The sequence below is a fragment of the Coccinella septempunctata genome, chromosome 8, assembly GCF_907165205.1.
Source record: "Coccinella septempunctata chromosome 8, icCocSept1.1, whole genome shotgun sequence".
In the NCBI taxonomy this organism is placed as follows: domain Eukaryota; kingdom Metazoa; phylum Arthropoda; class Insecta; order Coleoptera; family Coccinellidae; genus Coccinella; species Coccinella septempunctata.
Window position 1 is genome coordinate 1,165,823 of NC_058196.1, and position 72,089 is coordinate 1,237,911.

The 72,089-nt window shown below is 36.9% G+C and overlaps 4 protein-coding genes and 1 long non-coding RNA gene across 10 annotated transcripts; all 5 read right to left on the bottom strand.

Annotated features, from left to right (window-relative positions):
- Positions 1–2,604: 2,604 nt before the first annotated feature.
- LOC123319194 lies at positions 2,605–4,857 on the bottom strand. The gene has a single exon (XM_044906056.1). The coding sequence runs from the start codon at positions 4,855–4,857 to the stop codon at positions 2,605–2,607; it is 2,253 nt and encodes a 750-aa protein (XP_044761991.1).
- Positions 4,858–7,761: 2,904 nt separating this feature from the next.
- LOC123318597 lies at positions 7,762–11,089 on the bottom strand. Its single transcript, XR_006538377.1, has 3 exons — positions 10,619–11,089; positions 10,083–10,292; positions 7,762–9,697 (listed from the first exon to the last, which is right to left on the bottom strand). It is a non-coding gene; the product is annotated as an uncharacterized LOC123318597 (long non-coding RNA).
- Positions 11,090–12,190: 1,101 nt separating this feature from the next.
- On the bottom strand, positions 12,191–28,507 carry LOC123318580. Of its 6 annotated transcripts, none has more exons than XM_044905251.1 (6): positions 27,221–28,507; positions 27,054–27,134; positions 26,872–26,962; positions 26,352–26,462; positions 25,459–25,560; positions 12,191–12,434 (listed from the first exon to the last, which is right to left on the bottom strand). In XM_044905251.1, exons 2-6 carry the CDS (start codon positions 27,081–27,083, stop codon positions 12,361–12,363), a joined length of 408 nt encoding a protein of 135 aa, XP_044761186.1. In that variant the 5' UTR covers positions 27,084–27,134; positions 27,221–28,507; the 3' UTR covers positions 12,191–12,360. The 6 variants fall into 6 exon arrangements, 4 of the variants coding, with proteins under 4 accessions (XP_044761186.1, XP_044761187.1, XP_044761189.1 ...); XM_044905254.1 differs by lacking the exon at positions 12,191–12,434 and adding an exon at positions 25,017–25,074; XM_044905252.1 differs by having other exon boundaries at positions 27,054–28,507.
- Positions 28,508–28,847: 340 nt separating this feature from the next.
- On the bottom strand, positions 28,848–34,409 carry LOC123319195. Its single transcript, XM_044906057.1, has one exon. It carries the CDS (start codon positions 34,407–34,409, stop codon positions 28,848–28,850), a length of 5,562 nt encoding a protein of 1,853 aa, XP_044761992.1.
- Positions 34,410–55,898: 21,489 nt separating this feature from the next.
- On the bottom strand, positions 55,899–59,798 carry LOC123319196. The gene is made up of 4 exons (XM_044906058.1): positions 59,747–59,798; positions 57,538–58,271; positions 56,772–57,441; positions 55,899–56,701 (listed from the first exon to the last, which is right to left on the bottom strand). The coding sequence occupies exons 2-4, from the start codon at positions 58,266–58,268 to the stop codon at positions 56,072–56,074; spliced, it is 2,031 nt and encodes a 676-aa protein (XP_044761993.1). The 5' UTR covers positions 58,269–58,271; positions 59,747–59,798; the 3' UTR covers positions 55,899–56,071.
- Between the last annotated feature and the right edge of the window lie 12,291 nt (positions 59,799–72,089).

Below are 72,089 nucleotides of genomic sequence, written 5' to 3' on the forward strand. Positions count from 1 at the left end.
TTTCTAGCCCAAATAATTTTGAAACTGAAAAGTTGTCAGAAAATCTAATAGAGCTTGGAAAGTTTTTTGGTTCGGTAACCCAGTATAGAGTTGTATAAGATCTGTTTTATTTGATCATATGAAAATGATTCTTTGACTGTAGGATACATTGGGATACTTTCTTCTCTAGTTTCACATTCCATGGAAGAACAAGTTTCGGTTGTATTCAACTCCATATTACTACTAGTATCCTGCAATCCCGTGCTGGTAGGGGCGGTGAATTCCGTCTCTTTCTTTTATTTTTGAGGATTTCATCACTCTCAAAATCAATTTGTTTATTTTTGTTATGTGCAAATATCGTAGGTTCATTTTCTTTCAGACCATCTTTAAAATGGCAACTGCACACCCTAATATTTTTATTTGGTTTTCTGTCAATTCGGCTGAAAACTCAGGTTCAAAATAATATACAATATTCATACACCATCTCCTGAATGAATGTTACATACCATGCCAAATATTTTTCACCCATTTTAAAATCTTTTTCATTTTTAGGTTTAGAAAGAATTTGCAATCACTTGGGTGTCTATGATCTCAAACTTACACTTTGTATCGTCTTTGACTCGAAATCTTGTTTGTTTACATTTTAAAATTTGCCGCCGAAATTCGCTTCCACCAATCAGACACGGGATGAAGCTAAGACAAACCTTCATAGAATTTGCCGACGTCTTTTATATTATTCAATTATTTAAAAAATATGCCGTTTTATTGGTAAATTGTTTTTCAGATTGTCAAGAATGGTTCATAGAACGTATTTCAATAGAAATAAATCTTAAGAAGTCAGCTAAAATATCCAAGAACAGGCGAGAAGTACGCATCATTTTTAGGCCCATAAGAAATGAATGGGGAATTCAAAGACAAGATCCACGGATGGATCGTGTTTCAAATTTCCCGCCTAACCTCACTAATTTGGTCTATATTGTATAATTTATAGGCAGTAAGTTATAAGTACAAGTATAAGCATATTAATATATAGTAGCTGTGCCTGCTATTCTATCCGAGTGAAAATCTCTGTCTCCTCATGTCAGAATCAACTTGTCGGTGGACCTCTTCCCTATCGTCCTGGTGCAAGATGGACTTTCAGTCATGTGAATTTCATCCGAGGTGTTGGTGTTATTCTCTATTGCTAGCGGACGCTGATGTTCTCGTTTAATTGCTTCGATTTGGGCCGATCTCAGAATTACGCGGTACTGGTCTGCCACTCGTTGTTCAGTGACGGGGACATTGAGATTTCTAGTCCCGCGATGGAGTTATATATGTGCACAATAGTTTCATTCGTGGACGTTGTCCACTTCATGCGCTTTCTAACTAACCCCGCTTGGCTGAGCACTGGCTGAATATTCTGCTCAGCACCTTCAGCGGTTCGAGTCGGCAATTGCATGTACTTGCGTACAGTTCTCGCCGTCCCAACAGTACCGCCTCCTGCATGACTCTATAGATATTTTCGTCCAGCTGAAGGTTCCTCAAGATCTCTAGTAGTTACTTCGGTATCAGGCCTGTAGATGATATGACAATAGGGATGGTCTGGAGATCTTTCAGCTTCCACTGTCTCCTGGTTTGCTCCTCGAGATCTCTGTACTTTGAAATTTTTTCAGTGTGCCTATCTAGAAGATTGTTATTATTTGGAATCGCCACATCGATGAGTAGTGCTTTGTCCTCATCCTTATTGAGCAATATGAGGTCTGGTTTATTGTGGGTTATTTTCCGGTCTGTGAGAACCGTGCGATCCCAGTATAGCTTGTGATGTTCATTTTCCAATACAGCATCCGGATGGTAATTGTAATAAGGAACCTTTTTCGAACTTAGAAGTTGGTGTTTTAGTGCCAATTCTTGGTGAAGAATCTTGGCAACAGCATCATGTCTATTTTTGTACTCCGTGCCCGCGAACTTCTGACATCCCCCGGTGATGTGCTGGATAGTTTCATGTTTCGCACAGCCATAACGACAGCTATCATCCGCTACTGAGGCATCCTTGGCGACATATTTCATGTAGTTGCTTGTTTGAATCACCTGATCCTGGATGGCGAGCAATAAGCCCTCTGTCTCAGGAAACAACCTTCCGGAAGTCAACCAGTAGTTCGACGCAGATATGTCGACGTAATCATGGTTGACCTCCTTCTGGTGCCTTCCATGCAAAGGTTTGCCGATCAGTTTCTGCATTTTAATAACAAAATCAGAAGTAGATCGGTAAAACACGTTTTACTGATACTAATAATCTATGACAATCGATTTCGGCCGTGGGGCCATCATCAGGTCAGCTGAAAGAACACAATAGTAAGAACAAGAATTTTAAAAAACCATCTGAACATGTCTCATGCTATATAGCATTTTTATACACTCACCGTCGAGAAATATGCAAATTTACAATGATTATCTTTGAAATCAAGAATCAGACAAAACATGTAGATATTATAGAAGTATAGGTTAGCTCAATTTTTCAGAATGGAATTTGCAGCACAGACGGGTACATAACGTGATCTTACAAGGCTCACTGACAGTTGACGGTTGAGTATGGCACTTTGACGTTCTATGGTCGAGTGGATATACAGGGGTAACGAGAAATGAGAGTCACTGGTTGGGAAAGAGAACTAGTTTGAACAAATTTGGGTTAGGAAAATCTTTAATCTCGTTGAGGAGGTGTTCACTATTTTTGTTCTTCAGAATCTCGAGTTGTTCTAGAAGAGTTAGTCTCCAGAAGTCGTCGCTTTCGTGAATTATGGTCAGTCCCTCGAGTGAAGCGGAATGTTCATTTTCATGCAAGTGGCCACCCATCGCTGAAGCTGGTCTATTCTTGACATGTTCATTAAATCTGATTCCTGCGGCTCTGGTTGTCATACCAATATAGAAGGCAGGGCAGTTGTCGCAATTTATTTTATAAATTCCACTTTTTTTGGCGTTGTTTTTCTTTGGTTTATTGTTAACCAGTAGTCTCTCTAAAGTTTTATGTGAGCTGTTAATGAGGGATAGGTCGTGATTGGAAAGCAGAGATTTTAACTTGCAGTTGAATCCATGGAAGTAAGGAACCACCACATAAGTTTTCTTGATAGGAGTATGAGGGTACACTTTCTTGTAAATGCGTTTTTCTTCGATAGAGGCTAAGATGTTGTCCACAAATTGTACAGGGTAGCCATTGTTGGTGGCAATCTTGTAGATGTTGCCAAGTTCTTTATTGTAGTCTGTTTTAGTAAGGGGAATGTTAAGCAGGCGGTTCAGAAGAAAGTAGAAGGCTGTCCTCTTGATCTGGGGTGAGTGGTAGGAGAACTTAGGGATCACAACGTCAGTTTGTGTGGGCTTTCTGTAAATATTATAGTTAAACGAATTGTCGGGGTTCAGAGTAATGTTCAAGTCCAAGAAGTTAATATTGTTGTTATCGGAAATCTCTAGTGTGAATTTAATTCTGGATAGGGAGTTGATGAACGTGAGAAAGGAGTTTAATTCGTCAAGGGTTCCAGACCATATACAGAATATGTCATCAACGTACCTTCTCCAAAGAATTATTTTATGTGATAAGTGGTGTTTGATGATTAGAGACTCCAAGTAAGCTACGAAAATCTCTGCAAGAAGTCCACTGATGGGTGAACCCATAGGTACACCATCTGTCATAGTGTAAACACTGCCATTGAAGCTGAAGAAATTTTGCTTAGAAATAAGTTCCATTAAGTTCATTATCGTTTGGATGTCTTCGTTATCAATATTGAAGTCCCTTAGGGTCTGACAACCATTCAGGAATTCCCTCAGTAAAGAGAGGGATTCTGCGACTGGAATGTTTGTGTAAAGATTAACTATGTCGAAGGAAACTAAAATATACTCATTGTTCGAGTCTAATTTGGTGGATTCTATGATGTTGACTAATTCTATCGAATTTTTTACAGACATGGGTGATTTATAGCCTAATTGATGGGTCAAGATGTGGTTGATGACCTTTGATACCTTATGGGCTGGTGAACTGTGTGCTGAAGTTATAGGTCTGATGCTCTTGTCTACTTTATGAAGTTTTATAAGACTATATAGATTTGGGATCTGTGGGTTCTTTTCTTTAATGTTATGAATGTTTAAGCTAGGGGTGAACTTCTGAAGGGTAGGCAAGGCCGTCCTGAGTAGCTTGTTCAATCGAGTGGTGTACCTTGTCAAGATGTTAGTTACGTTTGCGTGAATGTTATTGTCTTCGAAGAATTTCAATGTTTTTTCATTATAAACAGAAGTTGGAAGGATAACCAGACCTGCATTTTTGTCTGCTCTAGTGACTGTGAGGTTGTTAGACGAGATTTTATGTCTAATAGATTTTAAGGTTGTAGTAAACTGTCTTTTTGTGAGACCTGGTGTATTGTAGTGAAGTGTACTATGTCTTCTATTGTAGTTGTTGAGTATGTGCCCAAATTCTCCATATAATGTGCCATAAACAGGATGTTTTCGCAGTTGTATTTCCAAGTCGATGGCTGTGGTCTGCATGTTGAACTTCTGAGGGGTCGGGGCAAATTTGTGCCCAAGGTTAAGTAGAGTAATCTCTTCTAATGTGAACTGTGTATCGGACAAGTTAGTGAAACGTCCGTGGAAGGTGTGCAAGGAACTGTCACCAATCGGCCTGTCAACATGTTTGCTGTCATTGTCTGGCCGATATGAAGAGATGTTGTTGAGCTGGTGAGAAGTCTTGATCAAGCTGTGAAGTTTTCTCGATCTTATATGATCTGATTCGTAGTTTTCAAAGAATACATCTGCTTCGAGTTTGTTGACTAGTACTTCGTATTCTATGGTGTGTAATGTCTTAAGTAGATGGTGATGTAGGAATTTGAGTTTCATATCCACAAAGCCAGATACATTCATTTGTCTTCTTATCTCCTTTTTCAGCAATGTAAGTTTTAACTTGTGTGTGTATCTTTTATCGAAGTTGGAAGAGAACCTTATGTTCAAGAACTTTGGGATGATGTTGAGCTCTTTACAAGTTAATAGGAAATTAATATGTTGTCTTGTCCTATGTCGGGTGGTGAGTGCATATTTCAGCTGTCGGAGGGTACTGGATAGCTCCATATTTTCAATTTTGTGAATGAAATTCTCCATAAACGTGTTGTGAAATCAATAACAAAATCATTCTGCATTCTACTTTCTGCAGAGTGTTCGACGGTTTCCAAGTGGTCATGCTGTAGCTTTAACGGTGTAGAAGTATCAGCAACACAAACTACTCGATGGAGTTCTGATGAAGTAGCCTTGCTCAGAAAATATTTTCGAAGTCCTTCAATTTCCTGGGTCATACGGTTGGACAAATCAACAATTCCTCTTCCCCCAAGATGTCGTGGCAGCTCGGTCCGTTCTATTGAGCTTTTGTGGTGATGTTTATTGTATTTAGTCAGCATCGTCCTTATTTTTCTCTGTAAGGCTGCTGAATCGGTGGTGGTCCAAGAGATGATACCGAATGGGTAGCTCAGCGTCGAGCAAGCGTAGGTATTGATAGCTTATTATTATTATTGCTTCAATTTTTACCTGGCTTTTTCTTATGGGAAAGCTTTTCCACACATCAGTACCTTTAGCATGAAAAAATTTGCAAGTAGTAATGAAAACAATTCCAATATCTATATCGACACAAGGAACCTTGTGCCGATTCGATACTTTTGGGAACGATATATATTTCGAATAATGAAAATGGCATAAAACGCCAACACTTATTCTGTAGAAATGTCTTGATTAGCAGCACTCAGAATTTTTTCGCCACAGCATAGTTCACAATTTTTTCTGCGAAGGATTCCATTTTGTCCTGCACATGGTTAAAGGGGTGTGAGTAGGGAATGCAATCTCGGTGCGAGATCGCGAATGCGGGATCCGCGAGATTAGGAAATTACGATCTCGCAGGATCCCGGTATTTTCGAGATCTCGGTAGTTCTGAAGAAATTCAAAAAGTGGTTGAAATTTCTTGGTTGTGAATATGAGGTTGATTAATAGAATATTACTCACTGAGGGAGCCCGGAAACCAGGAGGCCAGTATAAGCGGTTTAAAGATACACTACATCAATCCCTAAAATCAGTTAATGCTAATCATAACTGGGAACAACTAGCGTTCGACAGGTCACAGTGGAGGTCTTTGGTCCACAGTTATAATGGAGAATCGAGAAGGATACAGCGGCGGCCAGATCTGGTTGGAGACTATCCATGCCCTGAGTGTGGAAGGATCTGCAGGTCACGGTTGGATCTCTTTAGTCACAGGAGGGCACACAGTCGCAGCTAGCACTAAGAAGTTACAAGTCTGTTCGAATTTATTTTTTTGTTTTTTTTTTTTCTTCTTTTTGTAGATTTATTCCCGGTAACGGGATACAGCAATAAATGAATGAATGACTTAGAAGAAAAAACTTTATTCTTAAATACATAAAAAACAACTCATTATCCTTTTCTTTATAAAAACAAAAACAATAATAATAACATAATCAATGAAAAAATTCATGAGTGATTTTGAAATAACTCCTCAAAATACAAAGATTGCTCAGGGTGTTGTCTGATAACCTGCACCTGATATCTGTTGCTATGTACCCAGCAGCTGAAAATGCCCTTTCTGCTTCCACACTAGTTGGCATCAGTGTGGAAAAGCAATTATATGCAAATTCTAAAAATATACCCCTTGCTCCTCCACACTCATAAAGGGACATCTCTTTCTTTAGAAGAGACTCTAATCTGTCCAAGCTGCTACTGGTTGTATTCATAACAAGATTTTTAGATACCTTCAGAGTCTTTTCTAATTCTTCTTGTAGAGTTTTATTCAATTTTTCAGAAATATACTACTACGGCCCAATCCCGCCGATCTCGATCGGGATCTCGTTATTATTCTGCTGCGGGATTGATCTCGAAAAATCACACGAGATCTCGCGAGATCGGGATCCCGCGGGATCGGGATTGCATTCCCTAGGTGTGAGTCTTTTAAAATTTCATACGGCACTTTTCCCGAAAAGAACGGGTCAATTACTTTTCACATCATTTACCGTTGGGAGGAATTCGAATTATTTGAAAATTGTCTAATTGCTGCGTAGTTTTCTTCTAGAAGGTTGTGAAATTACCAGTTTTCTATATTCAATTAATCCTTTTTTACTCTCTTCGATTCCTTTGATAGTTAGGGACCAATTATTATTATTATATTGGATCAACCTGCTACTGAATTCATATATTTTTTCTCAAACTGGAGGCGATCACACTAAGAGACTGCCTGCTTCTCTTATGAGGTCTGTTGAGATAATGATTTCGATCTGACATTTTTGAAATGTCGGAGTGGGCACCATCTCCTATGACAACACTATCAATATCCTTAAATGTTTGAGGATATTTCTCAATCAATTATTATATTTTGCCGGATATTCTAGTTTTTATTTGTGTCATTTCATGAACAATGGTGTGAAGAATGTGTGTAATATATTGTTTTTCACGTTTTTCGTCTTGATAATGTTTTATGACTTCCAGTGGAAGCTTATGCAGAGGAATTCTGAAATTAGACCATACTTCTTCCATGTTGGTGTCTGTCGCTATTGAGTTGCCGAGAAGATCTTCGTTTTCTATATTGGCCATGTGGGTATCATCACTTAGAGGGATGAAAAAATCCGCAGAACTAGCCTTAAAGCTCTAACTAACACATGAACTATCAGATTGGGGCAGATTATACTGCGAGACCAATTTTTCGCCTTTTTGCAACAATATAAATGTTTCCCTGCTAAGATGGCTGACAATTTTATCTTCATCCAAACGGGTACCATCAACATCAGATTCAAGAGCCAGTTGATCCCCCTCAATGTGGAGTTTTTGAGAAGCTGCAAAATAATTTTTTTAAAGCTTTGATTAATTGGGATGATACCATTTTTTTTCAATTCATGGTGGAAGATAATAAATATAATTTTTTTTCAAAGAACTGATTCATACCTATATATTATACTTATAAAGGAAGATAGACCAAGTATGTTCACAATTTACTGGGGAAAAACATCAAGTTTGTTTATTTTCTTTGTCGCCAAATCTATGCGACGTTCAGGCATATCGCGTATGTTTCGGAAACAGAAAAAACTGAGTATCGAGAAATTGAGCTGGAAAATCACTAATACAGAGATTGAAACGTGTAAGGAAAGCCTTAATATTCCAAGTTTAATGAATTAAAAATTTGCTGTAATCGACAAGGTCAATATTTTGTCTTGAAATTTCAGAAGAAAAAAAAAACATTTGAAATGCGTCACAATTTGCACTCCGTGCGCTCGAAATGTTTACCTGTTTAATTTGTCGACAGCTGAAATTATTTTCGAATTAACTTCTATTGGCAGTATTTCGCAGACTAAATATTCTGATATTTATTAAAGAAAAGTTTTTAAAATGGTGAGATATTGTTATATTTGCAAAATTAATCCCAAGGATCCTGGAAACGAAGGACATTCGTAAGTAAAGGTTAATTCAATGTTTGTTTCGGAATTCAGTGTTGACTCGTACCACTTTCAATTTCGCGGGAAGTCTAGAAAATCGCCGCCAAAGGTTTATACTTCTCTTTTTCTTTTTTATGATTATTGTTCTTCATGTGTAAAAAGCTTATTAGCTTCTTCCTTGAGCGATCTGTTACGTTAGTTTCAAAAAATTTCTCTTGAAGCCTGTATTCGAGTTTAAAAATATTTGGTTTTGGGTAATCAACTTGAACGCAACTGACCCCAGACCATTTTACAACATTTCCACAATCATCTTTATATATTTTCCCACAATCATCTTTATATATTTTCATTGTAGTTTTAAGCAATGGATCTTTCAAATCGAAAAAGTCGACTTGATTCATTTCTTTTACGATATTAGGCTTTTTTATGCATGCCATCCGTGCAATCGTGTACCATTGCCCAGGGTTATAGATAGGTATTCTTCTAGCACATGTTTCAATTGCACTGTGCATCGAGTCGCCTTCGTTTTGGGTATGTCCTACCTCCATGAAATGTAAAGTAATCTTCATTTTATACTTAACAACAGCATATAGGAGCATAACATGAACAAATTTATTTTTGTTTTGGCCCGCACAATTGTCCGAATTGTCCTTGCAACCCTCTAGTGCTTTTTGTTTGATATATTCCAAAACGCAGCTACTAATTTCACATGTACCTCGAGATGCGATTGCTTCATGCCACATATAACAGTATCCCTGTTTTTTCCAGCCTCATTCTTCTTCTTTGCAATATTCACACCTTTAACACTACATCATCATAATAGCATGGTTCATAAATGGATGCAAAATCCGTGATGGCTCTAATAATTTTTTTTACCTCAGTCATAAGGCGACCGATCAGTCTCAATTTTGATCGTATGAAGTAATTTAGATGAAGTTTTCGGTATTTTCTGCATAAAGAATTACATTAAATTATGGCCAATTCATCATACCTTATTATTCACGATACATCATCATCCCTCAGTTTAAGAATGATGATGTTTTTCAAAACAGTATCTGCTTTTTTGTGCACAACTGCATCTTCTTTTCATTTGAGTCTTCTGATGCCAGTTTCAGAATAAAACCCCCTGCAATGCAGACAAACCTGATAATCGTTGAAATTTTTTTTTAATTTAATTTGAGGTCTTCTGGTGACAAGAAGTTGGCCATTATTGTAGGCGTTTTTTGTATTGAACTCAAAGTTGCCTTTCTTCCTAAGTGAAGAAATTTCTTCCTGACGTTCTTTGTAACCTAAAATTAGGAGTAATGAATAAAATAGGAACATTTTCAATATGTTCTTGGATCAAGTGTATAACCCAGTAGAGGAACAACGTAATTGAACGAAACGAGACTAAATTTTTGGCTTTGTAGTGGAGGTACATAGTAGACAAAGAGAGAACTACAATATGCTTAGCAACTTTGCTAACCGTACTGTAATTATAGTTATTTTTACGATAATTGCAACTTGACATGCTATTGTACTACAAACTACAATGCTAGGCAACGAACCCAGTTCTGTCAGTTCAGCCTGACTACATCATCACCCTCCCAACAGGTGCTTATGTACATTGTGCAATGTGGTAGTCTAAGCATTTCTTGACACTAATGCCAGTACAACTATGTAAAAAAAAAATACCTTTTGGTAAAAGCAGCAACTTCTTCACTTCGATGCAATCTTTATGAACAGTCTCGATATGTCTGGCAAACTTTGTGACCAACTTCTTGCAATATACTTATGCAGAAATATCTCTTACTTTTATTTTTCGTATTTTGGATTTATTTTATATCGCACTTTCCAGAGAAGTGTCATTCCTTCTCGCCTTATTCACATTTTCATCATAATATTCTGAAAATAAAACTGTAATCAAAAATATAGAAAATTTGAAATAACATTCTACTCTGGAATCCTTTGTTGAACAGAAAAATCACATGATAATTCTACAATACACTGATTATTATTAGGTCAAATTGAGCGTAGCCTCTAAATTATTATGTACTGAAAAAATAAAATTAGGGAAAGCACACAATAAAAGAAGAGATTTTGGGCATAATGACTTGAGCTGTTATCTAAGTATTACCATCTGAAATTCATGAACTATTGCTAACTTTCAGTTGAATGTATTGTGAAATGCGAATGGTGTAAAAAAACAATTGTTTCATTGCTAGCCTTACCAGATACATTATCTTCATTGGAGTCATCATTATTATTTTTGCTTTGTGCAATTTCTTCATCGTTTTCATATGTACTGTTTTCTTCATTATGATCCAATCCAGCATCAGAATATTCTGAAAATAAAACTGTAATTAAAAATATAGAAAATTTGAAATAACGTTCCACTCTGGAATCTCTTATTGAACACAAGATTCACATGATAATTCTACAATACACTGATTTTTAATTCAAATTGAGCGTGGTTCCTAAAAAATTATTTACTGAAAAATAAAATTAGGAAAAGCAGACAATGAAACAAGAGATTTTGGGCATAATGACTTGAGCTGTTATCTGAGTATTACCATTCGAAATTTATGAATTATTGCTAATTTTCACTTGAATGTATTGTGACATGCAAATGGTATAAAAAAAAAACAATTGTTGCATTGCTAGCCTGACCAGATACAGTATCTTCATTGGAGTCATCATTATTACTTATATTATATTGAGCAATTTTAAAACCGATATGGTCATACGGCGTACAATTATGGGGTTGTGCGAAACCAACGAGAATTAAAATAATTCAGAGATTCCAATCAAAAACTCTTCGAACAATAGCTAACGCACCATGGTACGTTAGAAACCAAAGATTACATGAAGATCTCGAAATCCCATACGTAACTGATGTCATCAAAACCGCCTCTGCTAAATACCAAGAACGACTACAGGGACACTCTAACGATCTTATCCAGAATCTGTACGCAGGAGGACCAAACGTCAGAAGACTCAAAAAATCATGGCCTGAAGATCTCCCACAGCACCACCAGACTAGTGCAGAATAAGTAGAAATGTCACTGGACATTTCACTTTCATGTTGTAACTTACATCAAAATTACTTAATACCATTATGAGTAGATTGTAATTTCTCCAAATAAATGACATACTAAAAAAAAAAAAAAAAAATATTATATTGAATTGATGATCAGCATCCTCACTAGTGACATGATCACTAGTAGTTTTCCACATTTTTTTAGTGTGGTACCCAATTCCAAGGCTGTTGCAGGAGCCTTATATTCCTGCTGCAGAGTGTCCAATTTTGCAGTTTTATTTACTGCCTCCAACACTTTATCAAAATAATCGGGGCAGTAAATTATTGAATAGTCACGAATTTGGGGGTCAATTTTTTTCAATTCGATTAAAAATCGCCCGATTAATCGTACTTTTGATCTAATCATCTATGGAGATGTGGCAGTCGATATTTTGTGCACAAAGAATTGCCATATGCAATCGCCAACTTATCATATTTTGTTATACGGGTGACCTCATCAACCCGGAGGACCGGGAAAACTATATCCCCCAATACAGGGCTTGCGATTTTATGTATATCAGATTTTACCCTGTTACTTAATATTGTCGTGAATCTGTCCCCTTTTTTTATAAGACGGTAAACATTTAGGGTAGTGTTTCCGTATCGTATATTTGGAGAACATGCCCTTAAAAGAGGGGCATATTTTATAATCATTCATAGTTTTTTTCAAATTTTTCATTGGCCTCCGTGTGACGATAAGCTCCCCCGAATTTAGATTCTCGTCAGTGTTGTACTCATTATTTTACTCCTTTCCTCGCAACTTTTAGGTAGCAGAGAAAATTTTTGAACTTCTTCTTCTCCATGCTTCCTCTCAAGGTGGACAACCAATTTGGAAAACATTTTCTTGCAATAGATACAAAAATATTTTTTCGATCTGGAGTTTGCTGTAGTTATTTATTTTATTATTAAGCTTGACGAATTCGCTGGAGTACGGTAGGATTGTATTTTTTCCAGCAGGGCATTCTTATCTAAAAAAAAAAAAAAATGAAATGAAATTTTCTAGGAAAAGTGTCTGAAATCCTACTAGTGACATTTAATTAATTTTCAAAAATGAATGTTTTCAAATCTTCATAATGCGTAACATAATGTTTGCTAAACCTAAAAAAAATAGAAAAAACTCTTTCAACGGAAACGTATTTTTTGAAATTATATTTGTGCCTTTCGGTTGCTTTCATCATTTTACAATCCTTGGAATGTCCCCGAATTAATTCAGAATTACAGTGAACAATAATACAAATGTCATAATTGAGAGCATTTAACGAACATTTCAAAAAATTATAGCTATTGAGAGTACTACCATTCGAATCCGCATAAAAAATTCTATCTATAAAAAAAATCAGGGTGGGGCATAAATCGAAGTATTAGATTAGATGACCTCTTTAATGAATGATGAAATGCATCTATATACAAGCTGGACATTGAGCAAAAAGAGCTGAATTCTTCGTAAGAGAATTTAAGCTAGAAAGAGACAAGGAATACTGAACGTCGTAATTTATTAAATCCGAGTTACAGGCAGAATTCGTTAATTTGCAAATTTCTGGAGCCTCAACAAGGAGATTGGCTTGTGAAATTGGATAGAATTATATGAACTACCTCCCATTCCAAGAAGATAATTCTTTCATGAGCATTATTTAGAAAAACAAATTCAAGTTCTTATGGGTAATACAAATTTGTTATTAAAGGAATCACATAATTTGAACATATCTCAAAAAGAGTGGAAAGCAAGATGATTCAGACAAACCAGATATTTGTGACAGAGCACAAGCGGAAGAATCCGTACAAGAAATGAAGGTACAGAAAATGGAATACTTGAATGTATTCATTCGTGAAATCAATGAATTAACATGCTGGAGGAAAACAGAAAACAGGGGACAGTGTTCCAGAAAAAATATCACTCTGTAGATTTGCTATCGAAATTGGCATGTCACTCGGTGTGAACTATCAGTTATAATATTTATACCAAGTTTCAGTTGAATGTCTTGTGGAAGTGTTAATACTATAAGAGAAAAACTTTTTGTAACACCCTGTATATAGTTAGATATTACATGATAACAAGTTTTTACAAATCAGTTTCTTAGAAAAAATGATATAATATGCAACCAAATTTTCCTGCATGATTATTTTTTATTCAAGATACTACTAGCAAAGTTAGAGTTGATAAGGGATAATAGAAAGGTCTCTACTTCCTTTCTTACGTCACTTTTATACTTTTTATTCACAATTTTTATGAATCAGAATCTTAAGCCCGTTCGCAACAGCCGAAAATGTTCTCATACACCATGAATTCTCTGCAGTTACATATGTACTTTCAGTACATACAATTGACTGTTAACCCTTTTCAGGCCCAAATTAAAAAATTTCATTCAAAATACACTCATATTTTGAGGTCCAGAATAAATGAAATTCAATATACTTCATTGAATATCTATTTGCAAATTTTTCAAATAGTGGTTTCTACATGTAACGACCAGGACTCAACTAATAATACAAGTAATATTATTATTTCTTGTGGAAGGCAAGAAAACAGTTTTTTTTGTCACCTAAGCAAAGACCAAATTTACACGCTGTAGAGCGCCATTTTGCAGAACTATTGCAACCCAATCCGAGAGGAAGCCTTTGACTTACCACTGTTGCAGCTGTTTTGAGATGTAACCGCATGGAATATGTATTATTAGAGGTGGTTTCATAGGGTGTTGGTGTTCGTGGACTGTATTAACTTGATGAAAAACAAAACAACTCTTTTCACTTAAAGGGTAACTTTATTGTTTTTCGAACTGAACGCTTTTTTACAATCTGGACTTGCTCTTTTAACATCGAGAGAGTAAGTGAGTGAATGTATATGTAGTAAATGTAAACACTGACTCGTGATTAAGTTCGTAAATGACTAAGACTAAAGTAAAGGGAAGATTCCTTCCGCGTGGATGTTACATAGCTCTAAGAAAGCAAATGATGCGGTAGATGGCAGGTCCAGCTCATCACGGTAGCGCTGTGGCGCGAACATGCCGCCCCCTTTGCAAAGCCCAAGCTTTCAAATCTCAACGGGGAGAGGACAAATCTTTTGGAAATTCCGTTTTAGAACTCCTGCACTTGTTCGGATTGAGGCACTGCGAGCTACGCCATCTTGACCTTTGTGTAATGCTATGACTCGTCCAAGACGCCATTCAGTGGGTGGGGATTGATCGTCCTTGATTACTACCATTTGATTTTCGAGCAATTGACCATGCTCGCTTTTCCACTTTTGTCTGGATTGAAGTTCTACGATATAGTCTCGCTCCCATCTTCTCCAAAAATCCTGACAGATCTTCTGCATTAACTGGAATCTTGAAAGACGGTTCATCTTTGTGTCAGTGACATTTTCTTCTGGTGCAGCTATCAGCGTTCTGCCAATGAGGAAGTGAGCCGGAGTGAGGGAACTGAGGTCATTTGGATCAGGGGAAAGTTGACAAAGAGGTCGAGAATTCAAAATAGCCTCAATCTGACATAAAATAGTACTAAACTCCTCAAAAGTAAGGTGTGTATTGGACAAAACATGTTTCAGGTGTGACTTTACGCATCGCACATTTGATTCCCAAAGACCGCCCATGTGAGGGGAATATGGGGGGATAAACTGCCAATCAATGCCCTCACAAGTAGAGGAAGAAGTCAATTCGTCTTTTTTCTGAGACAAAAACTTGCCTAATTCACGAAAGGCACCTACAAAATTTTTGCCGTTGTCAGAAACTATCTTTTTGGGCCTTCCACGCCTGGAAATAAATCTTCTTAAGGATTGCATAAAAGATTCCGTTGAAAGACTTGAAATTAATTCGAGATGCACAGCCTTTGTAGCAAAGCAGATAAATAATCCAATATAGCACTTTTCCAATTTGCCGCCGCGACCTCTACTTAAACCATGACGTATAATGAAGGGACCTGCGTAGTCGACACCGACGCAGCTAAATGGAGGAGATGGAACGATTCTTTCTCGCGGTAAATTTCCCATTAAGGGCTGAACTGTTTCTCCTCTGTGTCTTGCGCACCGTATGCATTTCCTCACGATTGAGCGCGCCATATTTCTACCGCCGATAGGCCAAAACTCTTCCCTTATAAAGGCTAGCAAGCTATGAGGACCCACGTGTAGGTGGCGAAGATGCTCATAAGAAAACAACAGTTTGGTTAAATGATGTGCGCAATCCAAAACTATAGGATGCTTTTTGTTGAAACTCAAATCGGAATATTCTAAACGGCCGCCGACGCGTATAAGGCCAGCAGAATCGGAAAACGGAGTCAAACTTAACAATTTGCTCTTGCCATTTATTTTTCGATGTTGGGATAGATCAGACACTTCTCTGGGAAAGGATTGAATTTGTGATATTCTCAATAAAATTGTTCGAGCGCGATTCAGCTCTTGTTTAGACAAACATCCGAAAACTCGCTCAGTCTGAAACGTTCTACAGTTTTTGGCAAATCGCAACATGTAAGCAACCGTTCTCACCAAATGGGTATAACTTGAAAATCTCTCGAAAGGAAATAAGGTTTCCTGACACTCTTTAATAGCGACGCATGTTTGCTGCCTTAGCTCCGGCAAGTTGACAACTGCATAAGTATGATTCGGCCAATTGCCTTTTTCTAGGCACAACCAGGTCGGTCCGCGCCACCAAAGTTGTGATTCCAACAACTCGCTTGGATAGAGCCCTCTTGATACTAAGTCTGCGGGATTGTCGCGCGTAGGTACATAACGCCACTCGCAATTAGCAGTTAAACCCTGAATTTCCGCAACTCTATTGGCGACGAAAACTTTTAACGAACTGGGACTCGCGCTTATCCAAGCAAGAACGATTTGTGAGTCGCTCCATAAAAAACATTCGTCAAACTTGAGTGTCATTGATTTTTTAACTTTGTCCGCTAATCGAGAAAGAACTAGTGCGCCGCATAACTCTAAACATGGCACACTTATTGTTTTAATAGGTGCCACCTTGCTTTTAGCAGTCAACAAATGGACATGTATCCTACCCTCGACGTCGATGCTTCTTACGTACACGCATGCACCGAACGCACGCTCGCTTGCATCGCAATATCCATGCAACTCGATACGTTGAGGGTTGTCGCAAACTACTCGTCGTGATATTGAAATTTTCTCTAAATTCGGCAGATCGTTTAAAAATCTGAACCATCTATCGGCTAGATGTTTGGGCAACGCATCATCCCATCCTAACTTCTCGAGCCATAAACTTTGCATCAGAATTTTGGTGATGATGATTGACGGGCTGACTAATCCCAAGGGGTCGAATATTTTAGCATTTACGGATAAAATGAGCCTCTTAGTGCATCTACTACCGACATCGAGATTCTCTAACGTGTACAATAGCTTATCATTGAGACACGACCAAGTTAATCCTAACGTTTTCGCGTTTTCCCCAGGACCGAACTCTATGATCCCGCAAGGAGAATCCTTGTTATCTATATTAGCTAGAACTTCTGGTTCATTGGAATACCACTTTCTTAATTCAAAGCACCCGCTTAGTAAAACAGATGAAACTTCTGCGCAAATGCTCTGCGCATGCTCAATAGTATCAGCGCCTGTAAGCAAATCGTCTACATAGAAATCTCGGCGAATGATTTCCGCAATGTATGGCTGGCTGTCTTGACACACTTTTGCTAGTTCGAAAAGGCAACGAATTGCTAAGTAACTCGCACATGCCTGACCATAGGTTACCGTGTTCAGCGTATATGATTTCAGCGGCTGGTCGGGACTATCACGCCATAATATTTTTTGAAGGTTTCGCAGACTAGGTTCGATGAGCACTTGTCGGTACATCTTAGCGCAATCTGCTGAAATAACGTACTTGTGCTGTCTAAATCTCAAGATGATTGACAACAAGTCTTCTTGCAAAATTGGACCGATATACTGGATATTGTTAAGAGAGATTCCGTTACTGGTAGGAAATGACGCATTGAAAACTACTCTTAAACGTGTAGTCTTGCTGTTTTCCCGTAAAATTCCGTGATGCGGCATGAAATATTCGCATACATCATCGTTTATCTGCTCTTCAGCTAAACTCATATGATTGAGGTCTATGTACTCCGAGAGGAAATTTGTATAGAGAATTTTAAGCGATTCGTTTTTGCTTAGTTTTCGTTCGGTACTATGGAACAACTTCTGTGCTTGACTACGTGATTCGCCTAAACAGCTAGGATGTTGCTTTAGTGGAAGAGTGACTATGAAACGCCCAGAAGAGTCTCTACGAGTGGTTTGTTCAAAGATTGTTTCGCATTCAATTTCTTCGCGTGACCAAGGCTTGACAACGGAGCACTCTTCGGTTTCCCAAAACTTCGACAGTATTCTACATAACTCTTGATTTGTGCTCAGGTGACATGAAGTGTTGCGAACGTTGTTATCATTACTAACGCGACCGGAGACGATCCAACCAAATACCGTGTCCTGTAATACTGGCTTGTTCCTACCGCACGAAATTTTATTAGGCTTGATGATTTCCCAGAATAACTCTGCTCCGATAAGCATATCGATGGGAGCGGGCTTATTGAATTCGGGATCCGCCAATTGCAGATCACTAGGAATTTTTAACGAACTAACATCAAACCCCCACGCTGGAGTCATACTGGTGATATTAGAAAGAACGAAACAGTTAACACTCGCTTTAAACTTACCATACCGAGAGTTTAGATCTACTACGCATTTCTCTTTGATTTTTGAAATATTGCCTGAGATACCTAGAACGTTTAAGCTTGCGTTGCTTGTTGATATACCCAAACGCTGACGCAAACTATCCGTGATGAAACTTGATTGCGATCCAGAGTCTAACAGTGCACGTACCGAAACGGGCTGATTGGACTCGTCAAAAACTATAACCTTTGCTGTAGACAATAACACTGTGTGATTATTGAGGACGTCTACGCCACTGGCTAAAGAGTTTACGTTATTCGAACTTGAGACGCTTTCTTTGGTAACCGCTGTGTATTCATTTTCAGGATGTAAAAGAGTGTTATGCCAAGCTTTGCATTTTTTACAAGGACCGGACCTACATTTTTTGCTCGAATGATTATTCAGTAGACAAATATTACAGAGATTGGCCTGTTTAACAAACTCTATTCTTTTTTCCAATGACAAACCTAAAAATGATTCACATTTATAAATCGAGTGAGAATCTTTGCAGAAGAAACATGACAAAGCCGTAGAATTATTGGAAACTAGGGATTTGGAACTTTGTCGGAAATCTTTCCTTTTGTTTTCATCTGCCACGTACCTACTGGAACCGCTTTTAAATTCAAGGGTTTCTAATAAATCTGCACGGTTGCGCAAAAAGGTTTGTAAATTTTCTAACGTCGGGTTATCACACGATAAGGAATGCTTTTCCCATTCACTAAGTGTTTTAGCATCTAACTTGCTTGCTGCTAGAAAAATCAATAATGGGTCCCAATTTTTTGTGTTCTGTTCCAATTGTTCTAGTGAGCGCAAATGCTTGGACAGATCATCGACTAATTTACGCAACTTGTAAGAACTTTCCTTTGTTATAGACTCTAAACCGAAGATTAATTTGATATGATTATGAACTAATAATCTAGTATTATTATATCTATCGCATAAAACTTGCCAAGCTACTGTGTAACCTGCACTTGTGAATTCAACTGCTTTGATTACAAGGGCTGCACTTCCCTCTAGGGAGGCTCTAAGGTAATGATACTTCTGAATCGAACTCAGAGACTCATTGCTATGAACTAAAGACTCGAAAGTTTCTCTGAACTCTAACCAATTTTCATATTTTCCCTGGAACTTGGGAAGGGCAATAACTGGCAATTTAACTCCACTTAAAATACTGGTAGGACTACCTGTCTCTGACACTGCGGAATTTCTTGAAGAGATTTGACTATTGAAGTCCACAATTATTTTACTTGCTAACAGGGACTTGGCAATCGACCGGTAATCGTAATACGTGTCTTCGAAGGTGGCCCTAATTTCATATTCCTTCTGGAGAGCTTCTTCGGAGGCTACCAATTCTATATGGTTTTGCACCTCCTCGAACTCATCAAATACTATTTTCACGCGATCTAATCTTTCTTCTAGCTGGATCAGGTCGGTTTCACTCAGTTTATCTAGGTCTTTCTTACTATCTACGTGTTTAACAAAATTTGTTAGGGAGCTCTTTAGCGACCCTCGCTTTCTAGTTAACGAATCGGTCATTTTCAACACTACGCCAAGCAGAGCTATAATAATAATTGAGAAACAAAACGACTATTTTAAAAACTCGACAGGTGAAAAGGGAATAACAAGATCTGGATAAATGGAAAAACAGGAACGGACTCACCAACTACCTCTTGGTGCCGAATGCAATCTGATTTCCAGCTTTTCTCCTCTTTTATTCACTTCTTTTTCACATCCGTTGGCTCGAATGGACCATGTTGGTGTTCGTGGACTGTATTAACTTGATGAAAAACAAAACAACTCTTTTCACTTAAAGGGTAACTTTATTGTTTTTCGAACTGAACGCTTTTTTACAATCTGGACTTGCTCTTTTAACATCGAGAGAGTAAGTGAGTGAATGTATATGTAGTAAATGTAAACACTGACTCGTGATTAAGTTCGTAAATGACTAAGACTAAAGTAAAGGGAAGATTCCTTCCGCGTGGATGTTACATAGCTCTAAGAAAGCAAATGATGCGGTAGATGGCAGGTCCAGCTCATCACGGTAGCGCTGTGGCGCGAACATAGGGATAACACTAGGACTGAAAGGGTTAAGTTGCATACAAAATGATTTCTGCCGTTTTCTTGCCTAAATTCTGTAGAAAATTTTATTCATCTGTCAAATTTGACAGACAACGATGTTCCGACTTATTTTTGATTGTTGTTTTAGCCAATGAGCATACGATTAGGCGATAATTTTGCATTAGTGCAAATTATCGATAATTTACACTTGTGCAAAATTATCAGGTCCTTTAAAATAAAGGCAGACGTAATTATAAACGTTTATTACTTATTAAAGTAACATGAAAACTGTAGAACCTAGTTATTGAAATTTTTACAATTAAAAAGCAATTATTGAAATTTATGATTGAACCAGTCGAAGCTTGTTGTTGGTCAGTTTCTCATTTTCCTTATTATTTCCTCGAAAAACTCTTTATCGAGTTCTAAATAAGGTTTTATTGAACTGACATTTCCATGTCCCGTTATTTTCGTTAGCTGGTTTTCGTTTACCCCAACCTTGGCTAGATGGCTTACGGCAGTTGCTCGGTGAGAATGGTTTGTAAATTTGAACTTTTCGCTATCGGGACCTGCTTTTTGGACAGACAGCTTTATCCATTTTGCGATCTCGTTTCTGCCAACTGGGATATTCTTGAACCATATATTATTATTTTGCCATTCTCGATTCGGTGTAAGAAACAGACGGTTCGTCTTCACGTTAGATCCTCGTTTTGACAAAAGTTTTTTGTATAATCTTAAAAAAAAGCTTTGATAAGAAAAATTAAATAAGAAACTGTTAATTTGACCTACCTAACGGGGCAGATGTCTTCATTAGTAGTGTTTCTGATTAACCATTTACTGTCTGTTAATCTGCGGCCTCCTCCTTGGCAGGTTTTTGAAAACACTGGATTATATTCTATTCTATTTGTGCATCATTAAACTTATCTTCTTGAAAGAAATCCGTCAAACTGTGGCTGCCTCACCTCCTCGAAATGCTAGCTCATAAGATATGAGATGAAAACATTTTTTCTGCAGACTCTCCGGCTTGTTTTCATCGTAAAGCTTCAAAATTTGCAGCAATTCTTTGTAAGTAAAAGCCGATGAGCTTTCTTTTCTCTTTTCCGGGTTCATTTGTAATATTTTGCGCACAGCATCTCGTGCACCCCTAGCCGATTTAAATCTTACATCATTAAATGGATCCATCGCAATGCCGAAATCTTCACAATATTTTTCCTGAACAAGTTTTGCTGTCACGTTCCACATTGTTTTCACCACACTTTCTTTATAAAAGGATCCATCCCTCTTGCGCATGTTGCTTGCCCACTCCTTTAAAATGAAGGCAATTTTTTCCACCGGAATTCCTTGTTCTTATAAGTAATTTCTTTCGGCACAAAACTCTTGAAATTGTCTCCATACTGACGTTTTTGACTTTTTTGTATTCGTTGGAGTAAGATTGTCTATATTCTTATCAATATCTACAGCAGAAGCGTTTCCAAATCGCGACATTGCACTTAGAAAATTAAATTTGACAATGGGTTTTTTATAATAATAATAATAATAATAAATAATAAACTTTATTAATCCTTTTGGACATTATAAAAATGTATAGGACAAGTCATACAAAATAACAAACATAAGAAAAGAACTACAATAAAAAAAAAAAAATTACAGATTCAACTGATGGAGTCCTTGAGGAACTCGTCTATACTGTAGTAACATCTCTTGAGCAATAACAATTTGACCTCTCTCTTGAAAGACCTTCCATTCATGGATTTCAATCTACTGGGCAACCGGTTATACAATTTGATACCCATATAGCTTGGTGATGACTCATATTTAGCTGTATGATGTCGGGGAAAGGCAATAGTGTCATAGTTTCGTGTTCCATACTCGTGAAAGTCAGAGCATTTCTTGAAGTTACTTACGTTCAGATGGACGTAGACAAGGCTATTGATAATAAATATACAGGGGAAGGGAAGAATTTGAAATTGGTAGAAAATCGGACGGCATGAATCACATGGGCGAAGTTTGAAAATGAGGCGTATGATACGTTTCTGGGAAATAAACACCCGATTAGACCCTACCGAGGAGCCCCAGAGAACAACGTTGTAACTTAAATGGCTATAAGCCATGCTGTAATAAATAGTCAGCAGCTCCTCGACAGGGAGACAACTCCTGAGTCGTAATAAAGCATAGTAAGCAGTGTTTAGCTTACCACAAACATGATCAGTATGAATATACCACCTCAGATTAGCGTCCACATAGAGGCCCAGCAGTCTCACGTCGTCTCTCGCCTCCAAGACTCCTTGATTGTATTCAATGATGAGAGGTTCGCATGGTTTATCCTGATTCTGAAACCTGACTATCACCGACTTGGTCAGATTGAGTATGAGTGCATTTTTGTAACACCAATCAGTGAAACATTGTACTATAGTCTCACATAGCAACTTCAATTCCTGCAGACTTTTCGCTTTGATAGCGATAGAGGTATCATCAGCGAACATCACCAGTATATTGGCTACCACATATGCAGGCAGATCGTTTATGAACAGTAGAAACAGTAGTGGGCCCAGAACAGATCCTTGAGCGACACCTAGGCTGTTAGTGTGTTCGTCATTCAATCGAACATAAATTCTGCGATCAGATAAAAAAGTCCTGACCCAATCCAGAAACACACCCCTGAATCCCATTTGGTACATCTTATCCAGAATGAAACGATGTTGCAGAGTGTCGAACGCCTTCGACAGATAAAAAAATATACCTGCCACGTACTCACCGCCGTCAAGGCTCTTGTAGACAAATTCAAAAAATTCACAACTGGCCGTTTGGGTTGACCTACCATGTCTGAAGCCGTGTTGCTGATCAGATAGTATGGAGTACTTTGTCAAATAATTGTACATGCGATTGTATATTATTCTTTCAAAAATCTTGGACAATTGACTTAAGATGGAGATAGGTCGATAATTTGTTATATCCTGGCTGTCACCCTTCTTGTGGACTGGTAAAATCCGTGCCAATTTAAGGACAGATGGGAAATGCCCAGAGGACACTGATTCATTTAGTAAATGAGAAATAGGTTCAGAAATCAAAGGAGCCAAGACCTTGAGGGCTCTGGCTGATATCATATCAGGTCCTGGGCTACCACCATTCTTCAGTCCGCAAATGGTAGACGAAACTTCCTGGGCAGTAGCAGGAAAGAAAAAGAAATTACTATTAAGGGAAGTCTGCAAGGTGCAAGAACTAGAAAGGGAAACGCCAAAATATGTATGAACAGAGGCAGCATTAACCTCGGTGAAAAATTTGGCAAAGGCCTCCGATACCTTCTGTGGACAAGAAATGAGTTCATTGTCAACCCGGAGAGTGATGTTATTCTCGGATTTGACTCTATTATTCAATTCTTTATTAACTAACTTCCAAACTGTTTTGCAAACATTATCTGAACTATGTAGAATTTTTTTGTTGTAAGCCAATTTAGAGAACTTCAGTAATTGATTGTACTCAGATTTCGCACTACTATATAAGTGTGAAGCCTCGAGCGTGTTCAAGTTCTTCGTCAGCCAGTGCAGGTTCCTCAAATTGTCCCGAGCTGAAATGATTGTGGCATCGATCCAACCAGGTTTTTGGCGAGAAGGAAAGCAATTTATACGTTTTAGTGGAAAGGCTGTGTCAAATGTTGACTTCAATAAGGTAACAAACTTCTCGAACTTGTCCTCAAGGGCCGAATCAAAATGTATCCACTGAAAATCAGCACGCTCAATTAACGAATAGAAAATCTTCCAGTTGTTATCCGACATAGTTCTCATTATTTTTTCCTTAGAGGCGCAAGGATCGTTACCACGACAAACATATTCTAGTATAATTGCTCTATGGTCAGCAATGAACGCTTCAAACACACTTGCATGAACTAATTGAGAGTTAGCATTAGTGGCTATATAATCAACCTTCGTGGAGGAGGTTAGGCCATTCGAACCTGTAACAACCCTAGTTGGGTCCCTTGAGGTAACTGATAGATTATGACGTAAAAACAAGTCATTTAAAGATCGATATTGTGGAGAGAGGGATAGATAGTCTATATTGAGGTCTCCACATAAGAAAATAACATCAGAGGCAGTACTGCAGTACGTAAGTACATATTCTAAAGAATTGAGAAACAGGTCGCAATCACCTGAAGGAGGTCTATAAACACTTAAAACACAAAAAGTATCCTCACCATATTTTAACTTAACTGCACACAGTTCACAGTGCATTTCCACTGAGTATTTAGTCACATTAAGCTGCTGTACTCGGAGGCCCGACCTGACATAAATAACAACACCACCATGTTCACGGCTTGGTCTGGTATAAAAGGAAGCAATCTGATAACCTGCTATCGTCATGTAGGATAACTTCTCTGAAGAACACCAATGTTCAGCCACACTCAGTAAATCCGGGCTTGAAGAACTAAGTAAAACTTCCAAAGATGTGAACTTGCTAGCAATGCTTCGTGCATTTATCTGCATTATCTTGAACTTAGGTCTACCACTTTTGTCGTTTCCATGTTCCGAGATGGACTTTTCGGAAAAGGAGGATCCATCAGCCGACGTCTGATAAAAAACCTATTAACGGTTACTCCCTCTGGCCAAAATGCGGACTCCATTACCTGTGTTAAGTATTGGGATGGAAGTGATAGTTTAAAGGAGGAGTAGACATCAGGCTTTTTGGAATTGAGTTTTTCACATATAGGATCTTGAATTGTTTCACCTAGGTACTTGATTACATCTTCGGCAGCAGTAGAAGGACTGAGCCTCGATATATATAGATGAGCCATGGACTTTTTTGGAGCGCTCATCAAAGCAGTACTTTTCGATGAACCAATGCGCATTTTATAATGCGTCGTTTATAAAAAAGTTTTTCATTGTCCGTTGCAACGATTTTTTCCAACAGCTCCTACGTGCCTGCAATGAGTATAAATTATACAAATATCGTCGCCACTGGTGACGGCAATGTGACACCAACTGACAGCGTCACAGTACGATTTGATGGATTCACAAAATTTTCTTATTAAATTTAACTCTTGCAATGAAAATGATCGATAATTTTTGACAAATCTGCTCTCATGCAAGTTTAACTGTAAAAGGCACTCGAGCGCTCCGCGCACTCCTGCTCTTTTTCAACTTAACTTGCATTCAAGCATCTTTCCCAAAAATTATCGATAATTTTCATTGCACTAGTTAAATTACAACTGAAAATTCTTGAGAGAATTTTCGGCTGTTAGGAGTGGGCTTCACACAACAAAAAGAGCTAAAATTTTATAAGCCTTAATATGAAATTCATTTTACCAGGTAATGTTTGGGCATCTTCTATCACTTTTGTTGGACCAGTATTCATGCTGATCATTGAATCATCAGTACATCCAGTTTGCTGGGACTTTGGATTATCTTCTGTAATTGTTGAACGTGAAAACGTGTTAATTATTTACGAATTCAGAAAAGAGCAATGTACAGGGTGTTGCCAAATACGTGCAAAAGATTGAGAAAGTGATTCCATGTTGTCTTTTATGTGAACTGAAGTTTTGTGTCTTAGTGGAAGCGCCCACCAAAGTAGCATAGCACTGACATGGTACATACAGATGATTCATAACTTTTAGATATCGCATATCTGAGTGGAGTGTCAGTTATTATTATGCATCACTTTTGTCAGGTATGTGCCATATCAGTGTTACGCTACTTTGGTGGGCGCTCTCCCATACGCAACAGTAAGAGCCGAAATTCAGTATATGGATAATTTAAGTCTTAGTATAATCCATTCAAGGATGATTGACATCTCGGGTTGCTATGAAAAATCTAATTCAAGTTGGTAATAGCCCATAACTAAGGATTTTTTGTTGCGGAATTCAAAATGGTTTTGACAATCAGCAGTGATCTATAGACGGATTGTATGTGAATCTATGCACTGACCGAAGATAATTTGAATTTTGTACTGCTTTTCATGTTCTTAATTTGATTGAACTAACTGAAAATATATAATTGTATCAATTTCAAATGTTGACTAATAAGCTCTGAATTGAGATATGTATTTCTTTTTTTTTAAATACTTTTTAAGGTTATATTTATGTATTTCCGTTGTAATTGAAGCTACAGAAATTATTATATCTTGTGACCAGATATTAAGCTGGCTTACTGGGATGTCAATCATTCTTGAATGGACATTATAACATCAAACCGTATTTTACCAGGTAATGCTTGGGATTTCTCTACTTCTTGTGTTGAACTAGTGTATCCCGTTTGCTGGGGCTTCGGATTATCTTCTGTAATTGTTGAACGTGAAACCAACAGTTCAACCTCTGAAACATGAAGTCATGTTAACTTTGTACAAATTCAGAATAGAACAATGAACAAGGATTTATCGAATACGTGCCGGACGTTTATCTTGTATTAAAGGAGAACTTTTATGTAAACTAAAGCTTTTAAGCCTGTTCATGTAAAGTTGCATGGTCTCAAAAATGGAAAAGTATATGTTTTTATTGAAAGTGCTGGGCAGTTGAAGGAATGGCATTTTAAGGCATGTTCTCCTAAAAAAGGCTTCCTATGAATATTTTATCCATTTTTGACAGCATGTAACTACTCAAGACTGGATCTAAGAGCTTAAATTTACATGAAGGACTCCCTTAAATTTCAGCCAAGGAATGGCCCTCTAAAAACTCTCGCACTTATTCAATAACACCATTGCTCAAAGATATAATCATATCTTACCAGAAATTGGCGATTTCAAAGTTTGGATCTTCGACTGAATCGTCTGAAAAACCAGTAATTTCAGGACTTCTTTTTTCATACATTTCTGTTTCTGAAACATAAAGTTTGCTCCACTAATTAGAAACTCGGCTAAGTATTCCTTATTCAAAGATTTACGATAAGAACAATAAATAATATCATACCAGTGAATGATGAATTGTCAAATGAATCATCTGAAGATTCGGCTACTTGACCATTCCTATTCTCATCTGAACCAGATATTTCTAGAAAAAGATAGAAGTAGTGTAAGAATTCAGAGCGATGTAAGCCTTATTCAAAATTCCACTATGAAAATATATTTGTATCTTACCAGTAATTGCTGAATTCTTTTGCTCATCAGCATCCCCTTTTCTCGATACTTCAGAGTTCTGATCAGTAACAATAGTAACATGATCATCTGGTAATGTGGTTCCTTCTGAACTGTCTCTTCTTTCTGAAGGAGAAGCTTGTATTTCTGTGTCTGAAACATTCACAGCGGGTTTCATAAAGCTCTGATTGCCAAATCAAGCGCTTAATCGTCAATCAAATACGAAATTCTATGCTACTTTTTCTGATTTGATTCTCCGATTCACCGATTTAACCGTCTAATCAAGAAATACCACTTTGGAGAACTTCCATCTTTGAGGAAAGCAGCCCTCCTTTAAAGATCTGTTGAAGAGGATAAATAAAGGCTCCACCAAGCGTTCCAGGCAGCTCTTCAAAAATGAAGGGGGAATCCCATCAGGATATCTGACATTCCATTTGTGATGAAGGTCTGCCTGTTCCCTTTTGCAATAGCTCCTATCATCATGAAAAGCTCTTTCTTAACAAAGTGGTTTCCTGATACAAAATTCTCAACAAGAGCTAAGTTCTTTAACTTGGGGTAGGTGTTGGAAGTGAGATGAGGTCGGGATTGAGGGTCTGGAAGGGATCCTATAAATGTCTGAACCCTATTATCAATCCATTTTTCGTGGTTATCTGCAGATAGACTCTTGTAACAAGATAGAATTGTTATGCATGCCAAGACACACATAGCCCTTGTGTTCTTCATAATATAGTCGAATTCTGGAAAGATGTTAGCAAATTCTTGAAGATCCTCATCTGAAAACTCTTCATTAACAAATTCAAGATACCTCGCTCTAAATGCGGCACATGTCATAGGAATAATTTTTAAGCGTACTCCAGCTGTTTCAAATGCCCTCACTCCTTCCATCCATTGTGTTGTTTGAGTAAAATCCGAGCAGTTCAATAGTAGGCCTGCCTCACATGCTGCTAGGTTAGCAGGATCGGGTGCACAGAGTCCATGCTCAGGGTAAAATTCAGATAAGTAATGAGCAAGGATCAAATTATATGACAGATTAGTGAGCTTCTCCCCTCTTGTAACTACTCCTATTTCTATCTCTACCAGCTCTATCTCCCTCGCTTGAGTTGCATATTGAGTAGGAAGTGATTTATATAGTGCTCTGTCCTGAACCATAGAACTGAAATTTCCTGGCTCGTATAAAGTTTTTAATGATTTATTCGCCATTTTAACTGATATAGAGGTTTTATAGCAGAGTTAGTGGTAAGTGAGAGAAAAGTCACGATATATTATTCCTCTAACAATCTATGTATAATTAATAGTCTGTTTGACTTGTTCGAATGCTTTATTTCATCTTCATTTTGTTCACCTATTACATCAGGAATTTCATCATTTTAATTATACACTATCTTTTGTTCTGAATTACAACACTGTATGATCTTCATTTTGCATTAATTTAAAAGTGTTAAGTCGTCTCACAGTAAATAAAATTCCGATGTATCTCAAACTTGTCTTTTTTATAGTCACTTCACATTGACATTAATTACAACTATTGTCATCAAGGGACCTACTATTATTTTTCGAACAAATTTTTAAGGGTGTGATAAATATATAAATTCAACAAAACATAACATTTCTCCCCGCCGTGGCAGAAGTATCATCTTTGTCCACTATCTTCGATATCCAATCTACATAACTTGGCAACAGGTCGTTTATAAGAACCATTCGCTGTTTTTACTTGAACGACTCTAATTTTTCCATCGGGGCCCGGAAAAATCTTTTCAATTAATCCGAGTTTCCAGGATTTTCTAGGAGCGGTATCATCTATAACTATAACTATATCATGTAGCTTCATAGGTCTGCCATCGTTCCTCCACTTCGTTCTTTTGGTCAAAGTCGGTAGATATTCCCTCGTCCATCTTTTCCACAACGAGTTTCTTAACTCTTGAGCTCGTCTCCATTGTCCCCTTAAATTTCCATTTTCAGATTCGAAAGCTGTCGAATAATTTGTAGCATCCAAAAGAAAATGGTTTGGTGTTAAGGCCTCCAAGTCATCAGGATCAACAGATACTTTCGTGATTGGTCTAGAGTTCACAATTTTTTCGCATTCTGCAAATAAGGTAAGGAGTAGCTCGTCCTTCAATATCTGATTATTTAGAATAACATGAAATGTAGTTTTCACTGAACGCACTAGTCTCTCCCATGCACCGCCCATATGGGGAGAAGCAGGTGGAATGAATTTCCATTCAATATTTCTCACTAACATTTCTCGTTTCAAATTCTCCTTATCCATTTCTTTTACAGCTTTCTTCAGTTCCTCAGAGGATCCTCTAAAATTAGTTCCATTATCGGAATAAATTTGCAGAGGTTGTCCTCTTCTTGCTATCATTCGTCTCACTGCCATTAGCGTTGACTCCGTTGATAACGAGTGTGCTACTTCAAGATGTACAGCTCTTATCGATAAACAGGTGAAAATAACTCCCCATCTTTTCTCGCGTCGACGTCCAACTGTTACATACAGGGGTCCGAAATAATCAATTCCTGTGTATGTGAATGCATGAGCTGGTGGAGTCAATCTGAATGTCGGAAGTTGGCCCATTTGTGGAATTGCAGGTTTAGCTTTTAAAATTTGGCATTTTTTACATTCTGCAAATGTGGTCTTCACGGCTGATCTACCATCAATAATCCAAAATTTTTGTCTAGCAGTATTCAATACAGTTTCGATACCTTGATGAGCACATTGTTCATGGTAATGATGCAGTAGTAATTTAGTCAACCTATGTTTAGATGGCAATATTATGGGTCTTCTGGTTGTCATTTCCATTTGTGTGGCCAAGTCAGTCCGTCCACTCACTACCAAAACTCCATTTTTATCCATGACCGGTGAAAGTTGTTTTAGTCTACTCTGATTCTTCAAGCACATGCTTTTCTTTAAGAAAGAGATTTCTTCTGGAAAACATTCCAGTTGACATTGCTTGATTAATCTGATTTCAGCTTCTTCAAGGTCTGAAGTGGTAATTTCTGCTATAATTTGACTATTTTTGGAACGAAGTTTTGAAATCAACAATTTAGCGACTACCAGCACCCAGGCCGTGGCTCTAATCAACCTCATCCATTTGGAAAAACGGTTTATATCCGGTAAACAGGAATCATTTTCTAGAATAGTGGCCAAAAATTCTATCGGTTGAATATCTTCTTCATCTTCAGAATTTTTCGAAATTCCCCCACAGTCGGTTTTCTTGATCGGCCATGTCATTTCATCGAGGAGTTGTAGAAATTCTGGTCCATTATGCCAACGATTGAAATCCAAATTATTTCCATCATCAAAATAGGTTCTTGTGGCATTGTCGGCAGCATTTGACTTGGATGGAACCCAATGCCAATCAGAACTGTCTGTTGACTCTTGAATTTCACCTACGCGATGAGATTCAAATTGTCCCAGTTTACTCCCATCGTTTTTGATCCAGTGAAGTACTGTTGTTGAATCAGTCCATAGGTACGTTTTGTCAATTTTGATTTCTAACGTTTTGATCAGCATTTTCTTGAGTCTTGATCCCATTAAAGCGGCTTGAAGTTCGAGTCTCGGAATTGAAATCGGTTTGTTCGGTGCCACCCTAGCTCTAGCAAAAATTAAAGATACATCGATTGATGTCTGGGCGATCATTCGTAGGTAAGCTACAGAAGCGTACGCCCTTTTGCTCGCATCACAGAATATATGTAACTCTACTCTTTCAGCCTTAGAAATACTCGTTGAATAGCACCTAGGTATAGAAATATTTGTAATTTTTTGAAGATCCAAAAGCCATAATTTCCATGTCTTATATTGTTCATGTTCGACTGAATCATCCCAACCAATTCCGGATTTCCATATATCTTGAATGAGGATTCTTCCTCGTACTGTCAAATTAGCAATAAGTCCTAATGGGTCGAAAATGGACATCACTATTTTCAGAATTTGTCTTTTCGTTGTGCCATTTCTGGTTTCGACCTCAAAAATGTTGGATTTCAGTTTAAAACAGAAGCTATCTAGTTTTGAATCCCAGGAAAGTCCTAAAATTCGTTGTATCGACCTATCAGAGTCCAAATCAAGATCTTTGCATATAAAATCTTCTTGTGTAGAAAGAGCATCCATAACATCTTTAGAGTTTGATGTCCAGTCAACTAATTCAAATCCACCCAAATTTTGAATACGTTTCACTTCAAAAATCTTTTCTAAGGCTTCGTCTACAGTGTCGGTGCAGTCTAAATAATCATCGACATAGTGTTTCATCTCAATAGCGTCCAAAATATCTTGTCTTTGTGTTAGTTGTCGGGCATTCAAATTCTTAACGAATTGTGCGCAAGTCGGAGAACAGGTAGCACCAAATGTCATGACCTGCATTTCGTAAACATCGTGTGGTTTTTCGGTATTTCCTTCTCTCCAGAGAAATCTTTGGGAGCATTGATCCGAAGTAATGATCTTGACTTGATGGAACATCTCACGAACATCACTGCAGAAGGTGATCTTTTGTTGTCTAAACTTTATCAATACTTCCACCAATGGTTGTAAGAGGTCTGGTCCAGCAAGTAAATTTTCATTTAGGGAAGTCCCACACGACTTTGATGCAGCATCGAAAACAAGTCGTAGCTTGGCTGGTTTATTCGGATTTATTACTCCAAAATGAGGTAAGTACCAGCAACGAGGACCTTCTTCAGATGCTTCTTCAGCTGACAGCTTCCTGGCATATCCTTTCCTTAAGTAACTTTCAATTTTCTCACAGTATCTTCTCTTGAAATTTTCATCTTTGTGCATTTGTTTTTCCACACACATAAGTCTTCGAGCGGCTACATTTTTACTTTCAGGCAAGTGAATATCGTTCTCCCTCCAGAGCAGTCCTATTTCAAATCGGTCACCGATTCGTTTTGCAGTTTTTTGCATTATATCAATCGCCCTGCTGTCTTCTTTGTTGGATTTTATAGCTACTTGAACTCCAAAGGCTTCAGTACTAAAAGAGTGTTTCACCATCTTGTGGAGCTCGTCGTCAGCAACAGTTTCACAATGACAAATATGAAAGGAATGAAAAATTCTCTTATTGCCATGATTATCCACATCACCGTGTAAAATCCAACCGAGATTGGTTTTTGTTGCAAGTGGAGAATTTTCTGGACCCTGAATAACTCTTCTGGCCACTGTGAGTCGGATGTTATCTTGGCCTAAAAGAATCATCGGACGTCCTTGAATTTCATTGAAAGGAATGGCCTGTAAGTGAGGATATTTCTTCCAGTCTGTTTCCTTAATAACTTGAACAGGTAAAGATAGATTTTCCACAGATCTCACATTTTTCATAGTGAATCTCTTGGCATTTTCATGGATTCCCGATATATCAAGGTCTAGGCGATGAGAATCTTCGTAGCACGATGTCATATTATTCGTCCATTGTATACAAAGAGATTCCACATTCCCTTCTATTTCCAGGTGGTCAACAATGGATTTGTCTATGAGAGTCACAGTCGAAGCTTCATCACAGAGTGCAATGGTTTCCAGAAAATCATTTTTTCCATACAATCTCACCTTGATCATCCGCAAAAGAATATTTGCCGCACCTTGTCCCACAGCAAGAACGTTTTCCTTTCTAAGATCTTCCGTCTGGGTAGACTGTGTGTAGTCGAAATTTTGTTGTGATTGATCTTTATGAAGGAGCTTATGATGAGATCGTTTGCAGTTATCGATACCACATTGACGTTTGGATCTGCATTTCATTGTCTGGTGATTGTTTTTCAGGCATGAGAAACATAATTTTCTCCTGGTCACCGTCTCCCATCTGGTCTCAACATCGTCTTGATTTATTTTTGAACAATCCTGGATATAATGTCCTTTTTCTCGACAATACGTACACAATTTGTCAGTTTTTTTGCTCTCAACTGTCGTCAGAGTAGTCTCATATCGTTTTGTCGAAGAATATACGAATGGCTTCGATCTGGGCTCCGTTTTATTCATTGTTGAAGAACTTGGTCTACTCACGTAACATGCTGCTGCTGCTATGTCTGAAATCCAGTCTGAGAGATCATTGAGGTCAACAGTACCATGTTTTTTCATAACTTCCTCCCCCCAGCGAAGTTTAATCATATCTGGAAGCTTTTGTACGATGTCTCGAACCAATGTAGGATTCTGAAGATGTTCGTTATAACCCAAGGATTTGATTGTTGCGACTAAACAAGATATATGATTTGAAAATTTGATCAAACTCTCTATATTATGTTCTCTGATGGGTGTCACAGCTTTAATCTTTGATATAAGTCCATCGATTATCAGATCAGGACGTCCGAACCTCATTTCTAATATCTTCAGCACTGAATCAACGTTATCAGGTGAAATCATCATGCCCGATACGGCTAGTTTGGCCTCACCTTTTAAACATTTTTGCAATATTATCATCATTTCCTCAGAAGAATATTCACACAATGAGGCAATTTTTCTGAATTGTGTGATGAATACTGTCCACTCTTCAGGGTTACCGTCAAAGTGAAGAATGTCTTTCTCTACAACTTGGCGTGCAATAAATCGATCTCGTCTTGGAGCACTACCTACTGATTTCACAGCTTCACTTATGGTATGGCATAATCGTTCGATGTCGGATGGTTCTGGAGAACGCACGGGTCTCTTATCTGGTATTGTCAGTCTTGGAGCTTCCTCTACTACATCCATTTTCCGTCTGGGAGTATTGTCTGGAACATTTTGTCTTTGACTTCTTGAACTATGCAATGATCTACCCGAAGATCTTTCCATGTCATCTGAAACCTGGGTCTCAAACACTTTCTGCTCTAGCTCTAACAATTGTAATTTATCTTCTAGTTTCTTCATTTCTATGGCTTGTTTGATTTTTGCAACTTCAACAGCATGCTTTCGTCTTTGTAATTCAACACTACTTGAGTTCGATTGTCTAGAACATACTGAACGAACAGATGCAGTCTCTTGTTTGTCGTCCGCAGATGGAAGAACTTTTCGATGAATCGAGTGATTTTTGGTTGTGTTGTCCTCTTCATCTACTTCTAGAACTGCATCTTTTCCTTTCATTTGATTCAGTTTTGAATGACTTTCTTCTGAAATCTTTGACATTCCACTGACGGACTTCCTTTTTGACGAACCAAATTCTGGTGGCCATAGGTAACAATCGGCAAGTCTACTGTTGATACCTGCATTACGTCTTGTTGTATTATTTTCTTCCGAATTTCTCTCCATAACTGTCTTTGGATCTATATCTATCCAAGAACTAATTCAAACGTCTCGAAGGACCAATGTTAAGTCGTCTCACAGTAAATAAAATTCCGATGTATCTCAAACTTATCTTTTTTATAGTCACTTCACATTGACATTAATTACAACTATTGTCATCAAGGGACCTACTATTATTTTTCGAACAAATTTCTAAGGGTGTGATAAATATATAAATTCAACAAAACATAACATAAAGTTTTGATACAATCCAAGCCAATTAAAAAATCATAATTGAAATTTTCATTTTCTACCACAAATATATTCATTAGTCTTTCTTTGTTGTAAATTTTAATTTTAAGTGTAGCTATACCTTTCTTCTCAGCATTAATAGTTTTCAAGTTTACTATTTCTGTATCATTTATAATTTCCTTTGACTCAATTTTTAATAATTTTGCATTAATTAATGATACATAGGAACCTGAGTCGTAAATTCCACAAACTTCTAAAGTATTATTTAATAGTACCTTGACCTTTATTAATGGTGCCACCTCTAGTTTTTTGGATTTTTATCATTTAATTCTATTTCCAAGGAAGTGATATTTACAGTTCTTGAAGCAGATTTTTTATTTTTTTTTATCTAAACCAGCAATTTTCCTCAAGATGGTAACGTATCCCTTTGTTCTCACTAACACATATTCGACATGGTTTGTATATTTTACTTTGTTTGTTTTTTTTTCCAGAATTCATAAGTTCAATAATCCATTTTTTGTCATACCTATTATTCCTTACAATTTGTTCAAGCTTTCCTATTTCATTGAGGTAGGTGTATGCGGCAGCTTGTTCAGATGGACGAAATCCTACATATTAAATAGATCTCAATTTGTGTGTATAAATGGTCAAAAATCTAGGCAGTTTGTTAGTACATCGGGTGTGCCCCAAGGTTCTCACCTTGGACCCCCCTTTTCCATTGTTTATGTGAACAATATATCATCCTGTTTTCGTTACGCTCAATTTTTACTATATGCAGATGATTTGAAGATATATCCGAGAATAAATAGTGTTGAGGACTGTATTCGGTTTCAGGAGAATCTGGATAGACTATGTGACTTCTGCAGAAAAAATTTTCTATATTTAAATCTAAAGAAATGTTTTAAAATAACTTTTACAAGGAATAGAAATATCATTGATTTCTTTTATTTGATGGACCAAATTCAGCTGCAGCAAGTTAGTAGTATCCGAGATTTGGGGGTAACGCTGGATAGTAAATTAAATTTTATTGAGCACATAGAAAGCATCATCTCATCATCAAATAAAATGCTGGGATTTGTCCTTCGACATGGTAGATCGTTTAGGAGAAATAGATCACTACTAACGTTGTTTCATGCCTTTGTAGTGAGTAAGCTCAATTTCGCATCTCCAATCTGGAACCCTCATTACAAATACTATATAAAAAGGTTAGAAAGCGTGCAGCATAAATTTTTGAAACACCTTGCTTTCGGTAATTACTTTCAAATTGATAACCATAATTATGTAGAAGCTCAACAAAGGTTTAATTTGATGAGCTTGGAAGATCGTAGAAAATTAAATGACTTATGTTTGTTGTACAAAATTTCGAATGGTGTCCTCTCGGTCCCTAGCCTTCTGCAGCTGGTGTCATTTAGGGTCCCTGAGAAAAAGTTAAGATCTAAAGAATTGTTTGCAATACCTTGTCGTAGATTGAATGTAACACAGAATTCACCACTATGTAGAGCTATGTCAACTTTTAATTCATTGTCTTTTGATGTCGATATTTTCAATATTCCTCTTGTTCAACTAAAAAATTGTTTGAAGAATAAGTGTACCTATTAGCTTATTTTTGTGTTTTCTCTGCATTCTTCTGGAGTGCGGGAAAACTGTTTTCTTTTCGTGTTACTGGGTTGAGTACTATATATGTAGAATGAGTTAGGTTTATATATTACTGGGACTGTATGATGATCCAATTTTTTTCATTTTTTTTTAATTGTGAATACTGTATTGGGTTGAAATACCTGTTTGTATTCTTCTTTTGAATAAATAAATAAATAAATTGTAGAGATCTTTAGTTCCTTTTAAATTTCCTCTATCAATTCTATCAGAAACATAATTAGGTAATCCAAATGCTATAAGTTCTATAAGTGTCCCAGTATCAATTGATACCAGAAGCTAGGGTCAGTACGGTCCACCTCTTCAGGGTCCCGATGCAGAGGTGAGGGGTTAATACAATGGAGTTTCCCCCGATGCTCCAAGGTTGAAACCAGTAGAGACTTCTATCTAGCCACGCATCCTTCGACCGGGTTCCCTGTCTTGGGTTTAGAATTTTTGATGAGGTTGTTTCCTCTTGGTCTAGGTGTTTAAACCAAGACCCCCCCCTCCCACTCCATTGGCCCACGAGATATGACCACAGACAGCCAAGAAGCGTTAGTATAACAGGATGGTCCCGAGGTTAGCTCGAGATTCCATCTGACATCGTACTCCTGGTGCCACTCCTTGGCCACGGTACTACAGCCGGTACAGGAGAAGTTGGTCCGCGGCAAGGTATTTAAAAGGCTGCCAGTTGAATTTTTAGGCATAACGAGCCAATTTTATTTCCCTGCTGGCCTCCTCCTCATATAAAATCATCGGAATTTAACAAAATTCCGACTTTGAACTCGGAATTTAACTAAATTCCGACTTCAAAGTCGGAATTTAAGGAAAAATATTTTTAAAATATTATGTGGCCCTTCTACGCCTTCGTAGAGGTCTAATTCGTGAGAAAGCCGAGAAAAATATTGACCCCCGTGTAGAAAAAATTCAAAAACCAAATGAGAAAATGGATATCGGACGATTCGAATTTGGGACGTCAATCATTGTTTTTATTTAATTCGAAATTCGTAATATCTAGTCTCATTAAACTGAAAACTGAAATTTTTGAAATTCTGGATCTCCAAAACGAAGCAAGAAAATGTCATTGGTGTGAATCCAAATATTTTCCTCAAATTAATCTGAAAGCAAGTTGTAAAATTGTCGAATCACTTATAATTTTCTTTTCACCAAAATAACAGTAAAAACAGAAATATAAAATTTAATTTCTACTGATTCATGAAGAGAAACGTTATGCATATAAAATGTTTTAATAAAATAATTTTGTATACATAATATGGTGTATAACAAAATAAGAAAAATATCACAAAGAAAATATCACAAAAATCATCAATAAAGAAAAAGGTATTTTTTAATGCAAAATTCACTCATTCACATCAAATTGTTGTTGAGGAAAATGAGCTGGGCCGCTTTTTCAGGCTTACGCCTACTGCGATGATCGTTAATTGTATTTCCTGATTTTGAATAATTCCATTTTGCATAATCGTCTTTCCATTAAAATAAAAAGTCGAGGGTACAATTGTTTTCTTTCTTTCCACCATTTTAGAGGATTTTCGCTTCACTTTTGAAGAGGTTCACTCAAAAATTGTCCGTTTCTATGATGGCAGCTGCTGAGGAACTACGGATTTCTAAATGTTCCTTTGCCTTTTCGTCAAAACAGCTCCAAACCATTGACGTGCTGGAACTTTCACTTTTGGCGCGTTCTGGAGGAAGGCTTTCCTCGTTGTGGTGGCTATTTTCTGGCGAATAAATTCCAGCGTCGCTTGGAATCTTGATTCATTAGTGAACCCATACTTTTTGAATCTTGGATCTAGGAAAGTCGCCTGCTTCGTTAATTCGTTGAAATCTACATCTTCAAATCTCTCACAAATTCCATTTTGTAAACTTTTCAGTAGATCATATATGTCTGCTATGTTATTTGCTTCAGAGTTTTGAATTTTTTGAACATGATCTGACATCACCTTAACGAAGAGAATCATTTTCGAGAAGGTGACATACTTCTCAGTACCTACTTACTTCTTTTGTTATTTCGTAAATTTTCAACGAATGTTCGATGAGTCTCCATTCATTTAATTCAATCTTATTTATGCCTGGATTTCCTATAGCAAGAGTACTGATAACAACATCTTTGATTTTATTGATCCTTACCAGTATTTCGAATGCATCTTGTTGGGCAGTCTTGCTTCAATTTCAGCTCAGGCAAATTCATTTGGATCTGCATTTCGCGTAGTCGTGATAGCGCAGAACTACTTCTTTTGAAATATTCCACAATGAAAAAAAATTCCAGATGCGCCCAAAAGGGTGCATTTCCAAAACTAGTTCCTAGTTCTTAAATCTATCATTCTTCCTTTAACGGGGAGCCGATGATTCATTTGCGAAATGCAAGTACCTAATATAAGTTCATTTTATTACTACTACCATATGTTTCTTTTGGGTCAGTCTGAAACCCGTGTAACTATTCAGGTCCCTGGGTCATGACGAGACGGAATTATGAATCATTCTTTCGATTCCAGAGATCTTCAGACAAAAGAACTTTTCTTTTAGAGTTCAAAGTCTTCAGATCTTCAGATTCCATATCGATTTTGTGGATCGCATGGAGCCGTTTGGCTCATTCGACCCAGTTGAACGAACGGATCATTTTTCGGGTGAAAAACTGAACGAACCATTGGTTCTAACGAACCGGTTCTCTTGATTCGTTCGTTCGTGAACGACACATCCCTAGAGCATACACACTCGTACGTGCAACCCCGTTGGTTGGCATTATCTCTAAGTCAATTTGTAACGTTATAATAATAAATACCAAGCACATTGTGTTCGTTCTATTCATTGAAATAAAATATGATACAGTTTCAATTCGATGATGATTACATTCATTTATTATAATAGAAACAATCAAATCTCTTTATCATGTAACTGAAGTTTCTTTATGTATGATATAATGGCCAGATGAAAGTGAGCGGCAGAGTTCATTTTCTATCAGTTTGACAAATCCAACATTTTTCTTCTCCTACTTGGAGCACGATCAGTTGATATTGAAAACTTTTTATTTACAATACTTCCTTTTTTTCTATTTTCAAAATATTCGTTTTATGTATTATCATTCTTTTGTTTCGGAATGGGTCACTTGAAATTAGTAAATGGGTCACTTGGTGACCCGCGGGTCATAGGTCCTTTGTCAGTTTAAATTACGATATTCATAATGCTTACGTTTTGGTGTTGCAGGAGAGGGCGAAGCCCCCCTCGCCCTTATCCTTAATAGGATGGTCCGCCTTGCAGACCGCCCTACTCTGGAGGAGCTTCTTTCCTCCTTCAGTTTCTGAAATGTTCACATCAATAAATTATTTTCGTCTTGAAACAAATATTTTTATAATTTTCATTCTTATACATTACAATATATAAAGATATTTCCATAAGTTTATTTCACTTCTTCAGTGTAGCATTATCAAGTAACAAAGTCGAATGTTAACTATAGGCACGTGCATTTAGAAATAATTGTATTTTACAAGTACCTATGTCGTTAAATATAATATACATATATTTATGTGTAATATGAAGGGTTTTGTGTAGTTACATTTAATATTGATAAAAGCCATGCTCTGCAGGAGCATGTTTGGATAAATTTTATTTCTGGTTGAGGTTTTTAGGTCTAGTTATTGGTGGCCAAATATTATTTTGGAGACGAGAATATAAAACTTGTCACTTAATGTTGTTTTGGTGATCATTTATAATATGCCATATTATGGAGTATGGTTGGCCAGTCTAGTCTAAAGTTGGTCGCCATGTGTATTGAAAAAGTCCATGCAAGTCTCAGCGGAACTTTTTTTCTAAAAGAAACAAGGTATTTGAAAAAAAATGAAGCTGACCATGCAGGAAGAAACAAAATTAGTATAACAGTTTTCCAATTACCCTTTTGGCTGGCCACTTTGACTTCTTCAGAGAAATGCCCATCACAAACAAAATACAATTTGCGTATTTTTTCATTGCCTTTTCCTTCTCAGAAACTTCTCTATTTAGAATAAATTTTGTCTTCTAACTGCAACACTATAAGAGTTGTTTCAACACTCCATCCATCTGTCAGGGTGAGGTAAATATAATTCATTCCTGAATTTCACCAGAGGATAATCGTCTTTGAATTCAGTAACAACTACTCTCGCCTCATTCATTCCCAGACCTTTTGAAATATTTATAATATTGGGATATACAGTCGAGTTCGCTTCTAACGATAGGGAAAAAATAAATCTATTGTTATATGCGAACGCTCGTTTTAAAAGAAACTATAGAAGCTCCGTATTTACGAAGATGCTCGAATACTGCTATAAAGATTGAGCTCGGAACGTCCGACTGATTGAGATTATTTATTCAAACTTACTAACACTAATAACTAACTATTTCACCTCTGTTTATTTCCATTTTTACTAATCAGTGTTCGTGACTTTCATAAGTGTTTTTATTCTTTATTGAAAATTGGAACTGGTGGAATAGTTTGAGACACTGCAGCATGAATTGGCGAACAGGTCAAGTTATTTTCACTATCTTAACTTTCAGTTGATTGCGATAACCGTGTGCTTTTTTTTATCTCTTCGTGATTTTAATTTATCTTTTCCTGTTGTTTGAGAGGAGACCATATTGATTGAATGATTATCTTGGTTCCAAGTTGTCAGCATATTTTTTATGCCCTTTTCAACTTTTTTATTCCACCAACATGTATGAAATCAAAATCCTTCAATATCCAATAATATACATAATATGATGAATTGGGTTTTTGAAGCGAAAACACAAATTGATTGATCTGAAAACAATGATCTTTTATTATTTACAAGTTCCAGCAAGTTCTGTGGAATTAACAAACTTGAAAACAATGAATCGACAATTAAATGCCTATGCTTCACTATCTTCTTCCATAAACTTCTCAATCAAGGGCGGCTCGTCAGAGGAGGCAAGGGAGGCTAAGCCTCCTCATAAAGCTTAGAGCTAAAATACATTCACTTCGGGCATGTCCTCATTTTCAGAAAGTAATTTCTATATAAATTTTCCGAACACCTGAACTAGATATTCAGATAAAAATTAGTTCATTTTTCGGTCCTCCGCTCATAAAAATCCAGCATAACAATCATACAATCCACCGGCTGCGTACGCGTCCGCCGCGTCGAATGTGAATATTTCCTAGTACTGCCTATTCGGACGGAGGCTGTTGGGCCTGCTGCCTCCGTTGATAGTGTAACTCACGCATACGTTCTCTGGACTCGCATACTAACCGAACAAGAATTCAGCTGACTTACTGTACCATATTCGCCCGTAAAATGTACCAGAGGAGGCTCAGCTCCCCTGTTCTCCATTGATTCTTTCGTGCCGTCTTCGACTATATTCGCTTGATCTCCGACGGTAGGGGCGTTGTCCGGCGGTAGTTGTTATGATTTCAATTTTCAATTTGAATGTAACGACTTCGTGGAGAACTGGAACTTCGGGAAATTTGTGATATATTCTTGTTAAGATAGGTTGTTTTGTTAGGGCGTTAGGGGTAAGTACTGATACGGATCAAAAAATAAAATGGAATTGAATATTGAGAATTAACTGTACACGTTGTTAAAACCTTTACAAGACCTCCACCAAATTTAATTACACTAAAGTCTACCGAAAGCGTCAGAATAGAAGTTTCAGTGTTGTTTGGTACGATAAATGCGATTGGTTTACTGGATCGATCAAACGGGAAAAATTATTTTGCTGGCCATATTTACTATTTTCTCATCAAACAGAATATACTTCATGGTTCAAAACGGGGTTTTCAGAATTGAAAAATTTACCGCGATCTATCGAAAGGCATAACAAGTAAAAGGAGCATCCTCTTGCATTCAAAATTAATCTTAGAACTGACAACTTTTCATTATGTTGAAGAAGTATACTTTATTGACTGATAAGAGTTTGTTCCAACACTCCTCGAAAACTATTAGCCTCCTCAGCTCTCATGACCACGAGCCGCCACTGTTCTCAATCAATTGATATTTTAGGAAATTAACAATTCACAAACTTCAAATTGAAAGTTAATGTCAAATCAAATTATTTCTCATGGCTATCCAGTGATGTCGGGTGCACAAGCTTACATATACAGCCTGGGCCATCCATAACTTTCCACCCCAAATTTTGAGCTTTGTGATAGAATAACGAAAAAACGCTCAGACAGGTCAAATTTTGTTGAAAGGGGGGGTGTTCAAATGAGTTTGATATATTACCCCTCTAGCCGCAACCCTTAACAGCTCTCATTCTTGAATAGGGAAAAGGGGTCGAGCAGCACCTTGTTGGAAAGGCAATTCAATTTCCTGCATGAGTGTATTTTTTCTTTCATCGCTTCATTATTATACAGAGTGACTCAGTATTCCATCAATAACTTTCACAAACCGAATTTGGACCTTTGAGATGGAAAAACGCTCGGACGGGTCAAAAAATGAATTCGATATCACTACCCCTCTAACCGCTACCACTTAGAGCAATTATTTTTGAAGAGGGATAATAGGTCGAGTAGCTTTGTCGAAAAGCTAATTTGCTGTTAGGGTAGCGGCTAGATGGGTAGTGATATCGATTGAAATTTATTCCTACCGAACAATTTGCCAAATTATTATCTTGATCTAATAGAATACACGTAGACTCTTTAATTTTTCGTTTAAAATGGTCTGGTTCTGTCATTAGAATTTTAGTGTTGTCCCAATCCATCATGTGGACTCCCGTATTAGAACAAATGTGATCTGCGATTTGTGATCGATTAATTTCTCTATTTTTAATATTATTTTTATGTTCGCGTTTTCTTATTTCTAGAGGTCTGGACGTTTCACCTGTATAAGTTTTACCACAAATACAGGGTATGTTGTAAATACAATTTTTTGATTTTTGTTTTTCGTTCAAAGGTTTAGTTTTTGTTAATAAAGATCTTAAATCATTTTGCGTTTTAAAAACAGTTCGTATGTTGAACTTCGAACCGATTCTTCATATTTTTTCTGAAAGGCCATTAACATAAGGATATCTGAAAGAAAGGTATAGTGATATCGAATTCGTTTTTTGACCCGTCCGAGCGTTTTTTCCATCTCAAAGATCCAAATTCGGTGTGTGAAAGTTATTGATGGAATACTGACTCACTCTGTATAATAATGAAGCGTTATGAAAAAAAAATACACTCATGTAGGAAATTCAATTGCTTTTCCAACAAGGTGGTTAAATATAATATACATATATTTATGTGTAATATGGAGGGTTTTGTGTAGTTACATTTAATATTGATAAAAGCCATGCTCTGCAGAAGCATGTTTGGATAAATTTTATTTCTGGTTGAGGTCTAGTTATTGGTGGCCAAATATTATTTTGGAGACGAGGGTATACAACTTGTCACTTAATGTTGTTTTGGTGATCATTTATACTATGCCATATTATGGAGTATGGTTGGCCAGCCAAGTCTGAAATTAGTCGCCATGTGTATTGGAAAAGTCCATGCAAGTCTCAGCGGAACTTGTTTTCCAAAGGAAACACACTTCAAGAGATAAATAAGTATATATATATATATATATATATATATATATATATATATATATATATATATATATATATATATATATATATATATATATATATATATATATATATATATATATATATATATATATATATATATATATATATATATATATATTTACATCTGGCATACTTTATTGCGTCCTTTCATAAAGCAACCTTATTGCGTCTCCCAGAAATACGCTACCTAGGTGGAATCTGATCGAAGTATATTAATCTACGCAAAAAATCACGTAGTTTGGTCGTTTCAGATCTCAAATATCTTCATTTTTAACGAAGTTGATATACGCACATTATTGCGTCCTTTCATGGTCCTACCATTAGTGCGTCCGGTGTATATTTTGTTTTCATATGCAGAACAATGCTGCGTCCGAATTTTATTCAATCTTTCACCATTAGCATGTTATGGCGTCCAGCGTAGTTGCCACGTATGTTCTTGAATCTGGTACAGTAGGATTATTCGAACTCGATGACGTGATCGTATTATAAAAATGGCTCAAATAGGGAATGCATTAACTGTACAGTTGTAAGTTTATCCCACGAACAATTTGGCAGTCTGGAGAGTCAACTACTCTTTCAGGGTAGTCAAATGGGCGGCAAATGAAATTCTCGAGTACAATAGATCGATGAGGAGAGTGATGAATATGAATCTTAGCCTGCATCCTAGCTCTTCGACAAGGAACTTCACATACAAGGACCTTGTTGTTTTTCTGTACAACCTCGGCGTTTATTGGCCCAGAACCTGTGGTAGTGCGCCACTAGCACAGGGCAATATCTTTACCTCCCGGTAAACACACCAATCACTGGCTAAGATTTTCTAGATCTATGGCTGATTTCAGGGTCATTGTAGATTCCGGAGCTCTATTACACAAACTCTACATTATCAATGAAACACTCGCTTTGCTTATAGACGGACGAAACCATTGAGCATATCCTCAGTGACTGCCCGGCGGCATACAAGGATCGCTCTGGCTGGTTCTAGGGGAACTCATGAACTACTCCTCCTGTGACATCATCTTTTCCCTAAGGAAGATGGCACTGGAGGTAGAATTTTAGCTCTCTGAGCTTGTTTGTGTGCCACAATAGACCGCTTTGGTCGCGGTAGCAGGTCTGGGGGATTCGACCGATATGCCCAACAAACTGTAACTCTCCGATACAAAGGATATACTTTGCTCGAATGCAGGAAGACAGTGGTTTCAAAGATTGCAATAACAACATAATATATACACAAAAGTTGGAAATGGAATAATATTATTGAGAAGTCAAGACCCACTCAAGGGAATAGTGGCTCATCATGAAATCAGTAGTCAAAGAGCTGAAGTGCCTTGGAGAAGCTTACATCCGACATATGAATCGATCTTAAGTTTTATCTATCACTCCAGCAGAACAAAAGATATTAGAAAGTCAGATAAGAAAAGCAAAGTTTTCAGTTGGATATCATATGAGTACACATCAGCACTTTATATATTTCTAGAGATTGAAGGGCCATGAATTGCTCGAAAAACCATCTTCTGCTTTTTGTAGTCGGCCGAGTAGTCCGAGAGCTGGCAGCAAAAACAACTACCTCATAAGTTACCAAAGGTTTGGTTTGGCACTTTGGTTCAACTTTATTACCAAAACTTGAAACCGCTCGTCTGCCGGGCGTGAGTGGTCGCCTTATGGGATAAAAAAAATTGAAAAGATGAGAAAAAATCGATTGGAACTTCCTAATATTTACCAAGATGATGGTTGTGTCAAAATGGTCTAGGATCTTAACTGAGTTGAAATCGTAAGCGTCTGCCAACAGGGGTGGTCGCTATTTTGAAACAGACGCTGTCAAATACAGGGTGGTCCAGATCGTAACCAAGAAATTTAAACCACGTATTTTACATCAAAAATAAGCCCTAGTTTGTCATATAAACATATGTCGAGAAATGTTTCCTCTCCGAGATACGGGGTGTTAAATTTATAGAAAAAAAAAATATTTTTTATTAATAACATTCACACTGCTTGGAATATTTTTATGAAATTTGAGACTTAGGATTTGAGCGTCAAGGAGCACTTTTTGCATAATATCATTTCTTTTCTATTCTACCAGTGGCGTCCGTACTGCAGCGAGACTGAATATTTTCAGATAAAAAAATGATACGCCACTGGTTTTTCCGATAATAAAAATTACTTTTCAAATCCTTATTCAATTTGGAGCAAATTCGGTCTCTTGACTTTTTGCTGTACGAGGCACCGTTTCCGGTTAAAAAAATACAACACATTCTCATGCATAAAGAAATCGCCAAAATTTGATATGGTAGGTATAATATAATAATAAGACTATTTTTGTGAACGAAACGTGTAACTAAAAAAAAATTAGTATTAACAACCACAGTCGAAACGAACTTAAAGAAGATGTTCGAAGTATGACCCATTTTGCTGAACACATAATTCACATCGACGTCTAATAGATCCGACAGCAGCAGCAAAATTTCGATTTCTCAATTCGTCGCAAGCATTTTGAATACGGCCAATAAGTTTTTCCCTTGAGTTCACAGGAGTCATATATACGATTTCTTTCAAAAACCCCCATACGAAGTAGTCCAAAGGGGTAATATCGGGGCTCCGTGGAGGCCAACTGACTGGCCCATTACGTCCGATCCATCTTTCTGGAGAATTATTATCCAACCAGTTCCTCACATTTCTATGAAAGTGGGCTGGACAACCGTCAAGTTGAAACCAAGCCGCTAATCTTGATTCTACTGGAATATTTTCCCACATATTTGCAAGCTCTGCCATTAGAAATTGTAAAAAATTTTCACCACTAACTCGTTCTGGTAAGAAATAGGGTGCAAATAGGTGATTATTATAAACTCCAAGTCAAACATTAACACTAAATTCTTGGTCGAATGGGATGTGGATTTTCGTGGCCCATACATGCTGGTTATGAAAGTTTACCACGCCCCGACGACTAAAACACGATTCATCATTCCATAATATGGTATTTAAAAAGTCTCTATTCTGCTCAATTGAACGAAGAATCCATTGGCAAAAAAATAACCTTCGCTGTTCATCACCTTCTCGTAAACCTTGGACGGGTTGCAAGAATTTTTGACTTAGAAAATCGAATTGTGCGAGCAGCTATTCGACTGCTTGTTGTTGGATTCCTATCAAATTCACGAAGTATCCTACATGGCACACTTTGCTTTCCACAATAAAGAAATTACAGTCTTTTATGGTTATGTTTGTATTGAAACGAGTAATTGGAAACCAAAACTGTCATTTAAGTTTTCTAATCAAATTAATCCACCCTAAAAATAGGAGTTGGGTGTGTGTTGAATTTATCTAATCTTAGAAAATTGCTACGAAACCGAAGTAAGCTTTTTATTGCTATATCAAATTTTTGCGATTTCTTCCTGCATGAGAATGTGTTTTATTTTTTTAACCGGAAACGGTGCCTCGTACAGCAAAAAGTCAAGAGACCGAATTTGCTCCAAATTAAATAAGGATTTGAAAAGTATTTTTTTTTGTCGGAAAAACCAGTGGCGTATCATTTTTTCATCTGAAAATATTCAGTCTCGCTGCAGTACGGAGGCCACAGGTAGAATAGAAAAGTAATGATATTATGCAAAAAGTGCTCCTTGACGCTCAAAAACTATGTCTCAAATTTCATAAAAATATTTCAAGCAGTGTGAAAGTTATTAATAAAAAACATTTTTTTTTCTATAATTTTAACACCCCGTATCTCGGAGAGGAAACATTTCTCGACATATGTTCATATGACAAACTAGGGCTTATTTTTGATGTAGAATACGTGGTTGAAATTTCTTGGTTATGATCTGGACCACCCTGTATTTGACAGCGTCTGTTTCGAAATAGCGACCACCCCTGTTGGCAGACGCTTACGATTTCAATTCAGTTAAGATCCTAGACCATTTTGTCACAAAATACATCTTGGTAACTATTAGGAAGTTCCAATCGATTTTTCCTCATCTTTTCAATTTTTTTTATCCCATAAGGCGACCACTCACGCCCGGCAGACGAGCGGTTTCAAGTTTTGGTAATAAAGTTGAACCAAAGTGCCAAACCAAACCTCTGGTAACTTATGAGGTAGTTGTTTTTGCTGCCAGCTCTCGGACTAGAGCTGATGTCGGAAACGGAAGGATTTGTTCATCAAGATGGAGTGATACTAGATACAAGAATACAAGGTGATATAAGAAGAATATAATGCAAGTGGTCACCTCAACATCTTACAGGGCTTGCCGTGATCGACGAAAACTCTTATGCACCGCTGAATTCTTCTCGAGTCTCCATTATATCTGTGCACCATAGATCTCCACTGTGACCTGTCTAACGCTAGTTGTTCCCAGTTATGATTGGCATTAATTGATTTTAGGGATTGATGTAGTGTATCCTCAAACCGCTCATACTGGCCTCCTGGTTTCCGGGTTCCCTCTGCCAATTGGCCATACAGAGCTATTTTGGGGAGTCTTGTGTCTTGCATCCTCAGAATGTGGCCGCTCCATCTGAGTCGGGCCCTCGTTACTTGAGTCTCAATTGTAGTACAACTCGCGCGTTGCAAGACTTCTGCATTCGAAACTTTGTGAAACCATCTGATGTGCATTATTTATCTTCGATGACGTTGTTGCGTTTGTTCAAGCTGTTTAATATGTCGCCTGTAGGGCGTCCAGTTTTCGCTTCCGTAAAGAAGCTTTGGGAGGACGACTGCTTTGTAAACAGCTGTCTTGGTCTTCAGATTGAGGTCGTGATTTTGAAACAATGTGACGTTTAGCTTCTAAAATGCCCGTGATGCCGAATCGATACGGTTGTTTATTTCCGTGTCTAGGTTAGCCCTAGTATTTATGAAGCTTCCCAAGTATTTGAACTGCTCGACCTTTTCTAGGGTTTCATTCTCCCGGCTGATATGTGTTGGAAGGCTTTCTGGGGGACTTACCAGGATTTTGGTTTTGTCGATATTGAGTCTAAGGCCTAAAGCTTCGTATATATGTTTATAGGTGTCCAGCCTTATCTGTAAATCCTCAGGGCTGCTAGCGATAAGTGCGCAGTCGTCTGCATATTGAAGTTACGTAATAACATTTGAACGGGTTTTTGCTCTGAGGCGCTTCAGGTTAAATAGTCCTCCATCAAATCTGAATCTTATTCCAACACCTCTTACAGGCGAACTTATGTCAGCAATTATCGAGACAGCTATGGCGAAAATATTGAACAGGTGCTAACACGCAGCCTTGTTTGATTCCAGAGTTGGTTAAGAAATGGTCGCTTGTAGAACCATTATGCTGTATTCTAGCGGTGTTGTTGGTATCAAGGCTTTTACACACTGCTAAGAATTTTTCGGGTACTCCAAGGCGGGCCATGATTTTCCATAGCGCTCTCCGATGCACCGAGTCGAAGGCCTTACTTAAATCGATGTAGGCTGTATAGATCCTTGATTGTTGTTCACGGGCCTTCTCTTGCAGCTGTCGCAATGTGAAAATTAGGTCCACCGCCGTACCTCGATTTGGTCGAAAGCCGCACTGGGATTCAGGTAAAATCTTTTCTAAGAGTGGAATCAGACGATTAGCCATAATCTTCGAGAGAATTTTGCCGGCCACGCTAAGCAACGATATGCCCCTGTAATTGTTGCAATTTGACGTATCGCCTTTGTTTTTATAGAGGTTGATAACTATAGCGTCTATGAAGTCTTTTGGCACATCTCCTTGTTCCCAGATCTTGCGGAATAGTGCTAGGAGACTATTGACAATGTCTTCATCCAGGGCTTTGAATACCTCCGCTGGAATACCGCATAGACCTGGTGACTCATCATTTTTTTTTCTACCAGCTATCCTTGATTTTTCTTATTTCTTGACGGACCTCGCGTTTTCTGTTTGTAAGACTCTTTTGGGCTGCAACATCGCCAGGCTTGTTAATTTCCGTTTTCATCGCTTTGTGTTTTGCTTCCAAAAGAGGTGCGATATGAGTTTCGCTGTCGGCGAACCAGTCAGGGGAATTTCGGGAGCGTTCTGTGCCCAGTATTTCTTTTGCTGTATCGATAAGAGATGTCTTGAAGCGGAGCCGATGACATTCAATGTCGTCATTATAATCCGGTGGTGTTAGGCTATCTTTGACGGCAGATGTGAATATTTCTTCTGTAGAAGGGTTTCGTAGTTTGGAGATTTGAAGGCGCTCTCTTAGATACTTTGGCTTGCGTTGGTATTTTGGGAGCATTGAGATTTTCATTCTCTAGATTACCAGCTTATGATCAGTCCAACACTCCAGATCTGCTCTGGGTTTAGTGACCAACACCTCTTTCAGATCTTTTCTTCTCACGATCACATAGTCGAGAGTATGCCAATGTCCTGAGCGCGGGTGGCGCCAGGTCCCCCTTGAATTAGGTCTCGTAATAAAATAGGTGTTCGTTATACAAAAATTATGTTCTGCACAAAGAGCCAGCAGACGTTCTCCGTTCGAATTGATGCCGTCTGTGCCGTGTTTCCCTATTATTCCCGATCTGCCATCAGCCAAACCATACATGTAATGCATATCGGCCAACTCCGCATTAGTAAACTCGACCATTATTTTTCAAAATAACCCTGCTCGAATAGTATTTTAAACACAAAATTAATAAGACGAGTAGAACTGAATTTGAAGACTGATGAACTGGTACACGGAATAATGACAACCGCCTTGAAAACAGAAATATCCATTCTTGGCCATAGCCTACTACGATAATAATTAACAATTCTCTTTTACTTACATACATAATGTAATTTATTTCAATGCAGAGAAACAGAGAAACATTTTTTTGAACGGAAACCGTGAATCGGATCGAAAAATGTCAGGTGATCAACTTTGGTAAGAAATGATTGGGAATTTCAAAAATAATTTTTATTTCAAGAAAAATCTGTGGCGTACCATCAATGTCGGCCAAAATAGGTAGGTCAAATTACGTACGAACGCCACTGGTGGAAATTAAGAAAAAAGTGATACATTAAAAAATGCCTCTTGATTCATAGTATACATGTATAACAAATTTCATTAAAATATTTGAAGTGGTATTGTAGATATTGATAATAAATGATTTATTTTTTAAAACTTCACCACCCTGTATCTGAAATGGTAAGACGTTTAGGACATATGTTCATATGAAGTTTTTTTCTTAAAATGGGCCCAAAAATCATCCCCATAAATTCAATTAGGAAACACCCTGTAGAGTAACAAAAGAGGAACTTATCTTCTTTTAAGATCCATCTGAAGCAAAACTTATAACAGTTTGAAATTAATATGCCATACCTCTCCTACTACGATCTGGAACAAAGAGTCGGTCAGGGAATTTTGGAGGCCCTCCACTCCAGTTATCCACTCCCAAAAGTTTGAACAAGTGAGGATGCACCTAATTAATCCTATTCGTGCATTGTCTCATGCCGACGATTTTCAAATCTTTGGTGCTATAGGTTCTATTGTAGACTGCGTTTCCTGCAGCGTGCTTTGTGGAGTCATTGTTGATTTGGTGTGGCCGAAATCTACTACCATTGAGCATTTCTGAGTGCAATGTCGTTACGTACACCAGAAAAAGGAACTATCTATTGTATAGTTATAGTCTTGATGGCAGCGTCCTGAGCAGAGAAACGGAGAAAAGAGATCTTGGCATTATTTTGATCAGTTTTACATTTTTTCTTCATGTTAATCATTTACTTGGTACGACGCCAAGAATGTATGGATTCATCGTGCGTGATAGCAGATATTTTTCTGATTCGGAAACCATGATTTTGCTGTTCAATACATTTGTGAGGAGCAAACTGGAGTTTGGATGCATTGCTTGGAACCCAATATACTTTTTTTGGTATCTTCAACACTGCGAGATTTAAGGATAATCAGGATATTAGCAGGTATTTGCTATATCTTCTCACTATATTCCATACTCAGGAAGTAACTAATGAAAATGGGTCTATCGGGAACTCACAAGTGTAGTTTCTTTAGAGAGGAGGATTGAACTCCAGATCACCTTGTAAACAGAATGCCATAGCCATCCCAGATACTGGAGTTCACTAGAACTCTGGTCGGCACAATAGATCTTACGGTCACAGTGCAACGCAACTTGTAGTCAATCAATTACTAAAATTATATGTTCCATAAACATACCGATTAGATTCAATCAGAATCTGAGAGCTTAACATTCTGTTTTATCCCAGCAGTTATTGTACGAAGAATTGGGTTTTCAAGAGAATTTCATAGTGACCGGAGTTAAGGCTTTTCCTGACTAAACAAGTGGAGAAAAATCTGAAATAATTAACTGCGATATATTAGGTATATCTGATTAAATTTAAAGACGACATGATTCAACCTATAGCAACAAGAGTAGGATGACGTTTATTCATCCATTAGAATAAAAATTTTTTAATTCACAAGTGAATGAAATGACATAAGCATCGGATAAAGCGATACCTTTCATGTCATTTCATAAATCCGATAATTCTCTGGAAAGTGTTATCGTTTGATTTCTAATTTAAATGGTATAAAATTCTGTATACAACACATGAGTAAGAAATGTTTATTTATTCGAAAAAATAATAATGACAATATCAGTTAAAAGAACACCATAGGGGCACTTCAATCGGACCTGCTATGGCTCGAGAGACAGAATACAATTCATTCACATAACAGAGTGTCGAGATCACCTTGAGGCCTAGGAATCTAAATCATTTCAGTTGTGCAAATGCAACTTGGTTTACGCGTATCCACTGTTGCCAGATTTAGGACGCAACATTATGCGTCGTGTGAAAGATGTATATTGACTGTATATCAGTTTACATCATTTGAAGCGCCCCCGAAGCGGAATTTGCGTGAACTAAAAATATACTTTAGGTTTCATGAGAAGCACTTTACTGCGTCTGGAGATATGTTTTTCAACATAGGATAACTCTTTTATCAAAAGATGAATGGAACCTATAGTTGTTCCAAAAATAGCTCTTGACGTCCTTCACAATTTGCGACCGCCCCTGTCGTTGAATCCCTCGAAATACGAGAGAAAATGTTGAAAAACAATGCTGCGTCCGGTATACGGACGCAGTATTATTCAGGACGCAATAGTGTATGGCCCAAAGACAATGTATGGACGCAACATAGTATGCTGGATATATATATATATATATATATATATATATATATATATATCGGTGTCACAACGTCCTCCGACGTCTTCCGATGCCTACTCTCCAAGCTTCCATATCCATCCACAGATCTTCATCGAATTCTCGTTCCCTCATCTCTCCATCAACTCCTTCTCCCAGCTCTTTCTAGGGCGTCCTCTTTTTATTCTTCCTTGCGGTGTCCAATCAAGGATCTGTTTTGGCAGGCGTTGGTCCTCCATTCTTCGCGCATGTCCATACCATCTGAGTTGATTGATCTTGATGTCTTGTGTTATTGTATGAGTAACCCCCATAATTTCCCTTATTCTGTTGTTCGTGAATCTCTCCATCCTTGATCTTCCTGCTGCACCTCTCCAGAAATCCATTTCTGTTGCTTCTTTCTGCTGACGCTTTCAATTGTCATACCTCACTTCCATATGTAACAATACTTTTTATTATTGTATTGTATATCATGTGCTTGTTCGACTTTGATATGTGTTGGTCCCATATTATGCTGTTCAGTCGCGTGATAGCTCTTCTTCCCAGTGTATTCCTCTTCCTGATAGCTTGGTCTAATCTACCATCATCTGAGATTTCTAAACCTAAATACTTATAATTGTCGCAGTATTTTATCTGTTGTCCATTATTCAATATGAGATCTTGCCGGGTACCTCCGATGTTCCTGTTTCTTGTCTTCTTTATGTTGACTTCCAAACCCCATTTCTTATATTCTTCAATTAATTTGCGAGCCATGTACTTCAGGTCATCATAATCATGCGCTACGACTATCTGGTCGTCAGCAAAGCAGAGTGTAAACAAGTTGATATTTGCTAAAGGAATACCCATGTTTCTGCCTTTTCGTTTCCAGATTTTTAACGCTTGCTCTGAATATATTTTGAATAGGGTGGGTGAAAGGCAGCATCCTTGTTTCAGGCCTTCAGTTGTTAGGAAGCCTTTGGAAGTTGATCCTTTTATTTTAACCATAAAGTAAGAGCACTGATACAATTTTTTAACGGCTAATATGATATTAGAATTGGTGTTAGTTTCATGTAAAGCTTTCCATAGCAATTTTTGGGGGATGCTATCGTAGGCTTTTTTCAAGTCTACATATAAAATGTGTAGCTCTTGGTTTACTGCATCTTTCTTTTCTATGATCTGAGTTAAACAGGAGAGGTGATCTGTAGTGGACCTTCCGGCTCTGAAACCTGCCTGTTTCTCTTTCAATTCTATTTTTCAGTATCCTTCCATATATTCTACTCATCGTGCTCATAACTGCTATTCACCTATAATTATTACAGTCGTTGTTATTTCCTGATTTGTAAATTGTAGAAATGAAGGAAGTTCCGAATTCTTTTGGGATATCTTGTCCACTAATACAGTATTGGATAAATGAGTACCAAATATATAATACAATTGAAAATACGTATGTATAAACTAAATGAACAATTAACAAATAGTTGTATAAGTACAAACACAATCAGTCAAATCAAAAGTCGAACGACAGAAACTCAACCATACTGTAAAACGCGTTGGCAATCAGGACTGCCCTCATCCATCCCTTAAAGCTCTCATCTGGCAGGCACCTCAAATCTTCAGTCTGTTGTACTACTTTATTCCATTGTACAGCTGTGTGTTTTGCGTCCTCCTCAATCTATGCTTAGGTGCCAACAAATTTTCACGATTCCTGGTTTAATGGTAGTGGACATCTGAATGTTTTTGAAAACATCGTTTATTCGAATGAACGAAAAAGAGGCATTCCAAAATATAACATTGTAAGTATAATATAAGATTGTAAGTAGGTACATGGTATTTCACAAAAAGTTGTCGACAACTAGTCGTTCGTTTCTCCCCAGCTATAAGCCTCAATGCGTGTTTTTGTTTTATGACAATAATAATAATAATAACAGCCTTTTATTTCATGATCACCTTACATATATAGTGTACACAAGTGAAAAGAAACAACGTCAAAACAAAACAATAGGTCTATCTACAATTCAAAAAATCTTTCAAATTGTAGGGCTCCGAATTTATAAGATATTTAAAAAATTCCTTTTTGAATGTTTTTATATTATTCAAAGTTTTTATTCTAATTGGTAGTGAATTATAAATCTTTATGCATCTATATTCCATCTGTCTCTGAGAAGTTGTCAATCTATACCTTGGGAAGATGTAATCTATATTCCTCGTTTCATAGAAAGCTTTCTTATTTTCATATTTCTTGAAGAGTTCTCCATTACCCATAACAAACAGTACACATTTCTGGACATATATAGCATATATTGTCAATATCCCCATCTTCTTGAATATGCCTCTGCATGTTTCATTATATCCCATGTTGTTAATGATTCGGACACTTTTTTTCTGTAATATAAATAGCGGTTTTATGTATCCTGCTTCATATAATGTAATTCCAAATTTTATTTTTGCCTCTATCATCGCATGGTATATCATCTTTAGATATTTGTTGTTGATATATCTGGACATCACCCTCAGACCATAGATTGAAGGCGTTACTTTCTCACAAAGGTAATTTATGTTGTCATTCCATTTCAGATTTTTATTAATAAATATTCCTAAAAACTTTGTTGAATCGACAAATGTATATTGTTCTTGATTTAAGTCCATGCTCTCCCTTTCTTCAATACTTGATGGTGTGAAGAGTATCAATTTAGTCTTCTCTTTGTTCAACAATAAATTGTTGTTTTTGAACCATTTGTTTGTCTGATCCATAGTAATTTCGCCCAATCTTTCAATTTCCGAATACGATCTACCAGCAATAAGTATGTTTTTATCATCAAATATTTTAGCAATAGGAGATAGAACTGATTGCTTGGTGATCAAAGACCCAGATAGATTGGAGCTGACTTTAAAAGTGAAATAGTCTTCTTGAGGGTTCCAGATTAGACCTAACACTTTAGTTGAGTGAGAATCATCGTCGAATGAGATTGGAGTGGCTGTTGATTCTTCCTCTTGAACGACGTGAGAGAGAGACTTGAGACGTTTGACTGCCATTTTGCTAGCGGAAGGCCGGCCGCCATGCAAAGGTTCTGGAGTTGTTTGGCAATTTCGAGAAGTTGATGTTCAGTATCTGCTCCACCACAAATATCATCAACATAACGACCTTTTGTTAATGGAGGAATGGCTAGTGGAAAGTTGTGACCCTCATCCTTGAGAAGTTGAGAAGAACTCTGATTGCCAAAAATGGAGTTGATCTAGTTCCGTATGTGACTGTTGTGAGATGGTGTGAAACATTGGAGATTGAATTGGAAGCCGTTCCTGTTCTTGACACAAAGGGCCTAGAATTAGCCAGCCGAAGATTGAGAGTTGTGCGATTGGAGATGATGGAGGGCCTTTTTTCATCTGAGGAAGAACAACTGAGCCATATACATCAGCACCCAAAATGATGTCGATGGCTCTTGAGATGTGGTATTCTGGATCAGCTAACTTGAGATGCTGGAGATGTAGAGATTGCTGAAAACATGTATAGAAGGAAGGCAAATTAGAGAAAGATGATGAAAGAATGTGAGCATCAATATTTATGGTTTGATGGTCATACGTCGACTTGAGAGTGAGGGCGAGAGATCCTTGTGTCTTAGAAGTCTTTCCATAAATTCCCACAATTACAACATGCGACTTCCTTCTAGAGATGTTGAGTTTTCTGGCTAGATCTTGAGAGATGAAGGTCAGCTCGGATCCACTGTCGATGAGTAGTCGAACCGTGTGTGATCCTGTTGAGGTGATGAGATGGGCGATGGCAGTGGCGAGGAGAGTGTTGAGTCGTGGTTGAGGTAGCTGAAGAAAAATAATTCAACGCTTCTTCGAATTATTTTGAAGGCTTTAGAGCTGAGTTGCTAGAACTCACCTCCCTTTGAGCAGATTTTTGAGATGTGAGAGCGTATTGTGGAAGCACTCGAGGGGGTACCGGTGGAACTTTGCAGTGTGGTTTACTGCTGAGAGGAGCATCATGTAGAAGTGTATGATGACGACTTCCACAGATTTTGCAGATCTTTGTCGTTCTGCAAGAGTGGCGATGATGTCTACCGAGGCAGTTAGAGCAAAGGATGCGATGTAATACTACATCAGCTTTTTCTTGAGGTGAGCGTTTGGAGAAGCGAGGGCAATCTGCAATAAAGTGGTCGTGTCCACAATCATCACAGGTGTAGTTGGGCATAGAAGAGACTTTTGAGATTGGAGTGTTCGAGGAGGCCGATTTGCTTGAGATGAGTGAAGGAGAAGGTTTACTTTGAGCTGTAACCTTTTGAGAGATGGTGTGCACTGTTGTGCGAGAGCGAGAGGATTCTTGAGATGACTGTCTCTGGTTGGACTCAGTCCATTCTAGAGCTCTAGAGCGAGATTGGAGGAACTCCATCAACTGAGCGAAGGAGGGAAATTCGGTATTAGAGGAGATGAGAGTTTCCCAATGAGTTCGAGAGGCGTGATCCATACGATTGATGATATGGAACACCAAAAGATTGTTGTTCTGCTCTAGATCTTCACCTAGAGCTTTCAGACTTTGGAGAGGATTGACGATGCTGTCAATAAATTGACGAAGAGATGAGGCGGTAGAATTTTTCTGATTCGCCAATGAGAAGGAGAGAAGTTTTGTGTATTGAGAAGAGAGGAGCAGCCTTTTATTTTCATATTTATCCATAAGCTTCTTCCAAGCTATGGAGAAAGAGACTTCCGTTAAGGGAAGACTAGAGATGGTGTCCAGAGGTTCTTGAGAGAGACATGTTCGAAGGTAATGTAACCTTTCAATGTCAGAAATTGAGGTGCTATTGATCACGAGTGATTGAAAAAGGTCTCGGAATGCAGGCCATTTTGAGAAGTCGCCTGAGAAGGTGGGAATTGAGATGTCAGGCAATCGAGGACGAGTTTGAGAAGGCTGAGGGGCTTGAGCAGAAGTGGACGGCTGTGAATCCACAGGATTGAGTGACATATTGAGTTGGATTAACTTCGAGACGGCTGATTGGAAGAGAGAGTATTCCTCGAAGAAGACTGAGGATGCGAAGTATTCGTGGTCGAGACAAGACTCAGGCCACGCTGACTCAAAATATGAGTGTGTCTTTGAGAAGTTCTTGTGAAGGTTTTGCAGTTGTTCTTGAGTGTGAGACAGGTCTTGTACAGTCCATGTTGAGACGTTGGAGAGCTTGGAGAAGATGTCCTTCATGAGTTGCAGTCTACTCATTTGAGTAGCGACTTTTAATTTGAGGTTGGTGGGAAGACCAGCCGAGCGAGTTTGAGGTCCTACATCAGGCTGCGAAGATGTGGAAGATCTGGATGATCGAGTAGGAGGGACCTGGAGTTGAGCGTCATCCTCTTTTGGAGATGGAGAAGATCTTCCCGACTTTTGAGACATGACCTTTTTGAGTAGAATGTGATATGAATGAATGATTATTCCAACTCAATCATCCGGCCCGAAGGACCAGATGTTCAAAAATTTGGGTGTTGAGATTTTTGGCAATTACTTAAAAGTGGACTGTTACCAAATGATTGAGTTGGATTATTGCATATCAAACACGTCACATAATAAATAGACACTCGCATGAAGTAAAATTATATACAACATCTAAACAGAGTGAACCTATTTACAATTATTGAGAAGTTATTGAGCGAATTTGAGAGTAATGTTTCAACGAGAAAATCAACGTTGTATTTGCTTGAGAGAAAGAGCAGGTTGAGTGAATTTCATGTATCGAATAACAAGATCAATTATTATGTGTTTGATAAGAATTGAGATAGATTTATATCAAAACGTGTTTATGTATTTTGAGTTGCATAATAATTGAGCTTGATAGTCATGAATTGATGTGAGTGTTATCATGCAAGCACAACGTTTACAGTGATAGAGTTTACGATTTCATAAACTGTCTCGCTATCAGAAAAACAGAAGGTTGCAGTGACAACTTGAGAAGTTAGAGATATGTAATGTAGTGAGACAGGTGTAATGAGACAGAATGAGAGAGATGATTACCAACGCTTACAGGAATAGCAAATCTATTAGAAAAGCAGAAGGTGTTTTATGAGAGTACATAAATTGAGGTGAGTTGTGTTACAAATGCAATGTAGAGAAATGAAATATTGTAAACGTAGAAAGAATTAATGAATAGTATTCATAATTGAGATGAAACAAGAAGAGCAGTTCATAACGTTAGAGAAAAGAAATAAGGCATCATAATTTTCAGGTAATAGAGTCATGAGAAAGTTTATAATAAATTATACTTATTGAGTTGAAATCAGGTTGGACCTCCTCGATCGTTATCACAAACCAGTCTGTCCAAGAGAGTTGATTGAGTGTATTCCATTATTCAGAGTTCTGAGTGTAGTGAGATGGATTTCGATCTGGTCTATGAGAAGCCTTCGAAGTGTCCAACTTGAGCGTAGAGGTACCTGAAACTTAAGAGGCCTAAGAAGTCTGATCGTAAGAGGTGTAAAATTAATCTGAGGTGACATATATACAAAATGAGAGTGAACAAGTATATAAGCTTCTAATAGAGTGGTGTGAAATGTGAACTTGGTGCTGAAATTAGAGGAATTAAAATGTGAGTGATTGTCGAGGTGATGTGATTCACAGTGAATGAAATATCGATGCATTTTGAGGAGGTTGAAGCAGTTACGTACATTGAGCACGTGGTTGATTGAGAGATTTGGAGAAAATTGAGAAAATATACATGCAAATATGATAGAGAGATGGAGAGCAGAATATTTCAAATGTAATTGTGAGAAAATGCATAGCGATGGAGTGAATGTTGAGAGGAAAATTATGTAGAATGATATTCTAACGTGACACATGCAAAAAATGACTACATTTTTTGTTGAGTGAAAAAAGTACTGTACCTTTTGAGATGTTAATCGAGTGATAATTATAATATGAAATGATATTATTAGATTTGAGATGACTGAGAAAGTTGAGAGTGCACTAAAAAATCACGTTAAGAATTCACACCAAGTTCCAATTCACTTGAGCGAACGAAGAATCTAGAGAGAATTAATTGAATTGAGCAGATTCAACAGGTTCCACCGGTTTTTTGAACAGCTGTTTGACAGCGATTTTAAGGTTACGTTCACAGAAGCATGTAACGATAAACGCAGTCACTGAGTTGATAGAGTTGCGCATCAAGTGGTAGAGTTGGGTTAAAAATTCCTCCAATTTTTAACAAGGGTAGTTAATAATTTAGGCAACTTTGATCCAGGTGGGATACGTGATTCCGCACAGAATGGCAAGTCTTTGTGCTTGTCGTGTATTTCGGCGGGATATTCCAAATCAACCTCTAAAATATATCCCTCGGGAGCATCATCAGGTATTTGTGTAATATCTATATTTGTGTCTGTCCACTTGAATCCCCCATATGGCAAAAACTGACTCATAGCCCAACCATATAAGTTATTCACATCTAAGTAGAGTAAATACTTTTCAGGTTCATTAACATCGAATTTTGGCCCCATATATTTGTTATTAGCCGTAGAGTATCTGTTTGAACACTGACTTATTTCACCTCTTATACCGTTTTCTATGAATAGTAATATGTCAATATCTTTAATGATTTCTAATTTGATTTTTGTTGTTTTAAGCATACATTGAAAGGTATAACCCGGAAGGGTGTAAAAATGAATAGGATCTAATTCATACTCTTTTTTACAGCTATTGCGGAATTGTTCAAATACATCGGCTAAAAGCATAATATCAGTTTTAAGATATAACATCATATAATCTTTCAATGATTGACAATTGAATGTGGACCATATTAGTTGAGCGTGTAGATATTGTTCATCACTTATCTCTTCATAATTCAATTTGTTGTAGAATTTCTCAATGGACGGTAGACATGTATCATTCAATTTATCAACACTACTAATATAGTCATAGGGAAACACACCTTTTTTAGTCAAAAGTTTGAATGCATCATCATTATAGTCGAAAAATTGTTTTTTCAATTCAATAAACTGATTCAATGAAAGATATGAGGCTAAATTCTCTAGTGAACTGTTGAGAAAACGTAAACTATCAATGAACCTGAATTGTATTTGAGTATTTTCATCATATTTCGTAAAACTAATATATTTTTCTTTATTTAATGGTAGAAGAGAAACGCGGCCCTGTTTTGCAATCTCCTTTATAAGAAAATGTGCGTCATATCCACCTAGATTATGGAAAACTACTGGTATGATAAAAGACTTTTTGAAATTGAGATTACAACTATTGTGAGCCCACCCGCGGCACACTCCAGTAAAGTGATCATGGTTCATGACTATTTTATCATCCGCTTTGAATGTTTTCTCACATATATGGCATATAACTCGACTATGTGAACCAGTTGAGTTTATGGGTTTACATGATTAATTATTTTGCATAACCTATCTGCAATCTCACACAATTTATTCGAGAACCATTCCATGCAATCAACCCCAGTATAGCTCTCATAATATGACGGTACAATGTCCTCATAAGAACTTTTCAAATAAAAACCTGCGCTGATAGGTTTGTGTTCTTGATACTTTAAACAACTCAAATTTATATCATTGATTGGTTTCAAATATGACTCAAAGTCACAATACATTACAAAAGGACTTCTCTGTTTGTATCTGTAATTTGTAAAACTAACATGAGACTTTTCTGGGAACTGTATGTGACATGGCTCATGATTCGAGCACAATTCGATATGTTTCCCTAGTTTTTCTTCTGTAGTGAAATAATTAAGACATTGATCGCATATGAACTTATTTTTCTTAGACTTACTAAGTTGTTTCGACACTAACCTCGACAAGTTCTTAATATACACATAATGATATTCTATTTTGGCATCAATAGGAGCATTTTTCCCATCATCAATATGGTTATATATATTCTGAATTAGAAGTAAATTGGCATGTCTTTGTGGAATTTTGGATTTGCAGATACGAGATGGAACTACAATGAAATCATCATTTTTAACCATTTGCAGTGAGAAAACATTCACTGAAACATTATTCAACATTTCAAACCTCTCTATATCTTTAAGTTTTATAGGAAAATCTATACCATCACAATTAAAAATAGTGCTTGGGTGGGGATATGATGACACTCTATCAGGGTGAGAAGATGCTGGATGTAAGCATGCAGTAATACTCCACAAAAAACAACATTGATCATTGTTTTTGATATTAATGCATGCTTTTTTGGCCGCAATTTTTTCAGGAAGATTGATGAATGAACTACCTCCATTACCCATTTCCACCTTATTCATATTGACTTCTAATGAAACAATTGATTGAAGAGCAAAACCACTCTCTTTCTCTTGAAATTCTTCAAGTTTTTGTTTGATTATGTTTAAAGCATTTCTTTCAAACCAATCGTTTAAATCTGTTCCCCCATCAATTGTTGCATTTTGTGTAGGGAAATATTTGAAATCGAGTAGCTCATCATCACCACTTTTTTTAATGAATTGTCCGCAAAATACTAAATTCACTTTAACAATTCCAATACTGCTTATTGCATTTCTAATTCTATATTTGAAAAGATGAAATGCATCATCGAAAAATTCTTCAACGACCGTATGCTTTAAATTGATTATAACCCCAGTTCTTATTCTTGATTCAAATGCTGATTGAACATCCTCCCATTTCACCCGATTACTTCTTACACTTCGTATTCCCTCACCTCTATGCGCATCAAAGGATTTGAGTTGAATTTTGTATCTTTTCAAATGGCAAATGGCAGATTGAATGCTGAATTTTTGTCCGTGATGAGTATTTTTCATTAAAATTTTCAATAAACGAATATGTTTGTTAATCAAATTGATCCATTTTTTTCTAATCATGATGTCATTTTCGTGAAACAGAAGATTCATTGCATTATGGAATAAATCAATATTACATACCTCCATCTTCACAATTGGACAATCTCAAAGAGTTGAACTGGTTTATATTTCGGTATTTCCTTCACCCCAAGGAATTTGATTCCAAACCCAGCTCCACTGAATTCCTTTATGACTTGCTTCAGATGCTCGTTTGCTCGTTTCGGTAGAAATATACACTTTTCTTCCAACTCCAAGAGAATAGATTCCCCGAATCTAGTCTTCAGTAATTTTGCATCAATTATTCGATGGACTTCACCCACTATCAAATCCTTAAGTGATGCAATTGGTTTCTGGTGCTGTGAAAGTGAACCACACTGGTTAATTTTTGTCAGATCCATTGTTATAATTTTTATTGTTTTTTTTTTTATTTTATGCTGAAATAAATTTCAAATATTTAAGAATATTTCCATCGCTACAAAGTTTGAATACTTACATTGGAAAATGAGATTCGTCACAAAAAATCACTGAAGAAAAACAATTTCTTATTACTCTATGGACTGCAACAAACTCTGTGATATTTCTTTTTTCATCAAAGTCAGAGCAACTGAGAATTGAAGACTGATGTTGGAATGGCAGTTCTATTCTTTTTATATTCTTCTCGACCCTTTTTCCCCACCATCATGGCCCTTCTTACCATTCAAAAAAATAACAAGACTGTTTTCGTTATAAAAGATCTGCATCAAACGAATCTGAACTGAAGACCAATTAAATCTTTTATTTATTACGGTGAGAAACGCCACTCCACAGGTGTATCGAGAAGAATTAAGGGATAGCTCCGCCCTTTGTCATTAAACACAATAAACCTTCAGCCCCCATTAGCGGTCATAATGTACCAATTTTGGGACAAAGGGAATAAGTAAACCTGTCATTCTTATCACATGAGGCGGAATGCAGACTGACATCTTCGAATACCTATAGCACCAAAACTATTTCGAATGGGTAAAATTTACATTTTTATTACGGTTAGAATCCACAGGTATATCGGGGAGTAAAAGAGTGACTATTAATTCAGATAATTGTCATTTTATGATAAAAGACCCAAACTGATAGTTTTCTCGAAACATCCTCATAGATAAGAAAAAAAAACCCTGTCAAAGGAATCTCATCTATTATACTGAATTATTACCGATCTTTATTGCTCTTTTTTTTCAGGCATGCAAAGACACCCTTATTTAAACAATAAAAGACCCAAACGTTTTCTCGGAACATCTCCACATATGAGAAAAAAAAAAAAAAAACCTCTGTCAAAGGAACAGAGAAACATTTCCAATTTTATCTATTATACGAAATCATGGACCACCTTTATAGCTTCTTCCTTTCACGCACACAGAGACACCACCCTTAATTAAACAACGATTTTTTCATCTAACTCTGAAAAATATTCATCAATCAATCTAATAACACACCAGTATAACATTTCATAATCCAACCACATAATGTTCAAGTACTCCGAATCATACTTTGTCGGATTACTCTTCAGTCGCCATTGAAGTGGCCCAGAATCTGCTCTGCTACCCTACTCAGACGTCCACATGAAAGATATGCTCAGTGCAATTTCCTGAATACTACTTGTTTCGGGGGAGGATCGATTATGGTATATGGGGTGGAATATCTTTGACTACTCGCACATACCTAGTGGTCGTTGATAATGGAGCTATGAATGCTGATAAGTATATAGGGAACATTCTTGAAGAGCATTTAGTGCCATTTGCCCCCTACATTGTTGAAAATTTCATTTTTATGGACGATAATGCCAGACCCCATCGTGCGCGCATCGTTCAGGAGTACCTTGAAGAGGTTGAAGTCTCTCGAATGGAATGACCAGCAAGAAGTCCAGATCTCAATCCGATTGAGCAGTTTTGGGACAACCTCAATAGAAGGCTGAGAAGTTCAGAAAATCATCCAGCTACTCTTAATGACTTAGGAATCCAACTCGGTGAAATCTGGGAAGGATTAGATCAGAACATTTTAAGATCACTCATTTTGAGTATGAACCGTCGTTGCCGAGCTGTAATTAACGCAAGGGGTGGAAATACCAAGTATTAAATCAATTATCAGCATTTCAGTATTTTGAAAATTGTTCATTTCTCATCTTCCACATAAGATTCGGTGAAATCCTGAATTTTTCTTCCATTTAATGTGTCTTGTTTCGTTCAAAACCTTCCCGAGAGAACATAAAAAATAAGTTATAAAGTCAAAGTAGAGTTAACTTTCATTAAAATTCAGATTTTCAGAATGTGCGTTAATTTTTTTGCGCAGTGTATTCATGGAATATAATTCCGACTATGTTCTGAATCAGCTGATAAAACAGAGTAATGTGTTTCGAATTCGAACTTCTTGGCTTTTTACATGATCATAATAGAAAGAAAATGATTATGATAACCACAACTATGATATCTTGCCTTCTCCATCATCAACAATGGCTCAATGGCTGAAATTGATACATTGGTGCTGAGAAAACTAGTTCAATTTGAACTGAAAATTAGAAATGATTTTCTAAATAAAGTTGAATGAATCAAAGATTTTAACCTTTTAATGAAATTTAATCAATTTTGAAATGAGATGAAACAGTACTACCAACTGGGAAGTAGCGAACTATGAATCAAGAAATGAATCCCGCAAAACCTTTCATGACTGAAAACGAAATCTCGTAAACGAAAGCAAATGAAGCACTCTTCACACACTGGCAAACAACCTGCTTGCACATGTTCAGATTTCTATCATCAGAGGGCGCATCGCTAGTCAAAATAACCCATAGACTTATAATACATGGACTCACTGTCACGTGACTTTTCAGTAGATCGAGGGGTTGTATGCATTAGAGAGAGAAGGGCTTATGCGTTTTGATCGAACAAGAAAGAGATGAACTGATTCCGTGTGGGCAATGTCAAAATCATATGATGGATATTAACGCAGACGTTGCCCACAAGGTGTTCATACGTTGAGTATTATTCACATTATATTTATTCTTGAATGAAACTCACATAATTTTTATATTTTCCATTTCGAAGGAATGTTAAGGAATTCCTGTTTGCCTTATCGGAAGCTTGTTGAACATTTATTATGGAAAATTTTTACAATTTTCGCAGACTTTGCCCACAAGGTGTTGATAAGTTGATTATTATTCTCATTACATCTATTTTTGACTAAAACTCACATATTTTTTGACATAATTGATTTCGAAGGAATGCTATGGAATTTCTGTGTGTCTTCTCGGAAGCTTGTTTAAAATTTATTGAAGAAAATTTTCGCATGAACTTGTGTTCTATAACCTTTTGACAGCTTGCCCACAAACTTTCCATCTTATTCAACCAACCGACTTCTCTCTCACATGCGGAGTCCATGTTATTTATAAGTCTATGAAATAACCGAACAACCCGGACTCCCCGCCCGAGTCGTCTCTTCCTTGTGACCATGTCTGTGACGCCTTATCTGTGTACCGACTACCGAGTTCTAATTTTGAGGTTAATTTTGTTATTTCAATTTGAAAGTGAAAGATGTGGTAGTGAACGCCTGTGCTTACACGTTATAAAAGGAATATGTTGAAGTGAAGCATGCTGGATTCCCACATGATTTAGGGAAGCTTCAAAACTGTAAGTACTCGGTATTTCGTTAGTTAGATGTTATTATTTTCCCAACACAAATTGGAACTCTGATTTGGGATATCTGCGTAATGAATTTAATTATACATCTATTCATTGGCAGAACTGCTAACGCAATTCATTCGGGTCATTTTATTTTATCAACAATTTCATTTTGATTACCATTGCCGCCTAATAAGTTTAGCATTGATCAAATGAAACCGAGTTGATGAGAAAACGTGTCTTCTAAGTAGTATTCTTCCATAGGTATCTACTATAAGTATACTATGCCTGTTTACTAAAAACATGACTTATTATTCACATTTCAGGTGGTTTCTTAAATGAAAAGAAGTTCAAAATTCGCCAATTGTAACAGTGAGTGTTTGAAAGATTTTTTTTTACTAAGATGAAGTGCAGTAAACGTGATATAGATATAGATTGAATTGAATGGAATTAGCGAAATGAGAAGAGTTAAATTTCAGGAAAAACTAAATATTTCAAAAGAAGTACAATTGAAGTTTCCTGGAGATCAATTACCCTCGATGGTAGATTGAACCGAGAATGAATTCATCCCAGGACAAACTAATAGTTCAAACCGAGGTTTAAACCGAAAAACAAAGAACCTATTGATTCATGTCTCCTTATTATCTTCAAGTGGGTTGACCATGTACAATGAATCATTTCGTGCATATTGCTCCAGTACCAATCATATGAAATTATTTTCATAATAAGGGAAATGTACCGTAAAACGGGGCTGCTTGATACACTTTTCCAAATTTTAGGACCTACCTCGCTGTAACAAAGATACGTTAATTTAAACTAAAATTATTTTAGCTTACTTTGGGGTGAGGGCTATCAGGTGTAATACTCAGAAAACATCTAGCCCTCCCCATATTGAAGAAAAAAAAATTGAAAGACATTTTTTCAAGTAGCCCCACGATGGGGCTAAATGAAATTTGTTTGGTAAGCGCATTTAAAATGCGAGTATACTCACAATTGAGACTAACTGAAACGCTAAATACCTTTTTGAAATGTTGATAAAACCCTTAGGTAGGTAGTTCATTTGATAAATATCACAGTAGTTATAGCAGAAAAATACTTTTATTTAGTGGTGAGTAACTTACAACCTGATTACAAAAATAATAAAGGTGAAATAAAGAAAAACCATGATACAAACATATTATTGGAAGTTTATAGTTTTTCAGTTTACGGTGAGGAAGCTGAAACTTTCACAATAATCAAAAATTGGCTCTACTCCAATTCATTTGTAATAAATGAGGACAAAACTGCAACATTGATTTTCAGTACTGATAAATTGCGCCGAGTTCTGAATGCAGTTCGGAAAAAGAAATTTTCTACTACTAGTGGAAAAAAAAATTCCTCTACTAGTGGAAAATTCAAAACGTTTTTGAGTCTATATGTTGATAGATTTTTGAAATGGTTCGACCACATTGAGTACTCAATTAAATTAAGTAAAATCAGTTTTTGGCAGAACATTGTCAAAGGATAGTTTATTTTGCGAATGCTTAGTCAGTTATGAGGTATGGTATAATTCGGAAGTCGTTCAGCGGTAGATGTTATTCTCAAAATAAAAAACTGTAAGAATTATCATATGTCATTTAGAGAGTCTCGTTGAGGAGTTTTCAAGAATAATGTAATTTTAACTCTGTATGCCTTATATACAGTATGATGCAAATGAAAGGAATAAATCCTAAAACCCGTCGGTTTATATTTCAAAACGGGCTATTCGTAAGGATATCTTTTAGTTTTTTACGTCATCTATGTGAGCGCACTGACGTCATCGCTAAAATTTTTAAATGGACATGTGGGTGTTGTAATACTCATTAAATACCCTAAACGTGTTAAAAAGGGTAAAAAGTAGAAAAGTAGATAAGACATTTCATTACCAGTGACAATTTAATTTTGTGTGTCAATAAATACGTCATAATTGGTATGACTTAATACATTTCATCGCGATATCTGTTGAAATTTCATCAATAATATTTGGGACAATACGCAAATCAATTACTGTACATATTGATATGGCTGAATAGGTATTTGAAAGACCTTTCAAATAATGTATTACAACACCCACATAAAAATTTTAGCGATGACGTCATCACGCTCATATCGATGACGTCAATAATAAAAACGTATCCTTACGAATAGCCCGTTTTAAAATGAAAGTCGCAGGCTTACGAAATAACGCTTACTCTCTACGGAAAAGTAAAATTTGTCATAACCTTCGCTCATCTACTCTGAAATCTTCTACATGCTGCAACATAAATATGAATGTTTGAGAAAAGTTGAAAAAGATGCAGGTAATTCCCTCAATTTTTTCACATAGAAGTGGCCAATAATCAGCTGATTTTTTGAGATGCTTTTTTAGAGATTATAGATAGATATAGACTACATCTGAGGTTGCTTTCTCAAATTGAGTTTCAAGAGTCGTTCTGATAAATTGAACTCATCGTGAAGTGATCAACAAACATCTATGCGAGCATCTATGTCATTCTTTTTGACGAGAAGTCTCAAACTATCAGAAAGGATCATTTCATAGTAAAATACATGTTCATATAACATGTTCTTGGTAGTCAATTTCGATATTTCTGAACGCCATATTTCATAAAACTTGATTGGGAAATAAAATGTTTCTATACACTATGATTCGAATAGCAATTCTTATCCAAATTCTAACGTTAGTAACCAATACTTCTAGATTCTGAAACGAAAACAATCAATTGGAAACGTAAGAAATTACTTCATTTCTGTAATAAACTGTGTTGTTTGATTTCTTCAAACTTAATTTGCTCTTATTGGGCATAGATGGAGAACCATCTTAGGAAAATAAAACGAGCGGTGTAACTTGTACTACGTCTATTTCTCGATTCATTGTTCTACAAGTAAAATCATTCACCTATGCTTTCGACCAACTTATTGACAATTTGTTGTATCATCAGAATGTGGATACACGGAAGACAATGGCTAAATTTATTAACAAACTAGGTGAAATAATTGGTTATCCTATTTCGAATAATGCTTACTGTGAAAAGGGGATTGGACTCTAAGGAATTTCAATATTTTCGTTTGAACAATAACTATGATTATGAGTCCATTACACCTCCCCCGGTTAATTAAAAAAAAAATTTTTACCCTAGTACAAGTTTTTTTTTTGTTTGATAGTAATGATCATGAAAATTCAAAAAACAATATTGACACAATTGGTTAACCTTAACACACTTAACTCACTAAATAAAACATATAATTATATCAATATTTTTTTTTCATTACATATTTTATTGAATAAACAACTTAACCCTATTTTTATGAATTTCACTAGTCTTATTACCTATTTTAATAACTACATTAGGGCCCTTACCTTCTAACACAGCGAATGGTCCTTTAAAAAGTTCATCATTCTTGTTGTCCGCTGCATCATTTCTTATTAATACACTATCGCCTATTTTAAAACTAATTTCCTTTCTAGATGGATCTAGTTTTTCTTTTCTTTTAATTTTTGAGGTTAACAAATTATTTGACGCATCATTCCATGCTCTTTGCAATCTATATTTCAATTCAAGTGGGTAATTTTCGAACGTATATATTGGATCCACTCTGTTCAAAAGATTGGAGGGTAGTTTGCAACTTTTTCCAAATACTAGTTCGAAAGGGGTGTATTTTGTATGAGTGTGAACAGTATTATTATAAGCGAAACACCAAAATTGAATCCAAGAGCTCCAAGAATCTGGATGGTTTTGACAATGCATTCGCAAGTACGCACCTAAGTGTTTATGAGTATTTTCAATAGAGTCTAGTGATTCATGATGATATGCTGTCGAATTGATATGCTTGACTTTGAGTAGTTCACATATGTTTTTGAAGATACCGGAAATGAACTCAGTTCCCTGGTCAGTGGCAATGACCTCTGGGATACCATACTGTAGTATAAAATTTTCAACAAATGCCTTAGCAACACATTTAGTTTCTTTGCTTGGTAAAGCATAACACCCTACAAATTTTGTTAATTCACACTGAGTAGTAAGAATATATTTATTTTCAGATATATCGGTTGTAAGTGGACCCACGAGATCTAGAAATTCCTTTTGAAAAGCTGAACTTGCAGTTGTTGTGATTTGAAGCGGTTGCTTCGTTATAATTGAATGCTTATATTTTTGACAAGAATGACATCGTTTGACATAGTTGACTATGTCTTTTCTTATGCCTGGCCAAAAATAATATCGTCTGATATTGATGAACATTCTATTGATCCCAGCATGTCCTCCAGTGGGAAGAATATGAAAGTCATTTAGTATTAATTGTTTACTGTCATTATCTTCAATTTTCTGGACGTCCTTAATAATACAAATTTTCAAATTGTTGTCTTCAATTTCCTTCCTTGCGTTAGCTAACTCTTTTATTAAATTTTCGGTACCTTCGTTTTTCGTAATGAATATCTCTGCTATTCCATATTTATTTAAAATGAATTTCAAGTCTGTCAACGAAGTCCCTAAGGCAATCAGCGTTGATCCAGAATCTTGTTTCATGAATAATTTTTGTTTCTCAATGTCGTATACAAAGTCATTTAGTTTGAAATATTTATTATTGTCGCGACTTTTATTGTACTTATTGATGAAGGATTTGTCTCCAATCGGTATTAATTCTAGGGATTCTAGTGGTTTTTTCAATAACTCCACAATTCCAGGGTGATCAGGCCTGTAATCGTGAGCTAGTTTACTAGAATTGTCTTCAACGTTATTCTTTGAACTGTCAGTAGCTTTTAATTTTGCTCTCGTCATAACGAGCACTTTGTCATTGTTTGCTAAGTCTTTTAAATTCTGCGAGTCTAATGTTATTCTTGATAATGAATCTGCCAAAATATTATTTTTTCCTTTGATATATTCGACCGTAAAGTCGTATTCCTCTAATATTAACCGGAATTTTGTTAATCGACTAGATGGGTTTTTCATACCAAATGAGTAAATGAGAGGGCGGTGATCTGTGAAAATTTTAAATTTTCTGCCGTAAAGGTAAGGCCTAAATTTTTTGACTGCCCACACAATAGCTAATAACTCTTTTTCTATTGTGCTATAATTTTTCTCAGCTGGATTTAATGATCTGCTTGCATAAGAAACCGGTCTGTCATTGTCATTACACAAAATTGCCCCCAAAGCCACTCCTGAAGCATCACATTTTAAAATGAATTGTTTGTTTTCTGAAAAATCTGGAAATTGTAAAATTGGAGGTGATAAGTATAAGGCATTGTTTCAATGTTTCGAATGAATTTTGACATGCGGCTGTCCATTGAAAAACAACCCCTTTTCGCGTTAAGAAATTTAATGGCGAAGCAATTGTAGCAAAATTTGGAATGAATTTCCGATAGTAATTCGCAGATGCAACAAACCTTTTAACTTCCTTACCATCTTTCGGGAGTGGAAAATTTTGCATAGCTCGTATTTTTTCAGGATCTGGAGAAATTCCTTTTGAAGTAATAACGTGGCCTAAATATAAAATTTCTTTTTTCAAAAATTCACATTTGATGGGATTTAATTTCAAATTTACTTCTCGAAGTCTTTGGAATACTTTTATCAAATTTTGATTATGATCTTCCAAACTATTGCCAAATACTATCAAATCATCTAGGTAAATGAAACAGATATCATAATTAAGTCCTGACATGGCTATAGTCATAGCTCTTGAAAAAGAACTTGGGCTAGTTTTTAGACCCATCGGTGCTCTGGTCATCTGAAATTGACCCCGATCCGA

Excerpts from the sequence above, each read along its gene's own strand:
- LOC123319194 (XM_044906056.1), bottom strand. The coding sequence starts at position 4,857 with ATGAATGTATCTGGCTTTGTGGATATGAAACTCAAATTCCTACATCAC.
- LOC123318580 (XM_044905251.1), bottom strand. The coding sequence starts at position 27,083 with ATGATTCATTTGACAATTCATCATTCACTG. Across the intron at positions 26,963-27,053 it reads TGACAATTCATCATTCACTG|AAACAGAAATGTATGAAAAA; the intron begins GTATGATATTAT and ends TTTATGTTTCAG. Across the intron at positions 26,463-26,871 it reads TTTGAAATCGCCAATTTCTG|AGGTTGAACTGTTGGTTTCA; the intron begins GTAAGATATGAT and ends TTCATGTTTCAG.
- LOC123319195 (XM_044906057.1), bottom strand. The coding sequence starts at position 34,409 with ATGGAGAGAAATTCGGAAGAAAATAATACAACAAGACGTAATGCAGGT.
- LOC123319196 (XM_044906058.1), bottom strand. The coding sequence starts at position 58,268 with ATGTCTCAAAAGTCGGGAAGATCTTCTCCATCTCCAAAAGAGGATGAC. Across the intron at positions 57,442-57,537 it reads GATAAATATGAAAATAAAAG|CATCGTCAATCCTCTCCAAA; the intron begins GCTGCTCCTCTC and ends ATTTATTGACAG. Across the intron at positions 56,702-56,771 it reads AAAAATCTGCTCAAAGGGAG|CTACCTCAACCACGACTCAA; the intron begins GTGAGTTCTAGC and ends ATTTTTCTTCAG.